This window comes from Vigna unguiculata, chromosome 2 (assembly GCF_004118075.2).
Source record: "Vigna unguiculata cultivar IT97K-499-35 chromosome 2, ASM411807v1, whole genome shotgun sequence".
NCBI classification, from domain to species: domain Eukaryota; kingdom Viridiplantae; phylum Streptophyta; class Magnoliopsida; order Fabales; family Fabaceae; genus Vigna; species Vigna unguiculata.
The window spans coordinates 24,742,702-24,814,790 of record NC_040280.1 but is presented as its reverse complement, the minus strand read 5'-3'; the positions used below and the strand labels follow the sequence as shown (position 1 = coordinate 24,814,790).

Below are 72,089 nucleotides of genomic sequence, written 5' to 3'. Positions count from 1 at the left end.
ACATACATAATCACGATGAGAGGAAGGAACCAATGAAGATGTTTAAGTTACCAATGGAAAGAAATTAATTAATTAGTTAGTTAAGTAGTGAATTAATGAGGTTAATATAGTGGATAATTAATAATGGAAGAGTTAGTAGTATTTAGAAAGCGTGACAGGCATGTCCCAATCAGTTTCCACAACGGCATTAATTAGCATCAATTTTTCGGTTGGGTCTTCGTTATTAAAGCTTCTCAACCACTATTGCAACCCATCTTCAATCCCTCAACTATTTGTGTATATTCATTACTTCTTCTGCAATTATCATCACTTTATTTTTTGTTCCTTCTTCAAGATCAACAACACATACCCTTCATGCAACACTCTCCAATATTCTTCTTTCTAACGTGTCATGTCATGTCCATCTTTCAATTAAATTCCATTTCACCATTTAAGCCCCACAAATTGTACCCACCACCACACTATATAGCATCTCATATTTGTTCATAACTTTCTCTCAAACTCTATTTTACTTCACATTTTCGTTGTTAATTGTATAGTACTTAGTGGTGCCCTACGTGTAAGTGTCACAATTAATTTGATAGGTTGTACGTGATGCATGCGTTTTTAACTCTCTTTTGGTCTTACCCCATTGGAGGAGAAGGTGTCATTGTTTGGAAAGATAGGATGAGAGATTGTTCACTTTGTTGCTTAATTTATTAGTGGTTCATCTTGTGGTCAAGCTTATATATCTCATTATTTCAACGCAATTAGAATATATTTTATGTGAACCAAAAAGATAGTGGTGTCACAAGTACTAGATGGAGTGGTGGAAAAGAAGAGCAAAGTAAACCAATTATTAATGCATTAAAAAATATAGGTAAACGGTTGGGTGGAGGCCATTAAAGTTGCGTTTTTTTAGACTATTCAAGTCTCGGACCCAAATGGAGGTTTTCATAGTTTCTGAATTTTTCCTCTTTCGAATGGCTAATAATGAAACAATAAAATAATAAAAAACAATTATATTTTTACCATTTTTTCTTATAATATGAGACAGTATCTTTTAAGTGAATTTAAAATATAAAAAAAATAAAAAATGGTTAAATATGTTTTTCTTTCACTTTAAGTGAATTTTGAAATTAGTTCATTTCGAAACATTGGACCAATTTAATCTTTCAAAATACGTGGATTTAGTCATTTTAATCAAATTTTATTAAGTTTATTTGACATTTCAAACGCGTTTCATAATAATATTTAACTTAACATTAAAGTAAAAATGTGTAAAACAATATAAACTACTCAAATATAATCTTAAAATATGTACGAAATATCAAATAAACCTAACAAAATTTGATTAAAAGAACTAAATTTATATATTTCGAAAGATGAATAACTAAATTGATCAAAAGTTTCGAGATGAACTAATTTCAAAATTTACTGAAAGTTAAAAGTCCAAAAACGTATTAAACTCAAAAAAAAATAATTTAGAAGATATCATATTAGATTGCAAGATAGTTCAAAAAAATTATTTTTTAAAAATAAAATGGGTTTTTAAGCATATTGATTTTGGTATGGGGCAGGGTATGTGAAAGTACATGTAAAAGATGTTATGAACATCCAAATATTCGGTGACTTTACATTTTTATAGTATGGCGTGACAGTTTCTGTTGTATGCATCTAACATGTTTCGATAAAATAAATATGGAACACTTGTTTCTGTCTACGTGTCGCGTCTTCTCTAAATATGTGAGGCCTTTTTTAATTGAATATATATAGATTTGGAATTAATTTGAATTAGGTTTGGATTAATTAAGGAAAGTTCTTCTTAAAGCGACGATTAATTACGTAAATAGAATTTGATTCCCACCGCCAAATGAAGAATTCTTGTACGTAATTGATTTCCGTTTGAGGGTAGACTTAATTGATGGGTTAAAGCTTCTAAAACAAAGTGTTGATTAACTCTACACTTCACAGTTAAACAAATAATAATTATGAAAATGTTCTGACTTGTTCAAATATGACACCATTTTTAACATTTATATTTTAGTTCAACTCATTAAAACATTTTTTTAAGAGTAAAATTATTGCAATGTCAGCGAATTATTCTACCTATATTATTTTAATAAATTAAAGTTTTAAACACTAATGATTATGCATATTACATATATAATATTTTCCCCTTTTTGCTTTTACGTTGAGTGTTCTCAATTGAATCCAAAGTTCCATTAGAGAAATTTGAAGGGACTTTGATTTGATTGGATAGGAAAAAAGTGCATAGTTAGTGATAGTATAAGAAAAATGTTAATTATTAAGATGTTTTCCAAAAGTCGATAATAAAAGGGAAAATGAAATATTTATGTTTGGTTAGTATTTGTTGGCGAAATAGTATAGCTTTCAAATCGCTCTCCTCATACACCCCACCCACATGGACATGGTGGTTTACATATGATACGTGAACGTAATAAATCAGGGATGCGCAAGATTTAGTTTTTCAAAACACATTCTTCTTATGATTAAATAACGTCAAATAATACTAATAAATTGTATATTATCATTATTAGTCATAATACTAATATCCCAAATAAACTCATCATGGATATTATTGTCATATGATTTTATTAAAAAGAAAAAAAGAAAAGAATAATAAACATAAAAAAAATCACACCAAATTATTTATAAAATTACATTATACATATAGGTAAATTATCTATTATGAAAAAAATTAAGTAAAAACATGAATGGATAACAATAACCTATAATTTCTTTCATGAAAAATATTTCATACTATGAATTTCATATACTATGAAAAACATTCTTCAATGTATTAACATCATTAGACTTAAATACACATTTGATTATCAATTTCGTTGTATTTGTTCACTTTGGTCCTCATGTTCTTTATTTTTGTCAATTTTGGTTAATTTGATTATTTTTGTAGCAATGTTTAAATAATTAATCTTAATGAATAGTGAGACGTATCAGTTTTTGATTTTTTAAATTTTTTTAAATTTTTTTAAATTTCTAAGAAAAACTTCTCACGTGTTGAGTCACAAGTGTGTCACATGTTAATTTGTGATTATGTTATTTTTTTATTCCATTTAACTTTTTATATTTATTATATTTATCCAATTTCAATTCTTATATTCGTAAATATTAGAATTTTCTCTTTTATCAGTTGATTTGAAAACTAATGTCATTCCTAATAGTCATAATATTAATGTCATTATTGTCTAGTTTTATTTTATGGTAGTTACTTGTCTTTTTATATTGTTATTATTATTATTTGGATTTCTATGCATTAACGTAACATAAATTTACATGCTTATACTAAATAATATATAATAATTTTTTTTTTATCTTTTATAATCACGTTGATTATATTTATTGATGTTTTAGTTGAACTAAAGAAATTGTAATGCATGAGAATGAAGATTTTATAAAGACAACATATATTACTTTGTTTATAGCGTAGAAATATAATAAGATTTATTGTTTCTGGATGTATATCAGAAATTAATCACATTCGGTATTTGACCTTACATTTAGGTATTTGACCTTGTCAACACTTCTGTACGTTGTTGATGCAGTGTCATGAGTTGAGTTACTCCATTACGTACACGTAGATTGAACTTCAACAAAAGTAAAAAAGAAAATAATAATAATACTCAGTATTGTTCTCACATCTTCAAATATATCTAGAATTTTTTTTTCAGAACTATCCTTATTTGCATGAACCAGTGCTGGTGCATCTGACATTTATATATGCTAGAAATCACGAAGACGCAAGACCCAGACCTTGGTTTTCAATGGTTCCCTCTTCCTTTTTCCTTATGTAGTTACAGTTTATGGTAAGTCTCAGTCACGGACTCAGCCAAGCCCATTTGAACTTATCTGGAGCCTACGTTCATATATATATATATATAGCAAACTTCAACAACTACCTCTCAATGTAATTTAATGCAGACAGAGAGCAAGAAAGAGAGTGCAGTTGAATACTGCAAAGTCACACACAGCTCATCATCATCATCACTATATGAACAACTCACGCAATGACCCAAGAAACACCTCAATAACAACATAATCAACCACTGAAGATTCAATAAACCTATCCGTATTATATTATTATATTGTAATTATGTTAAGGTTAAGTTGATTCTGAGCCTTGCATGCTATATCAAATCTTCGGTGATAATAAATATTCCATCTTCTTTTCTACCTTGTATATTATGACGCATCCACCACCTCCTACCCCATTCCTAATCTCTCCACGTTAGCTACTTTCTTCAATACAGCACCACAACCAAAATCACTACGTGCCCACTTCCTCTTTTCCCTTCCCATCTTCACTTTCTGCCCTTTGCAAACGCACATTCAAGTTTGCAGTTGCAGGGCACCTTCTGGTGTTAGCTACTACTACTTTTTTGCTTACTTTTTCAGTAAAGGATTGTTGTTCTTCTCTTTTTTTTTTTCTCTCTTTTTTTCTGGCCAGAATGTCAGACCGGGGTACCTTCTCCGGTGACTCGGCCGTGGATGCTAAGAGCAAAAAGGAACACAAAGTTTCTCTGCTGAAACTCTTCTCTTTTGCTGACTTCTATGACTGTGTTTTAATGGCCTTTGGATCTGTTGGGGCATGCATACATGGTGCTTCTGTTCCTGTTTTCTTTATCTTCTTTGGCAAGTTGATCAATGTCATAGGCTTGGCCTATCTTTTCCCCAAGGAAGCCTCTCACAAAGTTGCCAAGGTTTGTAGCAACCTTTTCTCCTGTCCTCTTCCAAATTAACCTTCCGAGGTAGTAACTGTTCGGCTGAAAAGAAAAAAAAAACAGCACTGTGATGCTTTCTGTCAATTGAAGAAATGTTACTATATCTTATAGCTGCATGTTTTAATGTGATACTCTTGTTTTGAATTTTGCAGTACTCTTTGGATTTTGTGTATCTAAGTATAGCAATATTGTTTTCATCTTGGATAGGTATGACAACAGCCAAGTCAAAAATCATGTATTATCTCAGTTGATTTAATTTAATTTTTCATTTCTTAGTAATTAACTAAAGAATATAATTAATATTGATGTTGGATTGATTATATATATATATATATATATATAGAGGTGGCTTGTTGGATGCATACTGGGGAACGTCAAGCTGCAAAGATGAGAATGGCTTATTTGAAGTCAATGTTGAATCAAGATATAAGCCTATTCGACACTGAGGCATCAACAGGAGAGGTTATTTCTGCCATCACCAGTGACATTATCATTGTTCAAGATGCACTATCCGAGAAGGTATGCATTTTAACCAATATTTCTTATTACAGATACACCAAGAACTTCTACAAAAACTCAAATTCCCTGCTCAATTTCAATTTTAACCTCATTCAGTTTTTTTGTTTGTTTTTTATGGCTTCTCCAATCTATCTAGTGAAATGTTTTCATTAATTATTATTAATTGTCACTTCAACTTTGTTCGTCAATTTTTAGTTTATGGAGCCTTCCCCAATTCCTCAGCTTCCCCATACCAGTAAGAGAAATAACTTTTTTTAAGAAGATTTTTCTTCATGTAATGTAAAATAACAAGAAAATGATAATAAAGATAGCAGGTAAGACTACAATTAATTGTTATTAAGAAAGTTTCCTTGAATATAGATTTGAAAATAGAATTTTTTTGAAAAAGAACATTGAATACACCTATTAAGATATAATAAATGCTCTTTGTTTGGGTAACAGCGTGGTGGGTTGGGGAATTTCCCTTGAAGCGGTAAAACAATAACTTCACCATTTGGCGTTTCTTATGGTTATGTTCTTCCCTTCTTCTGCGCCTGTCTTTTATCTCTGACACCATTGATATATGAAAATCGAACAGTGTGGATTTAATGCATCCGATAGCATTTATGCGCCCGGTCGATATGGTTGCGTTGATTTTAAGGTTTTGAACTTTTAAGCTGAGAGCTGCATGTGCCTCCAATAAAATGCACACTTACTTTAGGATGCATGTAATTATGATTCAGCATCTACCAACAGTATCTGTGTGACCGCTCACCAAGACACGTAACCATTTCCATGGTTTCAAGAAATTTGAATTAATGGAGCAAGTTTTGTGGTCTTTTACGTTATAACATTCGAAGAGTTCAACGTTAATTACTTATCAGAAGACCATAAAACCTTGTTAACTTAACCTGTTGTATTATATGATGCCATTATAAAAGCTGTTGCACATTCTAAATTAATTAACTTTTTTCATGGGTACTTCGTTAGAGGTGCTTAGAATTACTTGTAAATAAGTATTTTAAAACTTAACGAATGCATGCTTCTGGTAAAAAGATTGATAATAGTTGAAGATTGGAATTTACAGGTGGGGAACTTCATGCACTACATAAGCCGTTTTTTAGCGGGGTTTATTATTGGGTTTGTAAGAGTGTGGCAGATAAGTCTAGTGACTCTTTCAATTGTACCTTTGATTGCCCTTGCTGGAGGTCTTTATGCATACGTCACAATTGGCCTTATTGCAAAAGTTCGAAAAGCCTATGTGCGAGCTGGGGAAATTGCTGAAGAGGTAATTAATCAACTCAATTTTCACAAAATTTCTTGTGTACGATAAAAGAAATTCTTGCTACCTATGTGGTTTGGATTATTTATGGTGTTGCCAATGTTCATTAAAGAATGCTAAGTGAAATTCATGCAGAACATTAGATTGGCAGGAATTAGGTCACTAAATTAAGAGTGAAAGCTGTGGTATTTGCATGAATTTCAATCTTAGCAACAATAGTGTGTGGCTAGTTCTTCGAGACATGGCTCAATGTTGTGTACTCTTTGTGAGTTTCAGGTGATAGGTAATGTTAGAACGGTTCAAGCATTTGCAGGAGAAGAAAGAGCAGTAAGGTCGTATAAAGCTGCTCTCATGAAAACTTATGTAAACGGTAGAAAAGCGGGTTTGGCAAAGGGCCTGGGCCTGGGCTCAATGCACTGTGTTCTTTTTCTATCGTGGGCTTTGCTTGTTTGGTTCACTAGTATTGTCGTTCACAAGAATATTGCAAATGGAGGCGAGTCTTTCACTACCATGCTCAATGTTGTGATCTCTGGCCTGTAAGTCCTTTCTATCTTTTACATGACATCTTATAAGAGTTCATAATAATTGTGCATCGTGGAATAAGTTGCATCTTATTTTTGGTTTCAATTTTCATGCAGAAATTTGCACATGCACACACATGCAGTGAAGGGTATATAGGGCTGATATAATGAACTTAAATGATAGTACATTTTGCTGTTGTTCACTAGAGTGAATCACATATAGTTGAATAATAGTATAAAAACATGTTACAGTGTGCTTACCTATTTATTCTAATCTTAATCATATTTTCTGACTATAATTGACATTGCACTAATGGATTTGATCTAATTTAAGGTGGTATTTCTTGTGTTAAAGTTTTTTTCTTCATTAAGGTAAGTATGAAGGTCGTGTTTTTTTTTCTCAGATCACTTGGGCAGGCAGCACCAGATATCACTGCATTCATTCGAGCAAAGGCAGCAGCTTATCCAATCTTTGAGATGATAGAGAGGGACACAGTGACCAAAAGTAGCTCAAAAACTGGTCGCAAGTTGGGCAAATTGGAGGGTGACATCCAGTTTAAGAATGTCTGTTTCAGTTACCCATCTCGTCCAGATGTAGCAATATTCAACAACCTGTGTCTAGACATTCCTTCAGGGAAAATTGTAGCCCTTGTGGGAGGAAGTGGTTCGGGAAAGAGCACTGTCATATCATTGATCGAACGCTTTTACGAACCACTTTCTGGTCAGATACTGTTAGACAGGAATGATATCAGGGACCTTGATCTCAAATGGCTTAGGCAGCAAATTGGGCTGGTTAACCAAGAACCTGCCCTTTTTGCTACAAGCATCAAGGAGAATATACTTTATGGAAAAGATGATGCCACTCTCGAAGAACTAAAGCGTGCTGTGAAGCTTTCAGATGCTCAGTCTTTCATTAACAATCTTCCTGATAGACTAGAGACGCAGGTAAGATATTTGATTTTATGTATTGAAGAGGTTTTCCGTAACAAAGTAAATATGGTAGACTTTTTCTTTTCCTTGAGAGGTGGTACATTGTTTTTTTCAGGTTGGTGAGAGAGGGATACAACTCTCAGGAGGGCAAAAACAAAGGATTGCGATTTCTCGTGCAATCGTGAAAAATCCATCCATTCTTTTGTTGGATGAAGCAACGAGTGCTCTGGATGCGGAGTCTGAGAAGAGTGTGCAGGAGGCTCTTGATCGTGTGATGGTTGGGAGAACAACTGTTGTAGTGGCTCACAGACTTTCTACCATCAGGAATGCAGATTTGATTGCTGTTGTACAGGGAGGGAAGATTGTGGAAACTGGTAACCATGAAGAGCTCATGTCTAACCCAATTAGTGTATATGCATCTCTTGTTCAACTCCAAGAGGCAGCTTCTCTGCAACGCCTCCCTTCAGTTGGTCCTAGCATGGGACGCCAACCAAGGTACTTCATTCTCATTTTCATTGGGGACACTTAAATGTAAAGCTTTGATAAAAGTTTTAAAAATACAGAGGTTAATTGAATGTTTCTGTTATAACAATTCCATTAACGTGCTGTTTATGATTATATATTTCTATTGGTTGCAGCATAACCTACTCGAGAGAGTTATCCCGTACAACCACCAGCCTTGGTGGTAGTTTTCGATCAGATAAAGAATCTATTGGCCGTGTTTGTGCTGAAGAAACAGAAAATTCGGGCAAGAAAAAGTATGTTTCAGCAGCAAGACTGTATTCTATGGTTGGTCCTGACTGGTTTTATGGGGTTTTTGGTACCTTGTGCGCATTTATTGCTGGAGCACAGATGCCACTTTTTGCACTTGGAATTTCTCATGCGCTTGTATCATACTATATGGACTGGGAGACAACATGTCGCGAAGTAAAAAAAATTGCTTTCCTCTTCTGTGGAGGAGCAGTTATAACAGTCACTGTCCATGCCATTGAACATCTGTCTTTTGGAATCATGGGAGAGCGACTTACCCTTCGTGTGAGAGAAATGATGTTTTCAGGTAAAATTTATCAATTGGTTATTACTTGCTCCATCACTTATTCACTTTTCTTGCCAGAAAATTTTTCCTTTCAAGCTTCCTACTTCAATCAATTCACACTGAATGGCAATGTATCAGAAAAAATCCATTATTTTGTAGTGTGTATACTGTTACACTTTTTAAGGATTCGGTGTGTTCATGAATCATGAATCATGATCACTAATACAATTAATCAATCCATTTTCTGATTGATTATATTTTAAAGGTGCATTTGTATTGTAAGCATCCAATATGTTATTGCCTTTTTTACTTTGATGCATATAAAAATCTGAAAACTAAATACATAGCTATCGGGGCTCAAACATGATGATCTCTCTCTCTCTCTCAATTAACTTTCCTTGTTCATGTGGGTGCAGCTATCTTGAAGAACGAAATTGGATGGTTTGATGATACAAACAACACAAGTTCTATGCTTTCATCGCAGCTAGAGACTGATGCAACATTGTTAAGAACTATAGTCGTTGATCGTTCAACAATTCTGTTACAGAATATTGGTTTGGTTGTTGCTTCATTTATTATTGCGTTCATCTTGAACTGGAGAATAACACTTATTGTCATAGCTACATATCCTTTTGTTATTAGTGGTCATATCAGTGAGGTGATTTTCCTTATTTAACATCTCAACATTATAGAACTAGCATATCTTTCTGCGTTTTAATACATCCCTGGGATCATTTCAGAAACTCTTTATGAAAGGATATGGTGGCAACTTGAGCAAAGCATACCTAAAAGCCAACATGCTTGCTGGGGAGGCTGTGAGCAATATACGCACTGTGGCTGCATTTTGTTCTGAAGAAAAGGTCCTTGACCTTTATGCTAATGAGCTTGTTGATCCCTCTAAACGCTCATTTAAACGAGGCCAAATTGCTGGCATATTCTATGGCGTTTCCCAGTTCTTTATTTTCTCATCTTATGGCCTTGCCTTGTGGTAGATTTTTAACTTTGTTCTGTCTTAATAGGCTACTTGTAGGATTAATATCACACCAAATGCTGGTTACATTTGTGCTTAGAGTGTAAATCTTTTGCAGGTATGGATCTACATTGATGGAAAAGGAGCTTGCAAGCTTTAAATCAATTATGAAGTCATTTATGGTTTTGATAGTAACAGCTCTGGCAATGGGGGAGACTTTGGCCCTTGCCCCAGACCTTTTGAAAGGGAACCAAATGGTTGCATCAGTTTTTGAAGTGATGGATAGAAAGTCAGGAATATCAGGAGATGTTGGAGAAGAGTTGAAAACAGTGGAGGGAACAATTGAGCTCAAAAGAATCAATTTCAGCTACCCTTCAAGGCCAGATGTGATTATTTTCAAGGATTTCAACCTAAGAGTTCCCGCAGGCAAGAGTGTTGCTCTAGTGGGGCAAAGTGGTTCTGGTAAAAGCTCTGTGATTTCCCTTATCCTCAGATTTTATGATCCAATATCCGGAAGGGTGTTAGTTGATGGTAAGATATTCGAACTCCAAACACTTTGTTCAATGCAAAGATACAAACACATTCACTTAAAAAGGACAAACTCAATTTATTTTACTTTCTTATCTTCTTTGTGGAGAAGTTTATCCAATCTAAGGATTTGTTATTGACCCATTTGCATGCATGAACAATTTGGCTGTAACATTCTTTTAACCAGAATAAATGAAACTCTTACAGGCAAAGACATCACAAAACTTAATCTGAAATCTCTTAGGAGACACATTGGTCTTGTGCAACAAGAGCCAGCTCTTTTTGCCACATCAATTTATGAAAACATTCTCTATGGAAAAGAAGGTGCCTCTGATTCAGAAGTGATTGAAGCAGCTAAGCTTGCGAATGCTCATAACTTCATCAGTGGTCTTCCTGAGGGCTACTCCACCAAAGTAGGTGAACGAGGAGTGCAACTATCCGGTGGCCAAAGACAAAGGGTAGCCATTGCAAGAGCAGTTCTAAAGAACCCTGAAATCTTGCTTCTTGATGAAGCCACTAGTGCACTTGATGTGGAGTCAGAGCGTGTGGTGCAGCAAGCATTGGACAGATTAATGCAGAACAGAACAACAGTTATGGTGGCTCATAGGCTATCCACCATAAGAAATGCAGACCAAATCTCAGTTTTACAGGATGGAAAGATAATTGAGCAAGGGACTCATTCAAGTCTCATAGAGAATAAAAATGGAGCATACTTTAAACTAGTCAACCTTCAACAACAACAGCATCATCAATTATAGCATAATGGAAGAAGAACATAACAAAAAAACATGAATTTTTTATACTGTAATTTTGTATTTTTTTTTTTTAGTTTTTCCCCCACATTTATAGAGAATGATGTGGATTGGGAAGCTGATGTCGGATCCGAATAATTTCATACAATATATAAATATGTATGTAAGTTCTATAAAATGTAAAATGGCTTCATGTATGCAGTTCTTCATCCTGATTTATTATCATCTATGGTTATAGCATGCTTATACCATAAACAAAATAAAAGAACCTAACAAAATCAGTGTCAACATTGCTTATTCACATTCACCGTTCAATACATTACCTCAAACAAAATGGATAGGAACAATGATTCATCCTTGTACCGTAGAACTGCTCTTACTGGATTTTCACGTGAACTATGTAATACATTCTGTCACTGTGTCAGGATGTCAGAAATATCAATTCAAAGATTGATAAATTCTCTAGTCTGTTGTTTTGTCATTTTTCTTGTAAATTTTCTTATAATAATTAATACGTGTTTCAATAAATAATGGATATACTTCATGAATGAATATATTCTTTTTTATTTCCTAAATTAAAAAAAAAAAGGCATCTTGGCATAACACAAATAATTGCAGATCAGTTTTTCTATTGTATGTTAAAGTTATGACAATATCGTAATTCTTTTCATATCAGGAAAAGTCAAATGTCAAGTCAACTACATTGACCAAAACAGTATATATATATATATATATATATATATATATATATATATATATATATATATATACTTTTTATAATACGATGTTTCAAAATGTTAATTACATTAGTAATTTTAGTAAATCTCAATCTGTTATTCTTACACGTCACATAATTAGTTTATTATGAAATTTATACTAAAATTTTCAATTATTTTTCTTTTTTCGATGTATAATTAGTCAAAAAACTTCATCTTTCATCTTGTTGCAATTGACTGTATTTCATAGAAGAAATTATCTAATGACTCATTTTGATTTGCAACAAATAGTTATAAATTTCAAATTTTAGAATAACTAATTTTTCACATATAAATAATTGTATTAATTATATTTTTACACATTAACATAATTTAAAATAAAAGAATCCATTCTTTGTTTTTTATATATAATGTGTGAAAATTGATTTCTAGAGTTTTAATCGTGGTGTCTTTCTTTTGCCAATCAAGTGATCTAGTTATGGAAGAAAAATAAGACTAAAATGAGTGTTTTTATTGAAAGCAAAATAGATTTATTTTAATATGATTTACAAAAAAATGTAAAAGGGAATAAAGCGTAGAATAAGCATTAAACACAGTATTTAATGTGCGAAAAAATTATTTGGCATAAAATCTTCTGTATTAAAATAGCATTTGATAACATATGCATCCAATATTTAAAGTGTAAAATTGGGGAGAAAGTTATATGCCAATATTCATTATTCTGTCCTTATCCTATGTATTTCTCTACTATAATCTCTTGTATCATTTATATATTTTATATTTAATATATTTATAACTTATTCACTTATTTATTTAGAAAACATGTAAAATTGGCTTTACAATTTTTTCCTTATCCTATATTTTTTATTATAATAATTTATATTTTTAATTTTATAATTCACTCAATATTGATTTAAAAAAATATAATTTGTCTATTATTATAATTTTATTTTTCAATCTAGGAGCCCCGAATAGAGGTGATTGGCATGAAATTCTAACTCTCGAAAATGAAGACAATGGAGGTGCAGGGGTGATGGAACTGCAGAGTAAAGGAGGTGTAGCGTAGGAAAATATAATATTAAGATTTTAAATCATTTTTAAATAAAGGGTGACTAAGTAAGTTTACTAAGGCTATGTGGGTGCATGAACAAAATATGAGGGTGCAGGAAGAAGTACTCTAAATTTATTTCTTCTCAGTGATTTCCCAACACGATTTGTGTGATAAGTTGGGTGGTCATAGGTAATTATTATATACTCTATTCATTTCTTCCATAATATCACTTAAAAATTATTTTATATTCACAAGTATTTATAAATGTTTAATGATATTATTCGATTTTTCTAAATTTTAAATAAAAATATTCTTTAAACTATAAACTTAAAATATTTTCTAAATATAAGAAAAATAAAATTCATCACAAAAAAATTAATAAGAATATTTTTTTTTAATTTTAATTCAAATAAGTTTTACGATTAAAAATAAATTAAAATAAAATTAATCTCTTTAAAAACAACGTTAATTTTGTAAGTTTATATATATATATATATATATATATATATATATATATATATATATATATATATATATATATATATATATATATATATAGTGGCGGATCTTGACCAACATTGTTGGGGAGCCAAAATAATACGTTCAAAATTTATATATTTAATTATTGTCACTAATATAATAAAAATGAATACATAATTTAGTATAACAATAACTAAAAAAGAAATAAGATTACAAATAAATATATGGAAGACTTGAATTTGTATACCTATTTAAAAAAAAGACTAAACAATAATTTTTCATAATCTAATAGAAAACTAAGAGACGTAAATACCAAAAGAAAATTCGATGATAATTAAACCACACTTAAGATCCGGTTATAAAAAACACACAGTACAATATTTTTTCTTTTATGTTCATAAAATAAAAAATTAATATATAAGCTCATTAAATAAATTAATATACAATTATTAAACTAATATTTCACGAGAGAGAATTACCTTTTTTTTATTTTTTCGAGAATGGAAGACAACAACTTATATATGAGAGTAAAAATAGTATATCTTTTTCTCTTAAGAAACAAAAGAAAATAGGTAAAAATGGGAGATAAGAACAATTTGTGAGAAACTCAAGTCATATAATGAACCACAATATCCGGTTATAAAAAAACACACACGGTTATAAAAAAACACACAGTAAGATATTTTTACTTCTATGTTCATAAAATAAAAATTAATATAAAAGAGACTTATTAAATAATTTATTAAACTAATATTTCACTATCAAATAAGATGAAAGAATTACCTAATTCTTTTCCTCCTCGTGAATGAAAGAGAACAAAAAAAAAATAAGAGCAAAAAAATAGATATTTTTCTCTTCAAAAACAAAAGAAAAAATTTAAGAATAAGAAATGAAAACGATTTATAAGAAGCTCAAACCATAATAAAAAATAATAATAAAAACATCTTAATAAATCTTTGTATTCTTTATTTTTTATTATGTTTGATTTTATATTTTATTATTTATTAACATTAATTATTATATTTATAAAAGAAATAAAATATTTAATTTAATCATCATTAATTTATAATATATTATCTAATATTTATAATATATTATCTAATATCTATAATAAAAAAGAATTTAAAATACTTAAAATTTAAAAAAAAATCAAATTTTTGGGGGACCATGCCCCTCCCTGCTACCACAAACATCCGCCACTATATATTGATAAAGGTGTTCAATAATCCTTTTTCATTTAGAAAGAAGTAAATAAATAAATTTTAGTGAAAACGGATATCTAGATAACTCTACCTGCTCTACAAGGACATATGTTATAAATTAAAATAGAAAGTATAAATTAAATGAAAAATAAATATTTTATTATTTAAAAATTATAAAAGTTAAATATTATTGAAGAAAGTATTTATTTTTATTTAAATTATTTCATTTCTAAAAACATAAGATATTTTACTTGATTTAAAAAATTGAAGTTGACTTGAGAAGTCGTTTTCATTATTTTTTTCGATAAGAGTACATACATTAGAAGATAAGAGAATTAATTTAATTTTTAATAATTTTTTCATTTTTCTAAAGTGTACACCTTTTTATTTTTTTCATACATGTATAGCCTCTGTACTTGCATGTGAGAGGTGAAGAATACATACGAATATTTGTTAATCTAGATTTTGTAATTATATATCTATTTTATGAATTAAGTTTCTCATAAATAAGTTAGGACTTTTCTAATAAAGAATAAAAAAAGTAATCGTAACTGCATCACATTTTATATTTTTGGCAACACCTTTGATATGCGTAGTCAACTTGCATAATTTGTAAATGTTGCATTTATAAATGTATCTTTTATTTTTCATGTGCAAATTTTGTCTACTTCATTTTTACTTGCATTTTATACAAAGTTTTATTTACTCTTTGTGTAACATGTATTCTCTTAAGCTCTTATAAATTGTGTCTAATCTTCGTATGTAATTGACTCTCTTTGTAATTTGCATTTAAGTTTCACATGTGTCTTTGATGTAAATTGAGTACACTCCTTTTTATAAATTATGTCTACTATTTTCTTATTATTGATATAAGTTTCTAGTGCATGAGTTTAATAATTGGTTAAACTTCCTTTAATTTTTTAATCCTATTGACTTATATAACCTGTTTAATACTAAATAGTATCATTAAATACACTAAAAATATGATAGGAATTAAAGACAACAATAGTAGATATTAATAATTATTTATTGAGAATTAATGTGAAATATAAAAAATCTTACCTAATTCATCATAATGGGAGATATATAAAAATTATGACATCACTCTCAACCCAAAACTCTTTTAAGGGTGAGTCCCTTCAACCACATTGATACACTCGTTCTTCTTAACAAGACACACTTATCTTAAACTCTTACCAGAAAGACTTTCGATACAAGAACAATACTACACTCGTCTGAACCGATTTTAACCATCGGTTCTGATACCACTTGTTAGGTTTTAAGGAAAGAGTTTCATTGGGGAGAACAAACACCAATGAAACCTGAGCACAACCACATAAGACATTGACACCACCCTAAACTCAAAACCTTAAGCCAGTGGATTTATAGATTTTTATCCTTATATAGTGTTTCACTTTCTCATTTATAACCAATGTGAAACTTAGACTCACACTTAAATACTTAAATTCCTATCACTTATTTTCTCATCTCATGTCATTGTGAAACCCCGTCAGAATCTTAACACGTTTTAAATAATATATTCATTAAGAAGTGTATTCGTTACAAATTTAAGATTAAAAGATCGAAGAGTTTTATCTTTTTTTCCAAGATAGGCGAACAAACAAAATCCAAGCATCAGTTTAGTCTGTATGAATGAATTATTAATTAATGTGAGAATACCATGGAAGTAAAATTGCAGTGGCCAAATTTGCAACAGATAAAGATAAACATGATGGGGAAAACAACAACAAACAATATACCAGAGAATGCAGCGGATATAATTTCCCCTAACTTGCAAGAATCTATGAGGAGCAATAATCAAAGAGCAGCAATAATAAATCACCAAAAGCACAAATAAAGACACCAAGATTTTTAACGTGGAAAACCCCTCAAATCAAGGGTAAAAACCACGAGTCGTCCAGACCAAAGAAATAGTTCCACTATGATCAACAAGAGTACAAAAGAGTCTCACTCAATAGCACAAATTAGTGCCAACACCCAACCAAATAACAAAGCAACAAAGCTTTCAAATAGAGAAGAACAAGAGGGGAAAACCTCTACAAATCACTGCTGCAGTGCGAAATTAATATCTCCCAACTCAAACCTCGTATCAAAGATCCGACCGGTCAGAATGAAGAGCAATGAGTTCCGAACCTGCTGTAAAAATTTCAGCCCGATCCAACGGTGAACGAATCCGCAGCGCCGAATTTACTGCGACAGCTCTATGAAAAACGTGAACAGAATTTTCCCTCTACCTCTCCCTCTATGTGTTAGGGCTTTCAGTGTATTCTGACTCTATTGTTCTGCCTCTCTCTTTTTTATAGCCTCCTCTCCACTAGGTTAAGTGAGACATGGGCTTCTCAAATTTTGGGCCTTTTCTCCACATAGGAAGGGAGCCCAATACCCAACAAATCTCCCCCTCATAACTATGTGGAGATAACCGCCAAACCGGCGATCTCACAACAAACTTCAAACTTTCCTCTTAGCAATGCTTTAGTCATCATATCAGCACCATTATCATCTGTATGAACCTTTTTCAACTCCAACAACTTAGCATCCAAAGCATCACGTATCCAATGATACCTCACATCAATATGTTTGTATCTAGAATGAAAAGTTGGATTCTTACCAAGATGGATAACACTTTGGCTATCAACGAACAATGAATAGTTATCTTGCCTAAAACCAAGCTCCTGCAAGAATTTCTTCAACCATAACAACTCCTTGCATGCTTCAGTAATAGCAATGAACTTTGCCTCTTCAAAACACTCAGGTTCTCCACCATCAGTCAAGATTATGTACTCATCACAAGAATACCTTGTAGAAGGTTCTTTCTGTCTATTAGACCTCCTGAGTTGGACTTGAGGTGATTAAGATATATCACCAAGATCATCATCATCATCATGTTCCTCTTGAGCATCATCAATTGGAACCTCTACTCCACTTCCAACCTGTTGATCATCAACATCACCATGTTGCTCATTGTCTTGAGCTTCCGTTTCAACATTCTCCAAATTGTGAGCGGGCAACCTCATCGGATTACCATCAGTGAGATTACTATCTTTCTCGGGTGTGGTCTTCTCCACCTTATCAATGTCTTCAATGGTCTGGTCTTCCATGAATTGTACATCACGGCTTCTAACAAGCTTCTTCTCAACAGGATCATAAAACCTGTAGCCAAATTCATCCTCACCATAGCCAATAAAGATACATTGCCTTGTCTTTTTATCTAACTTGGATCTTTCATCCTTAGGAACATGAACAAATGCCCTGCAACCAAAGACACGCAAATGATCATAGCTAACATTTTTACCAAACCAAATTTTGTCTGGCACCTCAGTATTCAAAGCAACTGCGGGACTGAGATTAATAACATGCACAACTGCAAGCAATGCCTCTCCCCAAAAGTGCTTAGGCAACTTTGCTTCCGAAAGCATACATGTAACCCTTTCAACCAAGGTTCTGTTCATCCTCTCCGCTAGACCATTCAACTGAGGAGTTTTAGGAGGAGTCTTCTCGTGTCTAATACCATGCTGCCTGCAATAAACATCAAAAGGTCCACGGTACTCACCACCATTATCACTATGGATGCATTTCAGCTTCTTGCCTGATTGCCTCTCAACCATAGCATGAAATTCCTTGAACTTTTCAAGTACTTGACCTTTCCGCTGAAGAGCATAGACCCATAGCTTCCTGGAACAATCATCAATAAAAGTAACAAAGTAAAGTGCACCACTAAATGACTTTACCTTTAATGGGCCACAAACGTCAGAATGCACCAATTCAAGCAATTCTGACTTCCTTGAGGGTGGATGCTTCTTAAAAGATACTCTGGTTTGTTTACCAGCCATGCAATGAGAACATTTCTCCAATTCTGCATTTCTCAATCCCATAAGCACATCCTTTTTAGCTAAGCAGTTAAGCCCTTTCTCACTTATATGACCAAGCCTCCGGTGCCACAAAGATGCCTCCATATACATAGCATTCACACTGTCTTTAGCAACCAAAGCTTTAGTCCAGTACAATTTAGATTGTTTCTCCCCTCTGGCCATAACCAAGTTACCTTTAGTGAGCTTCCATTTACTAGAACCAAAGTGATTGTCATAACCACAATCATCAAGCAACTGCACAGAGATTAAATTAAAACGGACATCTGGAGCATGTTTGACTCCTTTAAGCAACAACTGCACTCCCATGTTGGTTTGCAGGCAAACATCACCAACACCAATCACTTTAGACTCACCATCATTACCCATCTTCAACACTCCAAAATCACCAGAAGTGTAAGATGTCAAGAACTCCTTCCTAGGTGTAACATGCAGTGTAGCACCACTATTAATAATCCACATGCTCTCATCAGATACAAGATTAACGGACTCAAAGTCACGAAGAAGAACAAGATCACCATCTGTAGCAGTAGTGACACGATCATCATCATCATGATCATTCTCTCTCTGTTTGCCCTTCTTGTCTTTGTTCTCCTTTTTCCACTTAAAACAGTATTTCTGAATGTGCCCAGTTTTATGACAAAAATGGCACTCTAAATTCTTGTATCTTGACTTGGACTTGCTCCTACTATTCTCTCTACCACCTTTATGTTCCTTTTTCTGACTTCTCCCCTTAGCTTCTGTAACAAGCATCTCAGACTGAGATGAAGAACCATGTGCCTTCCTCCTCATCTCTTGATTAAGAGCACCGCTCTTTGCCATTTGAAAAGAAATAACACCATTCGAGGCAGAGTTCGTAATTGAAACTCGAAATACCTCCCAAGACTCTGGTAGAGTATTAAGCAACCATAATCCCATAACTTCGTCATCAAACTTTATGCCCATTCCTTACAATTGATCTAGGAGCCCTTGAAACTCATTTAAGTGATCAGAAATAGAAGAATTCTCCCTGTACCTCAAATTCATCAAACAATTTAACAAATACAATTTATTATTGCCCGACTTAGAAGCATACAAAGACTCAATCTTCTCCCACAAAGCTCTGGCATGTGTCTCATTAGCAATATGATTATAAACATTATCTTCAACATATTGCCGAATAAAACCACATACCTGTTGGTGCTCAAAGTCCCATTCTTCTTCAGACATAGAATCTGGCTTCTGTGTAGTAAAGACCGGAAGATGCAATTTCTTGACAAATAATAAATCTTTCATCTTGCCCTTCCACAAATGATAATTTGTACCATTCAAAGCAACCATCTTTGCATTTGCCTCCATCATTCAAGCAAGTAAATATAGCCCAACCAAGAGCTTTGATGCCACTCTGATGGGAAAAACAACAACAAACAATATACCAGAGAATGCAGCGGATATAATTTCCCCTAACTTGCAAGAATCTATGAGGAGCAATAATCAAAGAGCAGCAATAATAAATCACCAAAAGCACAAATAAAGACACCAAGATTTTTAACGTGAAAAACCCCTCAAATCAAGGGTAAAAACCACGAGTCGTCCAGACCAAAGAAATAGCTCCACTATGATCAAAAGAGTCTCACTCAATAGCACAAATTAGTGCCAACACCCAACCAAATAACAAAGCAACAAAGCTTTCAAATAGAGAAGAACAAGAGGGGAAAACCTCTACAAATCACTGCTGCAGTGCGAAATTAATATCTCCCAACTCAGACCTCGTATCAAAGATCCGACCGGTCAGAATGAAGAGCAATGAGTTCCGAACCTGCTGTAAAAATTTCAGCCCGATCCAACGGTGAACGAATCCGCAGCGTCGAATTTACTGCGACAGCTCTATGAAAAACGTAAACAGAATTTTCCCTCTACCTCTCCCTCCCCCTCCATGTGTTAGGGTTTTCAGTGTATTCTGACTCTATTGTTCTGCCTCTCTTTTTTATAGCCTCCTCTCCACTAGGTTAAGTGAGACATGGACTTCTTAAATTTTGGGTCTTTTCTCCACATAGGAAGGAAGCTCAATACCCAACAAAACACAATCCAAAAGGGATCAAAAACATATTAGAAATTAAGAATACGTTACTTTTGAGTATTCAATTTTTCAACTTCTTTTGGTATATCAAACCTACCGTCTCCATATATATTTTCACTCATCCATAACCATCCAGTAACGTCTCTGTGGCCAAATAATACTTTTGATCTTAGTTTTTATTTCTCTGAAGAAAATTAATATATACTATTTTTTATTAAGATAGAATTAATTTGTATAGTGTTTTCACATAATTTCTGTAAAGTTTTATTTTTAAATTAAGTATAAGTTAATTTTAGTTCAAAGGAACATTTATTTTATTTTTCCCTATAAAATTGTTAAAATAATTGTTTTAAGCTGTTTTCTTCTGCTACTGCATATATAGGCCAAAAATCTCAGTCAATGGCAAGTTCTAAATTTTCATGTCCTGAAATATTCTATTTTCCATGGTGTGTTTGACTTTCGTTTTTATTCCTGTTTCCGATTACTTTTCTAGTGAGACAAAAGGAAAACGATCAACACTCTCTCACAAAATTGCTAGCCCCACAATATTATAAAATCTAAATGTGATAAAATAACTTCATATACTAATAATCGTTAAGTCAAATTATAATCAATTAAATAAAAAACAATTTATTTGATCTATTAAAAATTATTTAATCTATTAATTAATCCGAAAAGAATACCAGTTTCCATATTGTATAAAAGAAAAAGTATTTCAAAACTAAATAAAAATAGTTAAATTGATTAATTTTAACGAATAATATTATAAATTTAAATTTTATTTCTCTACAACAAAATATTAAATCAACGACAAAATTCTACATATAAAAAAAGTCAATAAATTAAAATTTATAGACCGATTATACAATTTTAGTTATTAATGAATATTTATGCCAATAATAAATTTATAAAATTTTTCAATCAAATATATCGATAAAATTTGTTGGATAAAATAAAGTTTAATTATTGACTAAAATATATGTCAATTATAAATTTATTTGTAAAATTTGTATATAATTTTGAATTATATTAATTAACGTTAAAACTTTTTTTCTTTTAACTTTCATCATTTTATAGTAAAAGTCATCAATAATTTTTTTTTAATTTATCAGTAATAATCTTTTCTAAATCTATTGGTATTCAATATTTTTTTGAGTAAAAACTTAAATACAATTATCATGAGTATCTTTTACAAATAAAATATCGTGTTGAAGCCATAAAGTAAAAAAGTATATCTGAATTGATATTTGGAATTTTACTTACATGGATATGAAAAAGAGAACATTCAAGATAATCTGAGTTTGAAAGTACACTATAAATTTCATGTATAAGTTAATTCGACAATGAATTTATAGGGATATCTAATAGCTAGTCTTATTCGGAAGTTATTTCAACAGTGAATCACACCGTAATCAAAGCAAAAATATCTTCGGAATATAAACCATAAGGTCGAAAAAATAATAATCATTGCATAATTATTTCTCTTTCAATTTCGCCTAAAATTTATGTTCTGATAAGTTTGTGTTGCTTCTAAAAGCCTACCTCTCTCATGTTACTTTCCATGAAAATAAAAAGTCCTAAAGCAATGTTAACACAATGTAAAAGTGAATTTAACTATACACGAGAAAAAGGTTAAAAAAGTGTACGAGAAACTAATGGAAATTATTTACGTTAATGAATTGAAAATTCTCATTATTTTCTTAAAATATATAAGTGAAATGATGTTCTGATGGTAAGTGTATTTTATTCCATAGAATTTTTGTTTGAACGTAATTGACATGGTTTCATTCTTTACTAGTGGGATCAAATTGACACTTTCTCTACTATACTAACAAAAGTAAAAGCATATGTTAAACAACGTATTAGTATTTTTATAAAACACGTTATTTGAGATGAACCTTTATACTTACGCTGTTACTGTGTGCTTGACTTTTAGAGCTTTAAGGTCTCAACCAAAAAAAGAAGTTTAAACATAGAAAAAGATGAAGCAAATAGTTGCTGAAAGTATAAGAAATTGACATTCTCCATATATTAGGTATATACCGTTACATTTATATGATTATATATTGCTTAATTAAGTTAAGACATACCAAACCTCCGTATTGAATAGCGCAACCTTTTTTGAGAAAGCTTGTGTTCATGCGTGAGGAAAGAGGTTACCCACCTAATTTTCCAATTTTCTATGTATGTGTTCTTAAAGCTTTTCCACAAATAATATATATAACTATACGTAAATAGTTAAGATTAGAAGTTTATTGCTGGTCCTATGACCCATTTTAAGTATGCATTTTTCTGATTTCTTATACTTTATAAAGTAATTTTGTGACTATTGATAAACTTTTAATTTTAATCAATGATGTATGGTTGGGCAAAGCATCTAAGTGAAACAACTTTAAAGACTTACAATCTTGTTACTAGAAATTTAAATATGAATTTGAGTTTCATATTAAATAAAAATGAAGAAAACCATTGTAAAGTTTTGAATTTAAAGATGCAAAGTTATAATAAACTGTGAAAATTTGAAAATCTTGGTAGAATGAATTGGTATATTTGAAAATCAATAATACAAAGGAAAACAAATAATAATCTTTACAACATTTTGTATTGCTATTTGAAATTAAGAAACTTAATCCATTACATTTATTTCAAGAAAGATTATAGTTATATTTTACTGAGTTGTTTTGATTGTATTTACTATTTTTTAGATAACAATTAATTTATAATTTTCACATGAATATATAAATTTACAAAAAAAATTTTTCCAAAAACAGGCCTTTTAAACTATTAATTAATATAAAGTATTCTTATCTAGAGTTACCTTTCCAAAATGTAAAGGTGATATTTTTTTTTTTAGTTTTGTAAATCTTATCGGAATAAGTTCCAACTTTTTGTGAATTTTTTATGATAAACTTTGACTTGTTGTAGATTGAAGTAATGAAAATATTGTTATTAATATATATATATATATATATATATTTATATGTATGTATGTATGTATTTGGATTTTTTATATAATAAATTTATTATTTTTTAAAAAATATTCATAAAGTTAACTATATGTTAATTTCCGTATCTAGTATGTGATGTCAGGTACTTCAACAATTTATTGTATTCATCCTTATTTAATTAAGAAAAAAATATAAGTATTTTTTGTTTGGGCTATTAGTTAATTATGTAATTTAATACCAATTTCAATTATGTTTTAAGACACAGACAATCTAAATGTTTCTGGTGAAAAAATAAAAGAAGTCATTGAGTAAAGAAAATAAATCCACAAAAATATCTTTGCAGGGACAACTCAAGGATAATAAATCTATTTATTTATTAATAAAATAATTTTATGTTAAATTGTATCATAATCTTAACAAAAATTTATTTTTTGAGTTTTGTAAAATGTAAAAGCATTTTTTAAATTCTTGTAATTAATTTTATCTAATATTTCTTTTTCAATAGATGTCAATTTGTTTATTTTTGTTGAGACATTATTAATATTAAATAATTTGTATTAACTTTAATTTTGAAAAACTATTTTAGTTGAAACAATTAATACTGAAATTTTTAATATTATTTTATAAATTATATGTGTATTTGAAACAAAATTAAATCTATTTTTTTATATAATTAAGGATGAGTTAAAATAATAAAATATGATTCTTGTTGTTAAGAAAATAAACACAATCATAGACTCTTAATAACTTAGAACTTTGAACGCGGTTTCTCTTTCTTAGTAAGAGTTTAAATTTAATTTCTAAATTTCAACTTTTTCGTAAACTCTACACAATTTATTTTGAAATTATTCATTAATAAAATAATTAAAAAATATTATTTTGATATATATATATATATATATATATATATATATTTATATATTATAATTTTACAATTAATTTAATAAAGATATAAGTACTTAAAAATAATTAGAGATTTTTTTTATAAAGTCTAAAGGAAGAGTTTTACCTATGTGGACCTTAAGTTAGTCCATGTGTCAGTGCAGAGAAACTAGCTTCTTTTGGATGAGGGGTGTTATTTCATAGCTCGTGAGAATCCTTTATTATTTAGCTAGGTACTCAATGATGTATTCTTGTGTTTTATCTATCTTTTTGGTGGATATAACATTTTTTTTTTGTTGATTCTTTGAAGTTCTAAAAGAATTTATGGTTTATCTATTAATTATTATTAGTGAAAAAATTTTAGTAGGCTAGATCCGATGAATTTTTCTTTCCCCACAGTAAAATGTTTGGGAGTCGACTGATTTCTCTCTTTCTCTATTTTGAGCATCTCTCTATTTGGCCTATTATATGCATAGTATAAAAAGTAGGGTCTTATCAGCTAGTTCTAAAAGTACCGGTTAAGGATAATTAATATATATTAAATTCTACAAAAATACATAAATAAGTGAGATATTAAATAAATTCCGACCTAATAATTATTAATACAATTTTATTTTATTTAAAGGATAAAAATGTCCATAAATATTACATATGTGTGCTTAATATTTTATTTAATGTTCACAAATAAAATTTAAAAAACAATTAAATAATTATATTTTAATGTTGCTAAATATTAAATATAATTAAACATAAAAAAGTTTAAATTAACAGAAAATCCAACAACAAAAATAGTGTTAAACATCTACAAATTTTACAAAAAGAAAAACATAAGAAAGTTTAAATTAACAGGAAAAAAAAACTAGTACTAAAAATTTTGATCATTTTACAAAATAAAAAATAATTAAAGTGTCAATTTGAGACTTTATTGAATTTTCTTTTTTATTTTTTTAGTAAAGACCTTAAAAATTTCAAAATTCTTGTTTTGTATCAGAAAGTTATTGTCTAAATATTTTAAAAGATATTTTTGCCTTTATAAAATTTGTTATATGCATTTATACTATTTTAATTACTGTATTTAATTATTTGAGTTTTCAATGTAAAAATAATGATATCAATACACATTAGTTATTCTTTAACCAGGCCTTTAGAACACTATTTAGTATTTTCTAAAAAGTATTATTTCTTTAAATAAATTATTAATTAATTAGATGTTCATTTAGTGTAATTGTTATTGAAGGAAACAAAGTTTGATAAGTAAAACCGTTATAAATGTCCTTAATTAGATTGAGTTCAGCAATACTCAACAGCTTCCTTGCCCCTCAAATTTCAAAATTGTTAGCTTTTGACTTATACAGTAGTATACAGTTGGCCATCCAAATATGTGAAAAAACAATTTGAAAGCAAAAATGAGGTAAGAAGTTGAAGAATATCTCCAAGTTCACATTTCCTGTGATGTCACTCTCTCTTTGACCACCACAATCAAATGTCAAACATTTTATTTTTCAGTAAAACAATAAACATCTACGTCTCATCTTCTATCTCTAAGTCAATCACATTTTATCTATTTTACTCTTTTCTTTCCACCTTCCCCCAATCTGAAACTAACTTTTTCACAAATTATTTTAAACTTTTATTTTATGTATAAATTAATTTTAATTTATAAAAAAAAGTTTTTTTTTTCTTATCGTTGTTGTTTAAAGGTGTTTGGAAACACTTTTAAATATGTTCTTTCATATGTCTAAATGGAATTTTTAAGATTGACAATTTGCTTTTAGTTTAAAATAACCACATCTTCTGTAAATAAAAATATGGTGTGGAAAATGTCATCATAGGAAAACTAATAAATTTCTCACCTTTTTATTCCATAAAACAAAAATATAAAGTAGTAGAAAAACTGGAGTCTAAACTTTTCATTTGGACATGTATACTCTCACATTTCTTGTTTTTACGTGCATCCACTTTTTCTTCCTTTAAATCAATGTGTTAGGTTGAGAAGGATTAGTTAAAGACAAAATCTAAACTAATTTTATTTAATCTAATTAAGTTCAACCAAATTTATCAAAACCTTTTAAAATCAACTCAATTTCATTAATCAATGAACTCGGATTTTATCATATCTAATATATGGTTTTAAATTAACCCAACCTAATAATTTGATTGAAATTCGGTTCTATGATCATTATATGTAATATAAAAAAAATAAAAGAAAAAGAGATATTATGTTTCTATACAACAATTGTCACTAATAAATAAAAATCTACGTTAATATCTTTTATTTTAAAGTGTATTCAATTAATGTTGATTAATTTAACCTTAAATAAAATATATTTTTAATATATATTAATGAAATTTGTATCAGTTTGATCAATGTTAATAATAGTAATTTCAAAACAAAAACAAAAATTCGTACTAACATTTCCATCTTCAAATAAAATAAAATACCAAAAAAAATTAGAAAATAAAATAATAGAAATGAAAGAGATGGGTGTGAATAAAAGATTAGGAGTGCGAATGAAGCGAAGGAGAATAATACCATGAAGGAAATAGATGAACGTGGATGGACGAAGGAGGTGAATAGGTGAAGATGAATGTAAGGATAGTTACAAATATAATGGAAGAGATGTTATGAGCAAATTTATATAAAAAATGAGATTGGATAATTTTAAATTAGGAGATTGTCATATTTAAATCTAAACCCTTATTAAAAGTAATTTATGATTAATATTTATTATCATGAAACGGCACAAATTCATCAGTTTAAATAAATAAAAATAGTATCAGCTTAAAAGATACTTATATATATATATTTTTTTACATTTATCTAGTATGATACTACCATAAATATTTTTATTCATTAAAAAAATTAAATAGTTAGTATCGTCATAGAATTGACAAAATTGACTCAACATTAAAAGGACCTAGTTAACATTAACACAAATATTTTTAAAAAGTTAACCTTTTGGGCCATATAGAGTCGGCCAAGCTAACTATTAGCACCCAACATTTAGCGACTTTATTAGTGTAAACTTAATTAACCTTAATCTGACACAAACACAAATACTTATTTATTAAAAATAATTAAAATTAATTTTATACTTTTTAACTTTTATTTAAAAATGAAAACTTTTTGTGTCACATAGCATTGCAATTTGGAAGCTTATTTAATAATTTTTTATATTGATTATAAATTTGTATTTTATTTGAATTGTTGATATCTATTGAATTGTTTTTTCTTAAATCTTAAACACGAGGATTGTCTTTATCTTTTGAATTTCCAGGTGCCAAGATTTGAGACTCCAATATGAGACTTCCAAACATTTTTAATTTTAATTTACTTATTATTTCGTCATTATAATAATTTTATCAATACTGGTGGACCTCAATTCGACCCCTATTGAATAATTAAACCGTAAAATAGCATTTGACCGGTTTAATATGTATACGGTTTTTAAACATATAATTGAACATGGTTCGGACAATATTTATTGAAAATCTCTCAACTATTCTTAATTTTGTCTTAATTTGTCGTGTAAGTATTGTTCAATATCTCATCAACAAAAACCAAGAATAATGATGGAAACCACCAATAAAAAGAGGACCACCTATACAATATCCTCTTAATTAATAATGGTCATCGAAGGATTTCTTTAACAGGCCCTCTTTCTTTTCGTTTAGAAGTAAATATTTTATATTATGTGATAATTGTAGTGGAAACACTGTTCCGTCGTCTGAGAAATTTGAATGAGAAAGTGTATACTTCCTTGAAACGAGTGCAATGAATGAGGAGCAGGTGGAGAATTGTTCCTGCTTCAGAATTATTATTATCTCAAGCAGACGTTGCTCGTGACAACACAATCGAGGCATACAAATCTAAGAAGAAAATGACAAAGTTGATGACCACACCCATGAAAAAAAAAATGAACAACTCAAGATATCGTGCATGAAGGAACATAGGAAGCATCATGTTAGTTAGGGCAATAAGATCTTGCACACTACGTGCCCTATTGGGTGGACCCTGATGTGACCTTACCAGGGGCTTTTTCACTCAAGTCTCTAAAGTTTTCGATTTTATTGTAAGCACTGTGAACTTTTTCGTTTCTCCAACATTTTTTTTCAGTTTTGAAACTCTTATTCTGATAAAGTTTAACGCGTAATCAAATATGAAGCTTGGACGGAAAAATCTACCACTAAAAGAAATTAGTCTCAGCAGAGGTATAGCATGACTGAACATAATCCTATATGACATCTTACAACGTTATACGAAACAAATTAACTGCAGAATATTATTATCTATATTGTGTTAGACTATAATTGATGGTGCAATCAATATTTCAGATTTATGATACACTAACTTCAGAATCTTGCGGCAAAAGGTATGGATGGCACCAGTAATCAGTAATTTGATGACAAACTAATTAAACAACAAAAGTTCATGTGATTGCAGAGTACAAATTAAAAAGGCACTCTTCCATTAATACAAGAGAAAATTGAGCCCTTTCTATAAACATATTTTTTTCTACATTTAACTAGCAATGAATCAGATGAATTTTTCGTACGATAGATTAACTAGCAATAAAACCAGTACTTTGTACATTGAAACTTTTTATTTGTAGTTTTCCAAATTCAGAAGTCTATCATAATCCCCATGTACGTTCATGGGAATGTTGCTGCTTCAAAAACACAGAACAAGAAAAAAAGGCTTTTAGTTTGTTATTCTCATCTCGATTGTATCGAAAATCTTCAAACGTTGGACCAACAGGTCAACCCACAATAACTTAAGAAAAAAGAATCCATTCGAACCATATGTGTAGGCACTTTAGGAAATTCAATGAACTTTACCTTGTGCTTAAACGACACATGCCCTACCTAATCCTGGTTTTCGTTATACATATCTGCCAATAATTAAAGTTCTCCGTGGCTGAAATATACCAAAGTGTAATCTCTAGGTAACTTCTTTTCACACAGTCATTTTTCCGTGTTACATGTTTCCCATTTGTTTTCTAATTAAACGTAATTGAAAAAACCATTAAATGATGACATCATTTCTTGAATTCGCGTCCCATTTTCACCTATAAAACCAAATATCACGATACCAATTAAACTATGCAGTACGGTTATAAGCCCTAACATAGTTTTTCTCTGAAACCAGACCACCTTAACTGTTCACTATTCTTTGTCCAGGAACATATAACCGCTGTGTTTCTGCATTATGGGAAGATCACCGCGTCGTGAGGAGATTAGTGGTGTGAAGAAAGGACCATGGACACCAGAAGAAGATGAGAAGCTGGTTGATTATATCACCAAACACAGCCATGGCAGTTGGAGAACACTTCCAAAGCGTGCAGGGCTGAATAGATGTGGTAAGAGCTGCAGATTAAGGTGGACAAACTATCTGAGGCCTGATATCAAGAGAGGCCAATTCACTGAAGAAGATGAGAGAATTATCATCAACCTTCATTCAGTTCTCGGAAACAAGTATGTACATGTTACGTTCCTTAGTAAATTTACCTTAGTTTTTGAGGATTCGTATGAGAAAGAATCAAACAAATTTGTTTTTTTTTTTTCTTGTAGGTGGTCGAAGATTGCGGCTCATCTACCAGGACGAACTGATAATGAGATAAAGAATTATTGGAACACTCACATAAGGAAGAAGCTTCTAAAGATGGGCATTGATCCAGAAACTCACAAGCCAAGAACAGACTTTAATCACCTCATGAGTCTTTCTCAGTTGCTTGGCATGTCAAACTTGAGCAGTGTTATGAGTAGTACTTGGGGCAATAACAATCTTGGTTTGCAACCAGACATCACTCAGCTAGCAAAAATTCAACTGCTGCAAAATCTCTTGCAACTTATGAACAGCAATTCATTTGTTAACATGGGTAACCCTTACCTCTTTGGCAATCCCAACCTGAACCCTTTATTTCTGAACGGCACAAACCCCCTCCAAGCTAAGGAGCCTGTGGTGTTGAGTGGTAGTGAAAGATTTGGTAACCCTAGTGTGTACTCTCAAGCACAAAGTGAGTGCTCAAAATCATTGGCAGATGTGGAGGGTGGATCCATTCCACAAGATCTTGATTACAGCAAAATTAGCAGCATCAACACCAATCATTCGCGGGAAAATCAAGAAGAAAACCCTCTCCCTGCATTAGTTGCTGCCTCTCCGAGGATGGGAACCTTAAACCAAATGGACAGTGGTTGTGGTAACTTAGCACAAACGAACGCAGAGTCACCTTCGAACACATTCTTTGATGATTGGGAGAAGTTGCTTGATGATGAAAGAAGCGGTTCCTATTGGAAAGAGATTCTAGAGTAAGACCTTATTCTCTATTGCTTTCCTTTTCTTGGTAGCTCTAGGTTTTACCTGCTTCCACCTTCTGAGAAAAATGTTATAAATGTTGGTACATTTTAAGCTTTCAATTAGTTATAAAAGTGATAACGTTTTCCATATATTTATTTACCTTGCCTCAGTTAAGCTGATATTTTCTTTTTTATTCTGCAGATTTACACCCACTTCTGCATCACCGATTATGTGGTAGAAGAATCATTGGTTCTCTTTCAGGACGATCCCATCAATTCATGGATATATATTCCGTACCCAAGAGATACGAAGTTTTATTCATTCATGGTTTTTTTTTTCTTTGTAGATTCATTTCTCTTTTAATACAGTACATGGGTATACTAAACATACATATATAAAAGATTCAAGTACATGCATATTTATATAATATGGAGGGTTGCATACATACACACATATATTTAGCTTTATATATTATGTTCTTAGAAACAACCCTGTACTTTACTAGATTGGTTCCATTTTCTAAAGTAAAACACCTTTTATAAGGAATTCTTTTAATGTCTCTTCTAAAATGTGGTGACTTTATATATGACTTAGGGTTTTTTCTTCTTTGCTCCTATAGAAATATGACAAACTGAAAATCCTCTAGGCCTTTTCTACAGTGATGATGGTCCAGTTAATCTATCAAGTTATGCATCTGACTTTTAGTGTGTGATGTATATATAAGTCAACCCTGTCACCACAATTTCTCGCCGACTAAAGAAAATATTGCTCTCTTAAGTATCACATCAAATGATGAAGATGTAGAAGATTGGAAGCTAATCCAAATGACAAATTGTCGTTGGAATTATTAGATTTGTCCAGATTCCTGACCAATGTTTGGTCAGATTAATTGGTTTAAGTCTAAAATAAGACAAAAAATAACGATAAAGAAAAAAAGAATGCTGCAAATGTAACCACCCCTTTGTTTTCAAATTTACTAAAGAAAATTATAATTATCCGATAATGTTTTAGGTAAGGGATTAATGAAGGAGACGACACAAGTTATCCTTCAAAAGCTTTGTTTCTAGAATAATAGGGACTTTATTTACCACTTATTTGATTCTGAGAAGAAAGCTCATATCTTTATAGTCATATTCGTTTGAAAGCAAGAGATAATGCCACCAACTATTAGATGATGCGATTTTTAAAACAGATAACTAAGATAATACATACATATCATATGTACTCCACAATTTAAATTTATAATACTTCTATGTGGTAAAAATACTATAGCACTATATTATATGAATGCGATTTAAGATTCTGATAGTGGTAGCAGTGTTCTGGCAAATTCAACAGTGGCCTTCCTCCATTTTGTGTTCATGTCAGGTTGACGTTGACTTATAAGAGGTTAATGAAAGATGATGGTCTAAGAGTTGATTTTACGTCACTGACCATTGTTGTCGAATATTTCTTAACCATGATTATGAGTGGCTATGTTTTAAATCATAACGGTTGGTGGAAAATAGCATCTTGTAGTTTGTTTCCTTTCATCTTTGCATGTTTTTTTACCATTCAGATCTGGTGTAATTTCATTATAAAATTACAATAACGGTGCAAGTTAAAAAAAAATTGAACTTGAACAAGCTGTGTCAATTTGGCATGAAATTCAAAACGAGAAACTTATATCATGCCGAAGCGACTTCAATGGGATGAACTTAAGCAAAGTTGAAGTCGCTTGAGATTTGATTAAACTTAATAATGAAATAAACTGAAATTGTTATAGCATGACATAACTTCAATTCATTTTATTACAACAGTGAAATCGTCATACTATGACACTATTTCTATTCATTTCATTATTAAGCTTAATTAAAGTTGTCACAAACGGTAATAACTTTAATTTTTTTACATAAATCAAATTAATACGACTTCAATTCATCCACGTTGAAATCACCTCAGCATTACATAACTTTAATTTAAAGTCACACAAGATTAGCATGACATGTCTAAGATCGAATTTTGTTTTTATTAGTTACATCAATCTTGTAATTTCATTTTGAAATTACACCAAAATGATTGAAAATCCTCTTTTACATGTAAATTGTTGGTTTTCAAAAACGGCTACCGAGGTCTTACTTCACAACATCGTGGCGTGTAAGCTTGGACTATGAGGAAAACAATTTGTACGTATTTGAGATAGGCTAGAAGGTTTTTGGGATCTAGTTTGAGTTTTTTTAAAGATTTATACAAATAAGGATATATTATTTATGTCTTGCTTTTTTCTTTTTCTCTTTTTTGTATTTTTTGTACACCAGTCGGGACAACTCAATTATCTTATATTAATTTATTTAATTTTCTTAAAAACAAATATGAATGTGATATGCAAAATGATCTTTGTACCTTTAATAATATGAAAATGTGATTATTTTAAGAAATTAATTCGTATTTTTGCTACCTTTTTAAAGATAAAATATATATATACATCTATTATTGTCCAAATTTAATTGAATTCGCGTTGGTGATTTATTTTATATTTGATCAAAAGAATTATGAAGTCTAATTAGTTTATTTTAATTATTTTCCTTAAACCTCATTAAATCAATTAATCCTATTAGAGTTTAAGAAAGATTTGTTGCGACTTTAGAAAATCTATAGAATAATTAACAATAAACACATTTCTTAAAAATATTATAGAAAATTCGAAAAATATAAAAATTATACTAGTGCATCAACACAGAAATAAAAGAAATTAATATTTTTTTAATATTTGGAGATATTAAAAATTACCAATAGTTTTTTTGTCCACCGGTGTAAAATTCTTCTTTTAATTGTGTTGCAGTGTATAAAATTTTAAACCAATAGTTTTCCTCCATCTGAAAGTCATGTATGTTTCTTGGGATTATATATTTCATCACATAGATTATATAGTGATTGAAAAATTATGATTTTATATTTATGACATTAATTATATATATATATATATATATATATATAAAAGATATAATATTATTTTTAATATTATTTTTACTCTAAAGACCTTAAAATAATAATATTATGAATTTTTATTTTTATATAATATTTAATTTGGTCTATTCTATTTAATTATGTTTAACTTATATCAGGTGTTTAACACTACTCGTAGTGTAATGTCAACAAGTATTTTAGTATTTTGTGTTAGATGATTTTTTTTTTATATAACAGTGGTATTTAGAAAAAAAAAAACTTACTTAATGACTTAACGTTTTTTCAAATATTGTATTTTGATTTCTGATTTTTTATATTTAATGTATTATTTTTATCTTTAGATAAAATACTATTTTATTTTATTTACATATTTTATTTTTCACAAGTATAATATTATTATTTGCTATTCCTTTGTTTTTATTCTTTTCTATATCCGTTTGCTAAAGGATCTAGTTTAGTAGAATACACAAATTGTTATAAACTCCCTAACACAGTTGAATTCTTATAATAATAAAAACTATAAATGTATTTCCGTTGTGATACATTAGGTGACACAATATTTGAATACATAAAATAAAACACAATTTAAAAAAAACTAAAATGTAATTACGATAATACAATTTTAAACAAGAACATAAAGAACTTGAAATAAAAGAGAGACATGTTTTATTTATACTTTAGTTGAAAAAAAAATAGACTTGTTTAGATTTTTTTGTTGTGGAAAAATTTTCAATAAACTCAAGAATTTATTTACGCCTTTCATCCTTTTGGGGGAAATCATCCTTCAGAACTCTCCATGCCCAATTTCCTCAACAAAATAGTACATATACAAAATGTTTACAAAAACTAATTTGCTAGAATAAATTCTTAAAAAATAATAAAATGACATGAATATTATCTTTATATAAAACTGTTGCGAAATTCATTCATTGTCTTGACCAAATTGAATGAATCAAAATAACTACAGTCAATCAACCATAATTTCAAGTACTACATTTTTAACTAAAAAATTACACTTTAACTTAGTTTTTAATTTAATAATAAACGTTGAATCTAATCTGATTTTTTATCTGCTTTGCTTAGTATTTGAACCGTAGACTTACACCGGTTCTTCTTGATCCGTATAAGAAAATTTTAATAACTTTAGTAAATCAATTTCTAAAATTCATAATTTTATAATATATAATTTTTTAAGTATAAAACTAATTAAAATATAAATAGTTTTGAAGTGGATTGAAACAAAATAAAAAATGTAAGTGAGAAAACTACTTTTAGTTGAATCTGACGCGAATGCGCAAATTACTTTTAGATGGACTAAAGAAAAAAACATGAATAAACATGGTTAGCAAAAAACACACATCACATGTTATGCTAGAACTGTTGGAATTAAGGAATTTAAGTAATGCAGGTCAACCCATCGTTGGTCCACTCAAACTGTGGGTTATGCCAAACAAACCTAAATGGATCAAGTGACCAAAATGTTCAACTCGTCCCACTTTCTCATCCCTATATCAAATATAATTCTAATAAGATCCATAAAGACTAAAACATAAAAATTTATTTTAGTATGTATTCTTGACGAATATCAAAAAATACCATTAGCACATTGAGATAAGTTAGAGGTGACAAAACGAACCAGCCTCGAAACATTTTGGCTCGCCTTGTAATTGATTCGCCAATAGTAGGTCAAGTTGGACTAGTCCATCACAACATGACGGACCAAAATTTGTAACCCATCCTGTCAAAGGGCATATTGTTTTTTAATTTTAAAATTCGTTTATATATATATATATATATATATATATATATATAATATTAAAAGTATATTTCATTGTATAAATACTTTTTCTAACATTTAACTAATTAATTAATATTTTAATGAGATAAATTAAGATAATTATTACATTATATTTTAATGATTAAACTTAATTTGTATATGTTAAAAATTTAAATTACAAAATTATTACATACTTACGTCTTAAGAGAATATATAAAAAGTTTAAAACCTTAAAAGAATTATTTTATATTTAATTAAAAAAAAGGGGGACAGCGGACAAACTCACGTGCTTCTTCTTTGGTCCACCATTAGTGGGTTAGGCAACCCAGACCAAAAGGGTTAAAAAAATGCCAATCTGGCCCGTCTGTTTTGGGTAGATCAGCGAGTCGGCCCGCAGATCGTGAAACCAACTTTCTTCTGAACGAGGAAACAAGAAAAATTCAGACAAGTCCAACTTTTTCTTCTGAACGAGGAAACAACAAAAATTCTGACAAGTCCAACTTTTTCTGATAACTATATTTTAATCACAATTTCGAGGGAGCTTTTTTGAAAGGAGGTCATATCTTACATCCAAAATGAAAAAAAGAAAAAAAAACTAGATAATTTAATTGTATTACTATATAATGAGTTGTTAAAGTAGATAACTTTACATTGTATAAGGTGTTAAAGTATTATTTCCGCCTTTGAATAAAAGTTTCCAACGAAAGTTCTTTAAAAGTAAAATTATATATTCCAATATATAAATTGTTTACTCAAAAGTAAGAGTAATATATAAAATAATTAATAATTTGCTCAAATTTATGACTAATTTCCTTCAAACTTAAGTAATTTACGTATGTAAAATTTATGTTAAAATAATATTTCTATTTATAATAAGTAACTGTACTTAAAAGTTTAGTTTAGTTATATAATATGAAGAATTCTCGCATCGATTAGAAATAAAGACCAACATACATATATCTAACATTATTTTATAAGTCAATTTTATAAAGTTAAGTTAAAATTAAAGTTCTATTATTAACACGATATCATAATTTTATATCAAAATCAATTCTAACGAAATTTTTTGTTTGTTGAATTTATTATTTCACCCACTATTAAACTACCATCAAATTACCTAATAATATTTAGTTTCATGCTTGAAATATATATATATATATATATATATATATATATATATATATATATATATATATATATATATAAAATATAGTATAAAAAGTTATATATAAATTTAAATCACACCTTACAAATTAATTTTGTAATTTTGTAAGATTAAACTAAATTTAAAATTCACTTCTTAAATATAAAAAAATTATGTACAAAACGAGCTAAAAAGAATAATATTGTCATTCCTTCTAGGTTTTAAATGCTCGTTCGGAACTAAGATTTTTATATATCATATTGAATGTGTTGAAAATTTGACATTATTTGTTCATCTATTTTAAGAACTACCGTATTAAAATTAAAATTTAAAATTGTGACTGTATATAGACAATTCTTTTAGTAGAAATGCACAAAAAAAAGTCAGGAATGGGAAAATTGGTGCATTCTATATTTATATGGTAGAGTGAAGTGAATTAGTTAGAACCCTAATGGCCGCAAAGAGCAGCCAACCTGAAAAAAGCTATGGCAGGACACACAAGAGAGAGACAGGGGACATGCACAGAGAGAGAGAGAGAGACAGAAACAAAAGTCGTGAGCTGTTAAACATGAATTGAAAGTGTAAATCTTCGTTGGCTTAACATTACCTAGTTTTTCACGCCTTTCCTTATATTGTGTGCCAACTTTCAACCCTTTTCTCTGTTCTTATTCAGACTTTAGACACCTGAAGAGGTAACAAGTATGGGACATTGTGTTTTCCTAATTCAAAGCAATAACAACTAAGAACTTAGGTCATCAGATACACAACATTCTTGGTGGATTATATCCCTCAATAACAAAATTATCATTATAACGTAATAAGCAGTTGTTTAATGATTATAGTGTCTCTACAGTTTTCTTTCCTAAACCTCCACGTATGTTTGCACGAGAAATTTAAGAAAGGGAGACAAACCTTTTTCTAAAATTTAAATAATTTAATTACTTGAACTTGACATTTTACTATCCTTTTGTTTCTCTATCCTCTTGTCAACTTTGTTCCTTATGACTTATTTCTGTATTCTTTATTTTCTTTTCTTTCTTCTCTTAGATTTTTTCTATTTTCCTTTCTTCAAAATTTTTCACCTCTCTTCATATTAATTAAGAGTGTAAGAGCCGTGTTATATTATTTTTCATGAATTTCAAATCCGATCAATTTTACTTAATTTTATTATAATAAAAGTAACAATTTAAATGGATTCATTTAAATAAAATATTTTTAAAATAAAGCATCAATATTTAAATTTAAATTTCATCCATTTTAAAAATCTATTATAATATTTTTCGTTGTGTTCAACGTCAAAGTATCTTGAATGAAGCACTTACACATAACATAAGCAGTGGTAAGACGACTTTTTTGTAATTGGGGTCTATTGTAACTCGAATTTGTAAAAAAAATGTCTCTTTTTTTTTGCTAAGCAGGGTCAAGTCATCGTCATGAGGAAGGACGACATTAAAGGTGAAGTCGTCCTCTTTAACCGGTTTCTTTTTTCTTTTAAATGATATCGTTAGGGACGAGTCTGGTTTCTAGTCATGTCCATAGTGAAGTCGTCTTCATGGTTGACGACTTCACTTTTAGGTTTTTTTTTTTAAACCATAAGTGGTAAAAATAATAATAAATTGGAATAAAAATAAAAATAAAGATTTATTTTAACATTAATTAAAATAAATGCATCAATGATTTGGGAAGGCGAAGTCGCCATCAATGCAGACGACACATAGGCCAACTGACGGTTTCAATTAATTGAAACCAATTGATGTCGTTAGGCCACCTTACGGTTTCATTTAATTGAAGTCACTTGCATTAAATACGACTTCATTGAAAATTTTATGACAAAGTCGTTGACATTAATAAAAAATAAAACTGCTACGTTAAACAAAAAACAAACTAAAAGTGAAACCGGCCTCCACCCTAACGACTCCAATCTCAGATGTGCAGAAACCAACCTCCACCATGACAATATCGTTTTTCAAAAAAAAAAATGAAAGTGGCTGGGGTAGAACGACTTTACCTTTAATGTCGTCCTCTCCCATGACAACTTGAACCTGTTTCGCAAAAATAAGCTAAACGGATCCTATTTTACAAATTGATGATAAAAAATATCCAAAAATACAAAAGGGCTCCAGAAATACAAAAGAGCCATGGTATGAGGAATATCCGAATATAAAGAGTAGGAGGTTACACTTGTCACACTCGAATTTCTAAATTATTTCTAATTTCAGCACTATCTTGAGACGGATCAGAATGGAAGAAAGTAAAATGTTCATGCTGAATTTAGCAGAGTAAAATAATAACGTAAACGGAAGAGAGGTTAATATTTTCACATAATTAAACTTTGAAAATTTTACCGTCTATAAAAAATAAATATTTCATTTGATCTGGTTTAGTATTCCTATAATTTAATCACTCATTTCAACCTCAAACTAAATTCTTAGTGATCAAAAAGAAAAACAAACACTTCTTATTAATTTGGTCATAAAATAATACTACAATTTTTGTGGACTGTAAACTTGCTAATTTTGTTGTTCCAAAATATTTTTGTTATATCTGAGAAACTTGCATGTCATATTGATAAATTGTTAAAAACAGTACAAACTTAATCGTTTCAGATTTAATATTGAACGTGATCATCCACCACTTTGTGAGTTGATAAAAGAATGTGTCGATGATAACACATTGAACACGAGATTTTCATACTTATCCAGAACCCTCTTTATCTTCCCCATCCTCACTACAAGTATTGCTCACGATCCTCGTTGCATCTTTGTCACACTCCTCAGTCTCACCCCCTTGCTGTTTCTTGCACAACAAATCACACAAAAACTCAGTAAAAACAGTCTCATAACCAGGCATCTTCGCATAGCCTGGGAAGTAATTGATATCAACAATAAGATAACGATTTTTGCGTCGAGAATCCCTAATAACATCGAAATTAAACAGGTTCAGCTTCATCACACGCCTCAACTCTAGAGCTATCTGAGTAACGAAGCTCAGAGGAGGCATCACAGCATCATCCAAATGCATCATCTTGTAATATTTATCGTCGGTTCTTTCATCGCTTGCCAAGTTTGAAAACTGTGAAAACGCCCACAAATCCTCCGAAACCTTCATCATCTCCTCCTCTCCCACGTCCGGCAGCGACTTCCGCTTCACGCACCTCACGCGCTCCCCGACCACGTACACCTTGAAGATCACGCCACCGTGGTTCACGAACTCCTGCACCACCACAGGAGGCTTCAGAGAATTCAAACCTTCGTGGTTGTAAACCAGCGCCATTTTGTGCGACTTCGCGCTGCCGTCGGCCACCAGAGGTTTTGCGATCACCGGAGACTTCAAAGCCTTCCAGATCCGCCGGTCGAACAGCTTCGCCTTGTCGTTTATCACAATCTGCTTCGGAATCCCGACAGTCTCGGTCCGGTCGTCGATTTTCAACTCCGACACGACCTGCAGCATCGAAATCCGGTTGTGGAGCCTCTCGATCGATTCCGGAGAATCAAGAACGACGGCATTAGGATAATTCGCGGTAAACTCGTTCAGTTGATTCCTCCAATCGTCATCGTAGAGTTTGTGGAGGACGCAATCAAACGGACCTTGATCCGTTAGGTTCCGGTTTGGGTCGATCCGGACCAGGTCTATTCCGCGGGATCTTGCAAGATTCACGAGCGAGTCTCGGATGAAGCTGCTTTGCTTCTTCAGCAACAAAGCGTACCCTACTCGGAATAGTTTTTCCTCTGCCATTGTTTTTTGTTTTATTTTCTTCTAAATGCCAAAGTTGTTGTCGCGAACCAAGAGCATTTGCCAGTGGGAGGGAGAAGAGCGAGGTTTTGGTGAAATAATTGGATTAGGGTTTTGTTGCGGCGCTTTTTTGCTCGAACCGTCGTTTAATAGAACTGAAATTGCAAAAACGTAGAAAAGCAGAGAAAAGGAAGGAAAAGTGGAAGGGAAATGTACAGAGTGAGTGGTGTATATATATAGCTTAGACTAGGGCCAGTGCTGTTAGGGAGAGATGATAAACTCACCGGGTGAAGTTTGAAATAAGATTGTTGAATACGGATACACGTGACAATTCTGTTGAGGGACGTTATGTGGATTCGAGCATGGAAGCGCGTGTTCACTGGAGAGGCATTATATTATTGTATTTATTGCCCTTGATAGTCAAAGTCAAAGCTTGATAAGATTTTGATGGTGTTTGGTAACAGGAAATAGATAAGAATGGAGCAATGATAATACCGGACATGTTTTATGTATGTTATATAATTCTTTTACTTATTCTGAAAAATATATTTTTATAAATAAATAGTAAACTACAGTAATGTTGATACTCATTTGTTGCAAGTAACATGCAGATAAATATGTAAAAAAAATGGAAAGGGAAAAAAAAGTACATAAATAGTAAGAAATTTTTTGTTTATATATTATAATAATGACAAGTAATTAAAAATATTAAATAAAAACTAATACAATTAATAATATCAAATAAAGTTATTTAAAAAAATCATATAAGTATTTTCAAATTATACTAATTTATAGAAAAACTACTTTTACCATATTCATCAAATTTTCTATTATTTTCATTCACTTCTCACTCTAATTGTCATACAGACTTTTATTTTTAATGGAGTTAGGTCAGCATTCTAGATTTTAATGGAGTTAGGTCAGCATTCTAGATTTTAACATATATAAACATAATTATTATAAGAATTTGAATTTAAATTCAGATTTTTGCTAGAAATAAAATTATAATAGTATAGGATGACTTTAAAGACAAGATTCCTTGGCATATGCGAATATAGTTAGGAATATAGTTAGAGGTTCATTCCATTAATTGCTCGTACAAGCTGCCATTCCAATCCTACTGGTCCTATGATGTAAAAGGTATAATGTATACTAAGGTTTTGTTCATTTGTACATATGAATACAAGGAAGAAGGTGAAGATGAATTTATGTGGATGTATATGGTTACTTTGAGTGAATTTAGAAGGTAAAGTGAATGGATTTAGAGATAAATTTTACGAAAGTTAATGCGAGATTTGATTCATGTGATAGATAAATTTGTGAAAATAGATAGAATTTGAAAGTTGTCAAAATACTCTTGATGAAAAAGAGAATGATTTTGTAATTTGATGTTATAAAAATAATTAAAAATAAACAATACAAATTTGAAAAAAAAATTATATCAAATGTTAAAATAAATAATATAATTTTGTATGAATGGGAAGAAAGTTATAAAAAATTTGTATCCATGGAGGACCTTATCAACTTCGGTGAGAAGAGAAAAGTTAAAAAAATCACCACCCACATACAACATTGGCTACGTAACCAGTGTCACTCTTCTCATTGCACCAACACCACCCACACACATACATCACCACACCGGTTATGTATCTGGTGCACAACCCCTCACAAGCACTCACACCTCACCCCATCTTCCTTCACTCACACACCCACACCAACACCAGTTCACTTCACTCACACCAACGCATGTCACTATTAAATAACACCACCACTCACCTTCAAACAATGAGAGACAAGCATGAGAATGTCCAACTCCAAACCTTCTAAGAACATTCACATTCACACACGCACACAACAACCCATTTAATAGCAAAGTTCAAACCCAATCATCCAAGCAAATTGAAACAACAATCCTATAAAGAATATTCAGAATCTTGGCAGTAGCACCAAAAGAAAGTTGGGAGTGCAGGAATCTTGGCAGCGGAAAAAGGAATCCTGGGAAAAAACCTAGCAGTTGGTCCTGCTTGGTGAAAATAACTCAGTTACAGGGTTAATTTGGTAAAATTAACGATAATACTCTCAAATTGTCACATATCAACAAAGATGGAATATAGAAGGAATTCCGCATATCTACTCTTACAAATCAATGCACATCTGCTCAAAAGAACAACTGCAAGTCCACAAATCCATCCGTGCAAATCAAGACAAACAGTGTCATCCACAAAAAAAACATAAGAGCTAAGAGTGGTGGAATGACATTGATTATTTTAATAAATCCAATTATCTTAAATTATTAATGAATTTTAATAATAAAATAATAATATGTAATTTCATATATATATATATATATATATATATAAATTTATGTTAAGCCATCCAAAATTTAGACATAAAAATATAAAATTGAGGTAAAGACATGATATGATGTATGCAAAAGATTGAGAATGATGATCAAAAGAAAGGATAACAAAAATATTAAAGTGAACAAAGAATTGACCGATAGATCATGGAACAGTGTAAAAGGAAAAATACCATTAAAAATAAATTTATTGGACAAAATCAAGAAAGGAACAATACTGGGTCCAAAACCAAAAGAAAGTTAGTCTCTGATATCTGTTACAAGATTTGAGAGGAATGACACAATTGTCACAATGCATTTTAAAGCAGTTATTATCATTTATGTAATTTGTCCTTTTATTTTATGTTGGTTTGACTTTCATATAAAGGGAGAAAGTATAACCAGATAACTCAAATGTAAAATGAAGGAGACAAACTCTAATTACAATTCAAATTCCCTAAGTTATACAATCCCCATTTTATATTCTATTGAAAAATATTAAAAACCTAAAACTCAAATTTCACATCTTATTTTCTTCCTTGTGTTGTGAAATGATTTACACCTTCATTTTGTGTTATTTTCTTCTTTTCTTTAAAGTCGTGCATGATTAATGGCGAGATCCTCACTCACATGTTGATCGAAGGTGAAACATTGAGAGAAAGAAAAAATTGAAGAAGAATAACCATGGAGTAGAATTTTTTTGAATTATTTAAGAAAGAAAAAATAAACAAACTTGTAGAACACCACAGGTGTTCTGAAAGGTATTTTCGAATGCCAAAATACCTTTCGATACATCCATTCAATAATGTATTTTTTCTTTATATTTTGAAATTATTATTTTGAAAGATATTTTTGAATCCGGAATACAAGAGATTTTAGAATGTTTTGAAGATTTTCTTTATATTGAATTTTGGATGAATTTTGGAAGGTATTTTTGAAAAATGCCTTCAAGAATACTTATTTCAGAAATTTTATATTCTGGATTAACGGTTTCAGAAGATATTTTTATTTGGAAACGCTTTATGAAACATATTTTATAATACAAAAAACTTTTCCAAAATACCTTTGGAACACTTTTTACATAATTTTTTCTATTTAAATAAACCAAACAACTTCCAAACAACTTCTTTCTAATGTTATTCTTCTCTAATTTTTTTTCTTTTCCTTCATTCTTTCACCTCCCATCTGGTCGGGTGGTGATTTCGCCTTCAATCTTGCACAACTTTGTTCAATTTTGCACAATTGTGTAAATGAAGGAAAAGAAACAAAAGGGAGGGAGGTGCAGGACATTCAGGAAGTGAAGAGAATGTGAAATTAGAATTTCAAGTTTTTTAATATTTTTGAATAAAGGATAGAATGAATGAGAATATTATAACTTATGGAGATAGACGAAGAAAAAAGGGAGGTGCAGGCATCCTTAAAACTATTGTCAGCCCAAAACTCCTAATGGGCCCGGTAACATTTTTTAAACCCATAACACAGAGTTGGTGGACCAAAAAAAAAGTTGATGTCATTTTAAAATTCAATATGTAAGAAATAAAGATAAATATTATATAATTTTTTATATAACTAATACTTTTACTCTCTATTTATTTCTTAACCAGTAAAAATGATTGATTAAATGGAATAAATATAGATGATGTTTTTAACTTTATATTAAAAAAACCGAGCAAATAAACTAAAGAGTATACTGAATGTACTTTTTTTTTTTGTTAAATTCAATTCTGATAGATTTATTTTAAAATAATTCTTATCATCTTTTAAAATAATATATCATACATAGGCTAAGCCTCAAAATTTCTCTACATGCCTGTTTTAATACAACACCTTTAAATGCATATCACAATATTGATACATGATAATAAAATCAAGATAAAATATTTTTCATATATCTCTTATAAATTCATATTCAATTTAACTCTAAAAATTTATAACCTATTTTCATTCCTCTAACTTATGGAATGTTACTCTGTCAATTTTGTCTTTACACTGAATTGATACCTTATTCTTGTGACTAATATTAATTATGTAAAAAATTGGAAATGATGTTATTATAATTAACCCATACAATATGAATATTGATTGATATACTTGAGTAAATAATTGGAGGAGGAAGAGATCGTCCTAGTTACTTCACGTCATCTAAATATTCAACAATTCAAACTAAATTAATATACTTATTTAAATAAATATTTTCTCTGTATCTGTAGTACGCTTATTTATAGACAAAAATATATTTTACATATATTTTGTTATTTAAGTATATTTTCTAGTTCACCATGTCATGAGATATTAATAACTATTTTAAGGATCAAGAGTATAATGTTTTTAACGTACAGCAAATATTTGAGACCAAGGTCAACTTTTAAAATATAAAATAAAGGTCCCAAAAATATATTTTACACTAAAAAAATTTCAGATTAGTTTAAAAACATAGAAATCAATAGTAGTTGTCATGGAAGACAAAGTGATATAATTTTCTTTCTTTTTGAGATATAATGCACTTTATGTTGCATCGTTGTTTTCTTTAACCACTGAATCAGACAAGCTTTGACATCATAAGAGCATCTTACTATACATGTTTTCATTCTTATCATTACCCTTGACCCAATGATTGTAAATGAATCAAACTTTACTTATTCTATGTGAAAGTACATGATAATCCTGGATCATAATTTAAAAAATATCAAACATATACTAGGTTTAATTTTGATATAGCATGCGATAAACAAAACTTGTGGTATATAACTTACTATTTGTTGCATCATTTAAATAATTCGATAATCCATTAATTATTAATAAAAATACCTGAATAGAAAATGTTCATACAATATTAGGTATAAAGTTCTTTCCAAATTTTGTCAATACCATATTTGTCATATTATGGTATAAATTTTGAATTTTCTAAGTCTTATTTGTGTACATTATATAATTTTCAAAATTTAAATGTTCTAAATCAGGCTATATAAAATATGAAAATAAATAAAATAATAAAATAATTCAGTTAACTAATTTATACAGTAAAATCATAACATTTTAGTAATAGAATTTAGAGAAAATAAAAAGAAGTTTATAAATAAAAAATTGACATTTATTTTGAAATTTTTAGTTTAAAAATATTCATTTATATGTATTCCTGCTTTCCAAAAATACAATTATGACCCAAAAAAATTCTGTCAAACTGAAATTTTAGAAGCTAAATAAGTATTTGAATTAATTAAATTTGGTTTTAGTGTATTTAATCAATCTTAGATATAAATTTTCAATTTTTTTTCTCTTTCGGGTGTAAGAGAAGGTGTTGTTGATGTAGAAACTTAAGTGTGTGGTTTGGATTATATGATTCTTAAATGATTATTGAATTAAATGCAATTTAATTTATGTAAGGGGAGTAAATAACTAAAATATATTGCATAAGTGTTTTTGTATGTATAGAGTATAGAGTATAGAGAAATGAAAGGATAATGGTTAGCTCTGTTATGATGTGTGATTGTTGAAAGTGTGCAACCATTGTATTAATTATCTTACATCAAATCAGCGAGGTGTTGGTCACTCAAGCAACATGTTACATAGTTTAAGACACAAATTATAGTTTGAATGAAAACAATACAAATATGATTTTTTCTTCTCAAAAGTATCACTCTAGCGCTGGACAAGATGCTCGAGTGATTTTGGTGTTGACTAAGAACACTTAAGCTTGATGATAAAAAAGTAAAAGTGCCTTGATATGAAGCGGTATGAGACATGTGGCCTACAAAACTTAAGTGTTGAGTGAACTTTTAAACTTTATAAGGTTGTGTGGGAATTCTTTAAAATATGTTGGCGAGTGTTCCAATAAGTGATTGAACGTTGATTGTTACTCAAGCAACAAAGCTTGCAGCGAAGCCTAAGAGATTATTGTTCACTAATTACTCAAGTAACTATTGGAAAAAACACATAATCAATTAAGAATATCACCGTCTTTATCCCAAATATTCACCTCATTAATAGAGGAATAAGATTAACACATAGAATATATCGTAGAAACTCCAAATACGGAGAAAAGCCACAACCATAAGAAATAATCACTATGTGTAAATTTGTACAACATACAAAAAATACTCTCAATCCTTTGACTCGAGGCAAGGAACACTATGGACTTAGAGCCCATTATATAGTCACTAACACTCACCTCCTTAGTTATCCTAGGCAATGTGAGACTTTTCAAGACATGTTATTTTCATCATCCCAACACAAACAAGTATATTGCTCAAGTGAAATAGATTGTGTATGTTGAAAAGGTGGTGTGTGTTTATGTTTTTGTATATGTTGTGATATACGATGTATAAAATGTGAGATTAATTACATATACTTTGAAAGACAGGAGATTAATGAGGAGATATATGATATTGTGTAAGCATAACAAATTTTCTTTTTCGATGGTCATTTGTGGGTTATGGATAATGAATAAATAACTTATATAATGTATATGTGATTTTGTATAAGTGACATGATCCTTGATGATGGTAAAGATATATCCAAGATAGTTTGAGACCTTCGGTGGTTGAATGAAACTTATATATACATTTTACTTATTAACAAATAATTTTTATTATCTTAATACTAAGAATTTCACCCCACTTTTAATATGTACATGTTAGTTTTGAAAAAATTTATTTATCACTAATTTTTCAAATAACATTTCATGTTTATCTATGATATAACTTGAAATAGAGCGTAGCTCTTTAATATTTGCATGCATGATTTGGAAATATACATGACAAATTAATAATATTTTTTATGTGATAAATAATGGTAATGTATAAATTTATTTATCAAAATTTAATATACAAATTTAATATTTAATTATAAAAAATATCTTACTAGACACAAATTCATTAATATTTACATGTATGATGAATTAATCATGGTTTTTTATACTGATAGGTTATATATATTTTTCATATACGGTTATGGGCATGGTTATGGCATATGGTTAGTTATGGTCATTGAGAGATTGTGGTTCTATATGGTTATATGACATTAGTCTTACACATATAAGACCTTAGACACCACTTTTACACCAAAACCTTAAGGCAATGTTGTTATGGGTCTTTATTCTTATATAGTGTTTAACTTTATCTTTTCTATCCAATGTGGGACTTTTTGACTCACACTTGGACTATTCCCAACATCTCCCCTCAAGGGTGAGTCCCTTGTTTTTTTTTCCTTTTTTTTCATATGGTATATTTCCCTTCAGGTGTGTATGAGTGACCCCTTTGGTTATGGTTATGCGGTCAGTCACTTCGGTGACCCCTTTTTGGTTATGGTTATGCGGTCAGTCACTCCGAACCATCGGCTCTGATACCACTGATAGGTTATATATATTTTTCATATACGGTTATGGGCATGGTTATGGCATATGGTTAGTTATGGTCATTGAGAGATTGTGGTTCTATATGGTTATATGACATTAGTCTTACACATATAAGACCTTAGACACCACTTTTACACCAAAACCTTAAGGCAATGTTGTTATGGGTCTTTATTCTTATATAGTGTTTAACTTTATCTTTTCTATCCAATGTGGGACTTTTTGACTCACACTTGGACTATTCCCAACAGTTTGATGAATAATGATAATGTTTCAATATATTTTCTATATTTAAATGAGGAACTTTATTCAAATTGCACACAACAACCATCCAAAAGTGAATAATATAGTAAGTAAGCTGATTCTTTATTCATAATTTATTCTCATAAAATATAATTGAACCGAAAAGATGAGCTTGTAGCCAAAAAGGACGATGAACATCTTCGATAAAATAAAATTCACTTAAATTTGATATTGAAAGTTTGATACGAATTTAATTAGAATGTTACCTTATAAAATTTTTAAATTTTAAAAGTTAAATTACAATATAAAGATACTAAGAATAAGAATCATATAATTATATTATAGTATAAAATATTATAAATGTTAAAAATTTTAAAAATACAAAAATATGAAAAATATAAAATAGATATAAAAAATATGTCAAAAAAATAAGAAATATATATATATATATATATATAATATAATAAAGTGTATCATAATATAAAATCAAATAATTTTACATTTTTTTTAAATAAAATCTTAAAATTATTAATCCAATTTTTTTTCTCCCTAAATACAGATTTAAGTGGATACTGACTTGAATGGATGGAACTTAAATAAATATTTACCGTAATATTTATTCATTTATCCTATTTTAATTTGACAATTTTTGTTGTACTATTTATTATTCATGGGTATTTTTGAACTTCTTGCGTGCTTTTATGTATATTCCGTTTCAGATAAGGGCGTAAATGTCTTACTTTTTCTGTGACGTGTGCTTAATTTATTATGCATTAACGCAAATTTATTATTGATTAAATCGTTTGTCATGCTTTTTAATGCTCGTAAATACTGGACCAAAAATTCGCTGAGTCCAATCAATCTATTAGTTGAATATCCCTAAGATAAGCAAAACCAAATCATTTCTTACTTTCTTAAAGTACCTTTTGTTTTACCAATTCTTAAAGTTTCTTAAAACAATTTACCATACTGTTACCTAATTATAAATTATTATACAACAGAATTGTCGTTTGTAATTATTTTAGGATATTATAGTCAATTATTTTAAACTATATTATGTAACAATGTAAATAGTTACCAGTGTATTTAAACTAAACTTAATAATTATATTCTAAAGATAATATTAAATGTATAAGTTCCTTCTTAATTTATTTTTAAGGAACACCTGATAAATATGTTTTGATTTGATTTGGTTTATCTGGTATGCTGAATATAGGATCATTTTTAAGTTTAATTTAACTTTATGTAGACCAATAAGTCATTTAATTATATTTTAAAAAATTCAAATAAAATATAATATATTTTTAAATTTAAATGATATCTATAAAATTATATATATATATATATATATATATATATATAATGCATATTTTAGTAAAATACTTTTTAAAATTTTACTTTAGTACTTTTATTTTTCTATAATAGAATTATTGCTTCTTGAGATAATTCAAGTCAATCACCCCAAGATCAAAGAAAAATGATCCAATTAAAATTGTGTACTCTTCTAACAAGCATATTCTTTACATACAATTTTATATTCCAACACGTAATGAATATAAACACATCTTTAAAGAAAATCAAATATTTCTATTTGTCACCATGGGATAAGATTTTTTTTTAAAAGAAGAAAAATAAGTAAATATATTTTCTCATATATTAAAATTAATTTGTACTCAAACTAATACATTTTCTTATATTTTTTTTTAAAAAATAATTTTAATAAAGAAATAAAAACAAACTTTTCCATATACTAATACATAATAGCGTAAAAAGTTAATTTTAGTTTATAAATTTCATTCTAACTTTTCTTTGTTTCTCTTTATGTAATTGTTTATTGAAAGCTTGTGATATCTTTTTTTTTATGAGAAAATGTAATGGATGAAGATAATATAAAATTATAAATTAAATATGCTTTGGAAGAAATAAGTTTGACCACAATAAATGAAACAAAAGAAAAAGTGCTACAACAAATATTAGGAAAAGGAAAGAAAGAAAAAAAAGGGGGGTTTGAGCAAAGAAACAGTGCACTCAGAAACGACAAAACAGAAAACAACATAACGGGGTGGCCATATTCTTGATACCGCATTGGACGTTATTCAATAATTAACGGCTTTGCAATACGACGTCGCCTTCTCCTCCTTCATGTTCACACTCCCACGTGCTTATTGCGTGACACTTCACCCCACAATTTTAATGAAGAAACAAGTACCATGTTCCACTCCAACAACAAAAAATGAAACAATAAATAAAACAGTACCATGTGGGATAAACTATATTTGGGCTGTTTTATGGGACCCACATGCACCTGCACAATTTGTTTTTTATTTTTTTAATCTAACTTACAAGTTACCATTGTTATTCGATTAATGAATTAAATATTGCTTTTTCTTGGAGAGATACGTACTAACCAATAATTCTGTTGGTTATTTTGAAATAGGAAACCTTTTTCAAAACTTCACCCTTATCTAAAACCTCTCATAAACAATCTTTTAAGCATTTTGTCAAAATGATTAATAACATTTTTAATTTGGTCACATTTTTATGTTATTATAGTAATATTGTTACTATTAATTTAATAGAATGAGATAAATAAAAAAAACACCTTAGAAAAAAAAGTGATTAAGCCTAAAAAATCCAAATAAATATAAACTTAACTTAAATGAACATGACTGGTTTTATATATTTGTCAAGTGTTTGAATTTGTATTTTCACGAAGCTAATTTGATCAAAAAGGATAAATTTGGATTTGATAATATTTCAAATGGAAATTCAATTTTGATCAAAGTGGTTAACTATCTGTTCGTAAGTTAAAATAAAACCAGATAATAATTATTTTTTGTTACATATAAAAATATGAATAAAAAAAATACGAGTTAGTTGATTGGTTCCTTTGATATACATATACTCCTCCAACCACCAATATTCTTTGTCTCTGTGAAACTCTTGTCTTTCTCTCTCTCTCTCTCCTCAAGATAAGGCAGAGAAGAGAAGGAAAGAGAGCAGGAGATGGAGGGTGCAAAGACGACGGTTGTGGAGCAATCCGTGCCAACGCCGTCCAAGTTTCCGTTGAGCTTTTGGGAAACCACGGTGGTTTCAACGGTGGCTTTGATTTTCGCGGTGGGTCTAGCCGGCGTGTACCTAACCATGCCCGATTCCGATTATAGCTTTCTGAAGCTCCCCCGCACCCTCCAAGACCTTAAACTCCTTCGGTAATGTTCCAACCGACATTCCCTTTTCTGTTATTTTACACGTGAATGTTCAAAACCAAAGAAAAAGACCAACCTTTACTTCGTTTTCGTTGTTGGGATTCCCCTTTCTTCTCTGTTTTCTTATTGGGTGTTTTCTCTGCGGTACAAGATGCGGTTTTTATCAATTTAATGATGATTAGTTTGTCGCAAAATTCATTGATGTTTAAATGAATGTTCTAATTGTCAAATCTGGTTTATTTCGTTTAAAAGATCTGACCCGGAACCGTGATTTCGGTCCAATCATGATGATTAATTAAAATCGTGATTTGGGAATGCTGTTTATAAGGATTCTGTGTAAATAGGATTAGGTTATTTTAATTTATTTATTTTCTTTCTCTTCCTTTTCTCTGTTCTATCCCTTTGAAAAGCAGATCTGAAAAGGGTGTTTGAGTCTTGAGGGATCCCGCAGCTTGGATGGAGTACATGAGAATATTAGGTTTCTTATTGTTAATAAATTAATCGAGGTTTTTGCTTTGAGTCAACAAACTGGCATCTTGCAAGTTGCGAGTGTATATTAATTGAAGGTTCACGTGCTATCCTAGGGTTCAGTTGACAACACTTTGGCTCAGTTTGCAGTTAGTCCTAGGTTCTAACTTGTAATAATCTTTTTTTCTATTTTCTGATAAACTTGTTTCCATCTTTAAATAAAAAAATAGTTGCAACTTGCAATTTGCAACACCGACCAACTCTTCAGCTGTGGGACTTTGACTGAGATCAAGCAATATGTTTTCTTATTGTTCCACTGTATTTGACTGAGGATGAACCTTGGTGCAACGTTATGGTTATTGTTGTTGTTGACGGAATGTTCTATGCTTTGAGATAGTCTATTAACTATGCATTTCATTCCAATGAGTGGATAGTATGTAATTTCTCCTATGTTTTAAAAATGTTTGTGCTTGTGTAGAAAAGGGAATTTGGTGGATCCTGAATGTAGAACAGGAAGTTGAGTATAATACAAAGTTTTATTTATTTTTGTAGAGATAACCTTGAGAGCTATACAAGTGACTACACTGCACAAGTCTTGGTGGGGTACTGCGTGGTATATATTTTCATGCAGACTTTCATGATTCCAGGGACTGTTTTCATGTCATTGCTTGCTGGAGCACTCTTTGGAGTCTTTAAAGGAATGGCACTGGTCGTGTTCACTGCTACAGCAGGAGCCTCTTCATGCTACTTCCTGTCTAAAATGATTGGACGTCCAATTCTCTCATCCCTCTGGCCTGACAAGTTGAAATTCTTCCAAACCCAGGTTTGTTTTATGTTTCATCTTTCCCACCACATTGGTTTTGATCCAATATTTACATGGAACTGAAAAAGTTACTTGTTTGTATCATAGGTGGCTAGAAGAAGAAAGAGTTTGTTGAACTACATGCTTTTTCTGAGATTGACTCCAACCTTGCCCAATACATTTATTAATTTTGCTTCACCAATTGTGGATGTGCCTTATCATATCTTCCTCTTTGCAACTGTTATTGGACTCATACCTGCGGCTTATGTCACTGTCAAGGTACGTGGCCTACCAAAAACATTTCATATTTGGAAATGTTATTTGCACAATAAATATTACAACAAGTATACAAAAAGAGGACAGAGAAGAGTGAAATGTATTAATGGTGTGATTCTAATAGAGAGAGAGAGAGAGAGAGAGAGAGAGAGAAAATGTATCTTAATGAATATCTGAGTTGTCTCTGATTGCATTTGAGTTTCTGGTTTTGTTATGCAGGCTGGGTTAGCTCTTGGGGAGTTAAAATCCATGGGGGATCTTTATGATTTCAACTCAGTTGCAACGTTGTTCCTCATTGGTGTTGTGTCGGTTACACCCACATTAATGAGCAAGAACGAATCATAGCATTTTATAGGCCAAGAATCATTGCTGTATGATGGCCTTGTTCTCCTGACAGCTAATATCAGTTCAGTATTTGTACAGATCTCCAAAAGAAAAAAACAAAAACCAAAAAAAAAAGGCAATTTCATTGTGATTCTCTGCAAATAGATTATTCCAAATGCTGCAGTAGTTCAAGACAAGCATATATGACTGGTCGGATCTATGCTAGTGGCAAGAAACGACGATTGGCTGAATTAGTTATGTACATTGTTCACGAATTGATATGTGTAAAACATTCACTTATTGAATGGTAGTTATTTTGTCGATGTTTACATGCACAAAAAGAAGTTCTCTTCATCTTTCCCATCATTTTGGTTACACATCAATCATCACTCTTTCACTTTCCCAGTCTTTCGTTTTGCAATCAATTAAAGTACATGAAATCAATGCATCATGTGCATTTTGGGGGCAGGTAGGATATGGAACCTACTGCGCCAACCGTGAAGAAAAGTGTGTAAGCATGGGTTACTACTATGCTAAATATTTTAAAAGTTCACACTCTCTCAAGTAAAATTAATCTTTATACTTGAACCAACTCATTTTCTTCTCAATCAAGAATTGAGTTTTGGAATGTATACTATGTATTAAACAAAATATCAAATGATGAATTGAAGAATGTGTTAAAAGTGTTATCTATATGTATTTTTTATACCTAAAATTTAAACCTGAATGTGACTTGTTCATAAAGTTGAATACTGCCTCCGGCAAGTTGGGAACTGAGAATAATATAATTGTGAGATGACAATGGCAATCTTCTGTGATTGAAAAATACAATTGAATAATGAGAGTTGTTCATTATGTTAGAAAATTGCATATTCTAATGCTTCTTTACTTCCACTCATCTCAATACATTCTTCATTGCAAATTTGCGGACAAGCATAACCTACAAGGTAGGGAAAAACAAACCCAAGTCCCATGTAGACAAAACTTATAAATGTAGTCATTCTAGAACACACCCTTATCAATATGAAATGGTGACATTTTATTGTCGTTGCACCTAAGCTTTTTAGGGTTTTAATGCTTTCTAGGTTTTCAATAGCTTCAGAAGAAAATAACTTTAATGCGGGTCAATTGATTAGGGCAATTTGAAAAAGTCTAAAATAAATTTAAAAATAGTATTTTTATTTACTAATAAAATTATTGAAGTTAAAATATGTTTTAATTTTGAGAATTTAAAACATACATAAATATAAGTATGAGATATTTTTCTGTTAATAAAATAATTTATTGTACAAATTAAAAATCACTCATAATAAAATATAATTTAATTTAATAGAAATATATTAATTAATTTAATAAGAATATATTAATAAAAAAAGTAAAAATTTTATGTGTTTGGACCTTAAACCGTCATAGGTTTATTACAATGCAATAGAATATTGTTTCATATTTATTCACAGATCAAGGGAACGGGTCAATGTCCTAATTGTTCTTTGGATTGGTAAAGTAAAAAATAAAAAATAAATGTAACTTAACTGAATTACAAATTAGTATTTGTTTGGATAAAAGTTGATAAATTTAAGTTTGATTAATGTTAAAAAATTAATTAAGATAAAAATTATTTAAAGTTAAAATAAATAGATGTTTTAGTTGCAAAATTTAACTAAATGATATATTTATTGTTTGATATAAATAAATAATTATATACTATTTTTATCTTTCAACAATTTAGTTTTCATATTTTATTTTTATTACAAATAATATATGAATTAAATTAGATATTATAACAATTTATATAATAAGATAAAATTTTCAATGCATCATAAATTGGAATTTTATTTGTAAACATAAAGTTAATAATAATATATTAAAATGATATGCACGATTATTTTCTTTCCATATTATAAATTTAAAACTAAAAAAGTAATAGAGTTAAATTGTATAAATTCGTTTAATTTTATTTATTTATTTTTAAATCTGACATTTTTCGATATTTTATGTAGTTTTATTATTAGCTATAATATTAATTTGGAACCAAAATTATATTTATCATTTTATATTGGTTTATATTGGTTTTAAATGAAGATAGAGAGTTATTTTCTTTCTCATAAAAATTCTTAATTGTAACAAACTAAAAAATAAATAATTCTACAATCATTCAAAAGTATACTGTGAAATAATCTAATTTTAAGTGTATAAGTAAATTATAATTACTTTCAATAAAAATATAATGTTAAACTATAAACAATTTATCGCATAAAAATTAAATATATTATTATTTTATTTGTATTAAATTAAAAAAAAATTACTTAGTTAATGATTTTTAGATAATAATTGAAAATCATTTCAGAATAATATGATTTAAGTTCATTATATTAAAACAATTCAATATTAAAATTGACCATCTACTATTTTATCCAACATTAAAACCATATATAGTTACAAAATTTTAATGAGAAACCAAAGAAAAATAAATAAATTCTCCCATAGATGACCATAGATGACAGATACATTTCATCGTCCACCATGTTACCAACCCAGTTAATAAAATGACAAAAAAAAAAAAAAAAACTCTGCCCAATAATAATGTATAAAACAATATAATTAAAAAAAGTTGTCGTGAAAGAATCGAAAAATGCTCCTTCCAAAGGTAGGGGGCACGCAGAAAAGCCTATAACCAGGCATAAAGTTGAAAATTACAACCTACCAATGAAAGCACACTATAAACTAAAGTTACATATCAAATTTAAAATAATAAATGACGAGACAAAGTTAAATCCCTGTCCATTGATTTCTTGATTCATCTTCATGAGTCACCATCAAATGTGCCAAGTCCATCCACTGAGAACTATAAGAGAAATCTCCCATTGCCTTGAATCCATGCTACAAAATCTTCTTCTCCATGGCTAAGCTCTAACTATGGAGAAACAAGCTATAGCTAAGGTCTAACCAGAGAACTAAATAATCCCCGCATAAGAAACAAGCTACCTGTTCTTTTTTACTTTCTTATTACGCATGGTGCTGTCTGGAGTACGAGTATCAAGCTTGCGTTTTAACCCTGCTTGTTTTTGTGCACCACTCTCCTGCAATTTTGCTTTAGCCTTTCTGGCAGCCACTGAAGGTCTCTTTGTCAGGCGTTGTTTTGGCTTTTCTCCACCCTGGCTTTTCTTCTGCACATCTGATTTGGTTGCACGTAGACCCTGATAAGATGCATTGCCTTTTCTGTTTGATCTGTTAACACTGCTAGAAGGAGACCGTGAAGCCACTGAAAATTTCTTTGCAGGAGTACCAGGAGCTTGTGTTGATGATCTGTTTGGCCTTTTAGAAGGGGTATGACCTTGTGTTGACGATGGGTTTGGCCTTTTAGATGGGGTAGCATCTTCTTTGGCATGAGAGAGTCTCAACTCTCTGTCTCGAAGCTTCAAGTTCCTTCTCTTAATAACAAATTTAGCAGCTTCCTGCATTTACAAAACAAAACTTTAATAATTTATTGACATATGGGTCTATAGACATGAAAGAAGTTTGAACATTCTTTATGGCACGTTTATTTTGAATGCAATAACACTACCTCTAATAACAACCTAACATGTCTAAATTCACAACCAATCAAACACCATTTTGAATACCAACACGACACTGTGACTTTATACCAGTAAATTTGAAGAATTAGCAGTATAAATCTAATGAAGTAACAGTTCATTTACAAAGTCGTAATCAACACAAGAAACCCTAAAATGTTCATTCTGTCTTCATACAATAAACCGCACTTAGAAGGCCAGAAGTCCTCGCCACAGATATTGGACTACAGATATGGATTTCAATTCATTGAATTTACGTGCAGAATAAGGTGTCACTCATAGGTCTGTTAATGACAATATCATAGGGTTTTTAACTTATGCAAGTGGGCGAGAGAGTTAGTTGTTGATCTTTGTTGGATTGTAGGGCTGAGAAGAGAAGATTAGTACAAATTGCCTAAAAAATTGAAGGGAGGTTGACAGATCATGTTGTCATTTATAAGGGGCAAAGGGCACTGAGAGCTTTCTGCAGTGTTGTAATCTGGGGGATTTCCAAACACTATGTAACAATATACCGAGTTTATATCATTCATCAATCTAAACTTGTATGATCTCGTCATATCTGCATGGTCACAACTTAGTGAGCTTTACAAGAATGTGGAGTTGTGGACTAATGTAATCGGACACACGTAAACAGAGCTTAAATCATGCGGAATTAAAATGCAGTACACAACAGCCAGCTAACGGGATAACCCAATGCAAGATAACTTCTACTTTGAGATAACAGACATACCAATTAAGTTGTATTTCTATGTAAGATGACTGTTGCAAAAATAAGAAAATAACTAGACAAATTTATAATTTATTAATACTAAAAAATCAATGCCTCTTCATGGAATGCAGTTATTTGGTAACAACAGAAGCCAAGGAACATAAAAAGGAAAAAAATAAAAAATAAAGACCTCTTTTAAAGGTAGGGCAACACCTTAAGAAAACAGAGCAGGTGAGACTATCCTGCCACTCAGCAAGAAAAAAAAAGAAGGAAACAGGTATGCTGAGATGGGGAAGAGGACAGAGACCTCTCTACATAGCTGAGCACATGAACAGATAAAGAAAATAGTGCAGTGACACATAAAGGAGTGACCAAAAACACTGCCAGAAGTTGCTCGGTGCAAGGTGTTTGGTTTCACAAATCAGAAACATACGAGTTGTTCTGATTTAAAACATCACGAAAACGCAAAAATACCACGAAATGGCTTATTAATGATGCATTAAAACAAGATTTTAAATATGGGATTTTGCCCGGTGAATGAATGACAGTAACAGTAGCAGCAGGAAGGAACCATTGACAGCTATTTCTCCTACTAACTCAAAACACAGCAGCAGTATATCAACAATGGCCTGAGGCATAATGCATCACTCCACCAAAATATCAGAGTCTCTAAGTCTAACTAATACTAAACTCGTTGAAACAAGGTATTTTATGAAAATGACATGTATGTACCTAGTTAAACAAAAGACATGCTATAAAATATAAAGCACCAACCCGTAACACACACAGGTAGGTAAACAAACAATCGAAACAAGGCAATCTATAGCACAAAAGTATCTCCTTTTCAGAAATAGATAACAAGCAATTCCAAAAGAAATCATACAAACAAAAAAAATGGTCTCTATGGCCTTGTCAACCACAAAGACCCCAATAATTTCACCAAAAGCAAGGCACACAAGAACATCAACTATAAAATACTTGAACTAAATATGAAAAGAGCCTATACTAAGAAAGTATATGAAAAATGCACTATTCAGGCCCCTGAACACACCTTTGTTTTAAATAGCACATAAGCAATACCCTTTCCAACATTAAGATGAGGATCTCGAACAACTCTGACAGCTTCTACACTTGATTCCAGGTTGGATATGCCACAAAATAACTGATAAAGCTCTTCATCCTGTACAAAGGATCATATTATAGATCTATTAGACAACAATAACACAATTCTATGGCCTCGAATATAAAATTATCTCTTCGAAACACACCTTCACATCAAATGGGAGGTTGCCCACAAAAACAGTTCTCTTGTTGTCATAAAGAGGAACACTTTCCCCTTTATGTTTCTTGCGGGGTGGGCATGCCCTATCAACACGAATGTGATTTCCTTCGACCTACAACCAGATGATTACACAATAATATTTAAAAAAGTCAACTACTAACATTCCAACAAAAAGAAATACAAGGTAAACAGCATATTTGATCCAATCCACCTCAACTTTGAGAGCCAAGGGCATACCAGTGACATGTTGTGAGACAAAGAAGCCTGTGCCGATTGCTCGGTTTTGTAAACAATGTATGCATGTACACTGCCAAAAAAAATACAACATTTGTGTGTTAGAAACGGATAAAAAGCATCCTCTAAACAGAAAAGGCTTCTATTGTTATTAGACTCAGTACAAGTCACCTAAAACCACCGGAAGAAACCTATACCTATTTGCAAAATAAAATGTATGAAAGGAGCTTTTGTAGTTCTCCTTAGAATGAAATAAATAAAAACAAACATAATGAATGATTTCTCGAAGCCAAAAACAAACCGGTTTTACCTTTCTAAAGAATCCATGGAATCATTTCAAAATAAATGTCATAAAAAATAACCGCATTCACAAACAAACCATCAACAATTCAGAAAATTACCTATCTCCGGCATCATTTATTTTCTTCGCAAGGATAGCTCCCTTTCTAGGTTTCTTGGTCTGGTTCACCACGAAAGAAGAACAAAAAGCATGAAGTTATCATTCCAATAAAAAAAATTAAAACCTCGTACCAAACAAACTCACACAAAAGAAGAGGAAAACCTACATCTTGTAAAGGAATAGAACGAATCCTCACAGACTCGACCTCACCAAACTTTTTAAACTCCTTCAACAGAATCTTCTTTTTCACCTTGAGAGGCAAATTCCCAACAAAGACAGTCCTCAAAAGCTTATCTTCGTCATCAAAACCCTCCTTTGCAACCATCGTATCAGCTGGATCATCCAATGTCTTCCTCTTGTTCCCAACAGTTTTACTCTCAATCCCTTCCTTTTGAACTTCATCCACCGGCCCATATCTCTTCTCCTCCCACTCTCTTTCAACCTCGTCCCTTTTTCTCTTTCTTTTCCCAATTGCTTCTGCACCCAACTCAAGGCCTCCTTCTCTTCCTTCATCAGAACCTCGTTTCCTCTTCTTCTCCGAGCTATCCAAAACATCGGTTACAGAAACTGGATCAAGGGCCGGAATTTTCTCTTTGTTCCTCTTGCGTTTTTTCTCGTCGCCGGCATCGCGGTTCTCGGCGTCGCCGTTGTTAGGGATGTGAGCTTGGTTGGTTGTGTCAGAAAGTGGAGCAGGTTTTCTCCGAAAAGGGTTGTCGTCGGAAAATAGAGAGGCAGCGGTTGCGGTGCCCTGTTCCGGCGCGTTGCCAAAGAGCTTGTTGAAAATGCTGGAAGGGGGTGGATCGGTGTCGGTTTGAAGAGTTTGTTGCGGGTCCTTGGGTTTCTTCTTGCCCATTGGTGAATTGAATTGGAAGGAATAGGATATCGGTGAATAATTGTTCAAGAAAGAAGAGAGTTTGGGAAGAAACCCTAAATAAGTTTAAGGCGGAAGAAGGTGAAAGTAAAGCATTTAGTATGTAGGAAAGTTCGAATATATTTTTGCACACACAAAAAGACTTGAAAACAAATATTATAATTCCTATTTTCTAACAACTAAGGATGTCTCAATGATTAATAATATTAATTAATTAACAAGTATTTTATTTTTTTGGGTAAAAATGAATTTTTATTTTATATGATTATACTTCTGATAAATATATATATATAGGGTAATTTATAATAAAGTTTTTTTAAACATATAAATTATGTTTTATATTTATGAATAATTTTTATTGTAATTTAGTGTTTTTCTTTTGTGAGAATCTGAAAAATATCTTAAGAGTAATGATGATTTTTAAAAGGAAAAGGACAATAGAAAATATTTTAATCGTAAAAGTTTAAGATTATAAATGGATTTTATTTTAGCCAAACTCTTTTTTTAAGAAAAAAAAATTACCATCTTTGTACTTTTTTTTATATTACTTCTAGATATTTAATCTCAATTTTAATTATTTTGAATATTAAAGATCAATGACCATAAGATTGTTTCTGACGAAGAGTTATAGATATTCATCCGATTATAGAGAATAACTGAGTAAATTCATTTTATATTTTTTTTAATGTAGTTTTAGTTCTTTGAGTTTACACGTGTGATATACAATGCATATGATTCAAATATGTTTAAAGTGGATATTTGTTGTTTTGTGATCATGATAATACGCTTAGATTTACAAGTTTTTTTTTATCTAGTTAGGTTATCATGTGAGAAATAAAATTCTAAGAATCAATCGTGAGAGAAATGACAATTTAACTAAAGTAAGTAAAACTAATATTATTTTTGAACCATTTGTTTTAACATAGAGCTCTAAGGAGCAACTTTTAAAAAAATGACATTTTAATCTAAGGTAACAAAAGTTATTATTTTTGAACCATTTGTTTTATCTCGTCTAAATTGAGTGTAAGGTGAATTTGTCATTGGATTGTTAAATTGGTATGTCTTCAATTATTGTTTTGATTGGTGTGGAGTTTGGTTGAGTTTGTAATTTGTGCTTGAATGATTAATTTGGTTTATGAGTTTTTTACAATTAGTATTGTGAAGTAGTACTCTTAGTTCCAATGAGTCACTATTAAGGAAATTGGTCATGTTTTGACTTGTGTAAAGAAGAAAAGTATTCTATTTCGGATGGGGTATTGCATTTTTTGTGAAACTTCACATTTGGTTTATTCAAACTCGCTAGACGACCAATCACTTGTTGAGCGTTGTGTCAAAATTGAGTTTGGTAAGAAGGCAAGGGAGGCTTTCTTGTTAGGAAAGCCTAGTTTCATAAGTGGGTGTCAAATCGAAGTTTTTCAAACAAGTAGGGGAGATTTACTTGCTAGGTGAGTTAACCTCTAGCTTGGCGAGTTCGTGTTCCTATTTCAGAAAAATTAAAATTTTCACTTCGTTAACCATTGGATGAAGTTGAAATTTTGACGTCAGATCCTAAATATGTGATTCTTTATTTTGACCATTGGGATTGTCAATTAGATGTATACAATTAGAGAAATACATTTCGTTATTTGTATATACTTAATAAAAATACTATCATTGAATATTATATGAATTGTATGAATGAAAAGTGAAGGATGAGTTCTTAGTGTTCATGATTTTATGGAAAAGTGATGTTGTTAAGAGTATGAAAGTTAAGGGATGTAATGAAAAGATGAAATTATTGAAAATTGTATTTTTGCACGAGGTTTGTGCTTCTAAAGGGAAAGTGCAAATACTTGTTATTTAGTATTATGTATTAAATATGGATACGTGTTTATTAGTGAGAAGTCATTGTAAATTTTACTAGACTTACGAACCTCCTTAAAGTATTATAATAGATGATGTGAGTTAAAGGAGGTTCTTACAATGAGATTTAAAGTGAAACATTTTTTATGGAAAAGTCATATGTTAAACTTATCTTATCATGAGAAATTTAATTTTTGGACCAAGTGGAATCAAGATTTTTGTTATAATCATGTATGAAGTTCCATGACAAATACATAACTTCTAATATATCCGATGATTTAAGTCTATAAGTATACTGTGAAACCTATAATACAATAGGTGTTATTATTTGGTTGTGATAACATATTATATGTATAGTTTAATTGTACATTAATTATATTTACATACTTTGAATTTTCAGTTCTTAAGTTCTTTTTTATTTACTAGTAACAAATTGTTTTATTATACATTTTTTAATTTTATATTTTCACAGTTTATGTAAAACCCTCCTTTTTATTCTGACATAATTTTAAAGGGTTGTCCTTAATCTAATGGGCTTAAGGGTTGGCCCATAGGGTATCCAAGGCCCTTAAGGCAGCCAAATCCCCTCTCACTGTTGCATTCTTGCAAACACAGTTCCCTCACACTCTCTCTTTCTCAACAAAACGCTCTGCTAGGGTTTGGGGATTTATCCAAGTTCAACTGAGTTCAACCTCTTCCTTCCGCTCACCTCTTAAACCTGCTCCTAAAGTTGTAGTGCTCATTCGCTTAAGTGTCGAAACTTTCCGCTAGCTTATTTTCAGGTAAGGGAAGATAGGGTTTCGAGTTTTCAATCATTTTTGGCCTGTTTTAAGTCTGCTTGGTGTTTGTATAGATTATACGTTGTTGTGAATATGTGGGATGCCTTGCGTGATTGTTTGGGTGTGGAAATGTGATTGCTGCAGGTGAGAATAGGGACGAGAACTGGTAATCTCGCCCAGGCTCGCCTAAGCGAGACTGGCAGAGGCTCGCCTAGGCCTTTTGTGCGAGCTGTCGCTCAGGTGGGTCATCCTTGTTTTGAGCGAGTTGATGTCTCGCTTAGGCGAGGAGAGCTCGCCTAAGTGAGCTAGGGCGAATGCTCCCTGTTCCTCTTTTCGAGCTCTCGCCTAGGCGAAGGGAGCTCGCCTGAGCGAGAGTCCCTTTCGCCTGAGCAAGACCCTTCAGCCTGAGCGAAGAGTTAGGCGAGAGTGTGTCCTGGTTTGATGTTTTCTCTGTTCTTAGATTTTTGGCATGTATTTGATTGAGTTATTATATAATGGCATGAGGTGAATGAATATGCATGTGTGAGAGGGTGTATGAGATGTGAATGATGATTTTGGATAATTCTTGGTATGAAATGAACATGAAATGGTTGGTTATGAAAATGGCATGGTATTGATATGAGATAAAATTCTATATGCATGGATTGAGTATGATGAGTTGGGTATGGATTTGATATGAGATATGGAATGATTCATGGGTAAGAAGTGGTGAATTTTGACATGGTATTAGCATGAGGTACAATTCTATATTGGTGGATTTGGGAAGGATGAGTTGTTATTGATTCAACATGGAATATGAATGAGGAATGGTTATAAAGGTTGGTATGAGACTTATATGTGTGATAAATATTACTTTATTGATTGAGTATGTTTGGTCTGTGTCAGTGCGTAATTCCATGAGCCTCTAGGTGAGACCTCATGGTAGTGTTTTAGTGGTCGAGACGTAATTCCATGACCCCTGTTAGTGGGAGTTCATGGTGGTGCCCCGTTTATATAATTTGGTAAGGACTCAAGGTAAGGTTGCATCCTGACACTCTAAGGAGTCAGTTAGTCTCACTTAGAGCGGACTGACTCTTGTGGTGAGAGTAGCAAAGGCCTGAAACTCACTAAGGGCTAACCTTGTGTGTGGGGGATTGAGACATTGTAACACTTGTAACATTTAGCTCGGGGGTGAGCAGCTCCGAGGTGAGTAGAGATATCCACCACAAGTGCAAGCATCCGCTGAATCCGACTAGATTATATGTATCCGGAGGAGTCGTGTCGAGTCTAGCGTATTGCTTGAGGAGTCATAACATGTTTGGATGACATATACTACTTGGATTGTGAAATAGCATGTGATTGCATGATAATTGTTTTATACTCTAGCTTACCCTTTTTGTTTGTTTGTTGTGTGTTCTGTATGTGTGGTTTTTCTCTTTTTGCGATGATCATCAACTTGTTGATGTGAGCAAATGCGAGAACTACCTGTGGTCATCAGGGTGATGGAGGCTCCGCTGCGTAGCTTTGGGTTGGATTCCGCTATCCAAGATTCTTTTAGGGTTGTAGCCCATGTACTTGTCTGCCCCCCTTGGGCAATTATTTTGAATATTGTAGACTCTTACTCCACTTTGGTCACTGACATCTTGGTGTGCCTAAATTTCTATTCAGACTTCTCTTGGTTAAATGTTAGGAGTAGTATCTATATTTCAGGACTTTGTTTCTAATACTATTTCGCATGACATTCCTTTAATTAACGTTATTAATTAAATGGGGCGTTACAGTTTATTTGATATTTGATATAACTTATATATATATATATATAATTTTATTTTTATTATGGTTTTTATTATTTTTAAAGTTTCAAAATAAATATATAATTTGTTGGATTTGAAATTTTATACTACTTTTTACAATTTTTTAAAATTCAGTTAGTTGTACTAAATTTTTGTAAAGAAATTGTACTATACGTCCAATAGGTCAATCGACCAATCATACATAAAACACCATCGGTCAATCGGCCAACCGAACTCGATTCTATAAACTCCGTAGAGCAACGATAAGAGCTGTCGGTCGAACGGCCTGGTCAATAATTCCGCAGACCATCGGTCAAACGGTTACACAAACAAGTCACTACCATAAGCAATTGGTTGATCGGTCTCACAAGTCACCCATGTTTAGGCCCATCGGTCCATCGGTAAAACATCAGTGAGGGACATTCTAACCCCCAAAGGCCCATCGGTCCATCGGTAAAACATCAGCGAGGGACATTCTAACCCGCAACGGCCCATCGGTCCATCGGTAAAACGTCATCGACAGACATTCTAACCCCCTCCCAATGGCACAACGGTCAATCGGACCCGCGTGTGGATCAACTATCGGGTTGATCGGTCGATCAATTTCTTTAGATTCGCGCAGTCCCTTACACGCATCTGTCGGTTGATCAACAATACACACGGATCTTTCGCCTGTTAAAAACAGAATATCATTAACCCAGCCAAGCGGCCATCGGTCGCACGGTTAAATAACCTAAGTCAAACTCATTAACGTTAAACGAGTCAGTAATCTTGATTAAAAGGTCATTGGGCCGTGATTAAGAAACCCTAATTACAGGCCCATCCCGAAAGCTATAAATAGGGCCCAAAGGTAGGTTGGTAAGGATCTTCAATTCGCATTTATTACGGCAGTTACACTGGTATACCGATCGGTCCATTACTGACTTAAGCATCGGAGCCTTTTAGACAGGTACCCCGATCATTGTCCCAGCCGATCGAGTTAAAGAGTGGATTTTGCTGAAGTTACAGTTGTAGAGAAGAGTAGAGCAAGTTTGGAAAGGTTCTTTTAGTAAGCTCTTGGTCCCTACCCGAAACAGAAATCTTGTCATTTAATTTTTCATTCTATTAATCTTGTAATTGGACTTATAAATTTGATTTAAGCTATTACCAGATTCATAATTGCTTTATTCAAAACCTATATAAGATTTAATTGTGCTAAAGAACAGAAAGAATAAATGATTTGCAAAGTTTTCAGAGTTTTAAAAGTCTTTTTTTTTTTCATCTTTCAATGTATTGCCAACTTTTTTCGTTAAATTAAGTTGTTAACAAATTTGTTTAGTACTTTGTTTTGTAGTTGGTATGAGAAGCTTAACACTAGTAATTAAATTATTTTAAATGCACACTAATTAAGTATTGCCGAATTAATAGTCCTACATAACAATTTAGAGTTTTCTAAAAAATTTAAAAACAAGTGTGGAAAATTATTGATTTATTGTTTAAGAAACTCTAACAAAAAAGGAAAAAGTTATAAAACAAATTTATGTTGAAAACATGGTTAGTATGAAATGCAAGCATCAGTATCGTATTTATCAAAATCATAGTACGAGATAACTATCTGAGTACATCTTCTATCTAAAAGTGAAGAAAGCGATAGATTTTTGGGTCTTATTTTTATTTTTATTTAAGTGAACGAAGAACTCGACGGTTGCCAATTACAACTAATGTCCAAGTCCAAACAAACCAAGAAAAAACATTAGTGGATATACGAAACATGTCAACTTTTATTTTATAAGGGGAAAAAAAGGAATGGTAATCTATTATAGTGATAAATGAATCTTCATTCTCATAATATATTATTTTTATGTCGTATTCATGTAATTTTCAAACTCAAAATCCAAATATTGGCGACAAGAAAAATTAATATAGAAGAAAAGTTAAAGTCTTATATATATTTTACAAGGTTAAATAATGGAAACAAAAAAAAAAAAAAACTAACAAAGAATCTAAGGTCAACTTTTATCTTAACTTGTCATATTAACTTATATTATATAGAGCTGTCAAAATGAGTTATTTGGACCGGTCCGACCCGACTTATCACGAATTGATCATTTAGTGGGTCAATCCAACCTGTCTCACTTTTAAGCGAGTCAACAAATTTTGAACCCAACCCGGCCTACCACGGGTTAGTGGGTTAAATGGGTTGGCTCATTAGTCCACTTAATTAAAATAAAATATTTTTTTTCTTAAGTCATAAATTATAATTCGAATTAAAATTTAAATAAACTTTAATACAATCTAAATACAATCCAAAATAATGTTAAACTCCAATACAAACCAAAATTTAAAAAAAAAAAACAAATAAATTACTATCTAAGATCAAAGCATTATTGTCACTTATCCAACTATAATATTAGAGTTTTGAATGGACAAATCCAACATTTTCATCTCTTAGAAGCATATTATTTATCCTATCTATTTGGAGTTGAAACTAGGTTTCCATTTGTCAAACTACTAATGTGTTTGGTTAAAAAAAACAGCTCAACATTGCAAAATCCAACATAATGTGTGTGACCATATGGGTTGGTGGGCCAATCTGACTCACCACGGATTCAACCCGGGTGAGCTGGGTTCTTGGTGGACCGGGTAAAAAATTTCAATCCAACCGGCCCAAACCCATGGTAGGCCGGGTTGGCCCACAGGTTCTGACCCACTTTGATAGCTCTAATATTATATGTATTTTTTTTTTTATATCATGTTTAATGAGTTTATGAAAAAGATAATGATATTATGATTTCCATTCTTTGAATCTTATCCTTTATTTCTAATGTGGTTTAAGGTGGGTCATTGATTAATGTAGTACTATATTTTTGGTTTAATTACTCTGATGGTACCAACTTTGGTACATGTGTGTCAATCTGGTACCCGCTTTTAAAAAAGTGTCAATTGCATCCCAACTTCTGAAAAAGTGTTTCAATTAGGTCCCTCTAAGACGAAGTTGACTAATGTCGTTAACGACATGTCACGTATTAGTTTGTGTTTTTTTTTTAATTTTTGAAAAAAAATAAAAATGTCACGTGTCAGGTTCCTATGAGTGCCACGTGGCATTGTTAGTGTTTGTGGCATTACAATGCCTCGTGTCAGTGTCACTATCAAATGTCATTGTGTTGATTTCAATTTAGTCTCTATATATGACTTTTTGTTTCAATTTAGTACCTACTTATGTGTATGTGATTCAATTTTGTCCCAATTTTTTTAATAATTAAAATATTTTTGTAATCCATTTTTTATAAGATTAAAACTAATTAAATATAAATATTATTACAAAATGAAGTAATAATATTTATATTTTTTCTCTCAATTTCAAACCAAATTTATTATTTGCATAAATGTTTTACTAATATTTTTATTAAAAATTACTTTTTAACATATTATTTTATTAATTACTTTTTTATTAAGTACTCATGTTTTGTTAATTATTTTTTTTTCAAAATAGAACAATATTATCTCTTACTAATTTTAAACCAAAATTTCTATTTGTATGAATGCTATACTATTTTTTTTATTAAAAATGACTTAATAAAATAACTTTTACCACTAAATTTTAATACAAATATCAAATACTTGATTTTTGTAAAAAAGTTATACTTAATTACTTTTAATTTTATAAAAAATAGATTTTAATTATTAAAAAAATTAAGTCAAAATTGAATCAGATACACGTATGAGACTAAATCAAAATCAACACAATGACATCTGAGTGTGACACTAACACGTGACACTAACAATACCACGTGTCACACAGAGGGACCTGACACGTGACATTTTTTATTTTTTTTTTCAAAAAATTTTAAAATAAATATTTTTTTAAATTAAAAAAAAATTCAAAAAAACCAAATACTGACACATGACACGTCGTTAACGGTGTTAGTCAGCTCCGTCTGAAATGGACCTAATTGAAACACTTTTTCAAAAGTTTGAATGTAATTGACACTTTTTTAAAAACAAATACTAGATTGACATATCTGTACCAAAGTAGATACCATCTGAGTAATTAAATCTATATTTTTTTTAAAGAATCAATTACCAGAGTAAAGCACGTAAGAAAAAGCACGTAAGAAAGAGTAAAGAATGAAAGTCAAATAATTGAATTCAAAAGTATAATTTTCGTTATTAAAAATCAACAATAGTCGATTCTTCCTTTGTATTTCAAAATTGTAATAGAATTTGTACTCACTCTCTGTAGGCGGACTTCATGGGTATAAATTTTCCTACTATAATTCAGCAGACCTGCGGGCTTACGCCCATAAAGAAAAGGCATGGAGCCATTAACAAAACAGAGGAGGTTGGGATAATGCTATCACAACTTGTCAGAAAATCCGTGTTCAATCTTTGTTGTATGAAAAATTCGTAACAGAACAAAAATTTTAGCTATACGTAGAAACCCATTATCTTTTAACACCAAAATCCATGCTTTCCCTCGACTGTATCTCAGATCTCAGAGCATGTTATCAGAGAAATACGTTTCCAATTTGTTCATAAAATATTCACACAGGTTTCTTCTCAGCTCCAACAATCTCAAGCATTCCGGTATATAGATGATTTTAAGAACTGAATATACACACACAAAGTGGCTGGAGAAAGACATCGACGAAAGTGATTAGCCAAAATTTCTAACTAAAAATACACTAATTTCAAGCACATCACAGAAAGAGAATCACTAGATTCAATGACAGTTCGGATGACAAATTTTAACATAAAGCTACATATTAATTAGGCTTATGAAACCCAGAGCAAAATGATATCAACAATCGATGCAATTAATTAATCAGCCACCAAGATTTGATAACGAAAATTTGCAGTTTATATATAAACAAAATTTTAAAACTGCATACACTTAATACGATAAATGTTAAGAAAATACCGCAAAATAGTTACATGTACAAACAAGTTACAAGTTACATGTTACAGCGAGTAGAACGAAAAAGACTGAGCGAGGTACCACTTTCAGTTCAGTCTTTCATCTTCTGGTGTAGTTCCATAGATCAAACAAACCACACCATTTATTGCTTTCGTGTAACGTAACCTTCACATTAAACTCTAGTTAGGAATATATATATATACTAATTAACAAACAGGTGGCACTCTTAATTATATAGCAGCGATCATCTCCGTCCCCGTTTTCTCCGTCATACCTCCGTTAATTTCCTCTTCCTCCTCTGCTTCCCACATGAAGTGCGCGTACGATCCCAGGACAGTGCTGAGCATAAAATAAAACAATTGTTATTATTATTACTATTTTTATTTTCGTTATTCTCTGTTTGGCTATGGGGGAAAATGTGAGATTAAGATTATACCAATCATTAGGAGCAGCGTGAATGGCTTGGTCAAAGTAAGATTTGGCTCTCGCTTCGTCTCGCTGCGTTTCCCATATTAGCGCTCCGTACAGCGAAAGCAATTCGCCATCGCTAGGGTTCGCCAGAATCGCTCTTCCGTAATATTCCTCTGCTCTCGTCGTGTCTTTCTCCACCTGCATCATCGGTTAAAATTAAAATCGCTGACTCTTTGTTTTCTTTGAATGAATCAATGATCGTGCTATGTTTGCGGAACGTTTCACGCACCTCGTGGAGGAATTTGCCGTAGTTTCTCAGCAGAAGCGCGTCCGTCGGGTTCAACTTCAACATCTCCTCGTAGTACGCATCGATTTTCATCCTCTCGCCGCCGTTTCCGCCGGTGGCAGTCGCATCGCCGTGATCGCTACCGTCGCCGCCTCCGGATTCCATATCCTCCCGTAGGATCCCGAGGTAGCTCGGTTTGTGTAAATTGGCGTCGGAGAAGAATTGTTCTTGGTGAGGTATGATCGGCCGGGGAGAGCACGATCCGGTGCGGTTCAGATTCCGGCGAACGCCGGTATTCTCAAGGGCACCATCCGATGAAGCTCTGTTGATCCCGTTCTGTGGCGCGTCCCTGCGGGCGTTGAAGTGGGAATATTGCATTGAAATCGGGGAAAATTTCGCGTGGTTCTTCTCGCCGGGGAAAGAGGTTTGGCGCGTGAGAGAACATCGAGGTGAACCAAGGAAAACCGGGTTCTGGACCGGCAGCGACCCGGTTCGGATGAGAGAAGCTCTCATAGTTTTGATAAATTGAAAAGGTTGAGTGTTGAAAGAGCGATCAATCCCTGACATCTAAAAGTGCAGACGAACCCCCTTATATATCTCCTGTTGAATGGTGCTGCTAAACGAACGTACTTTATTTGATCGAATATTGGCCGTTGGATGTGAGGAAAGGCCGACCCAAGTGAGCATTGTATTACGACACGTGTCAGGTTGCACGTTCAGTCCTGGTGCCGAATTGTATATTTAACCATTTATACTCATAAATGTAAAACTAAAAAAGAAAAACACTATTCATTACTGATACTAATTTTGTGATTTTTCAAGTATAAGAATTCAATGTGTTTCTTTTTTCCTAAACTCACGAAAAGGCATCTTTAAATTTCGCTTTCACACTCTTTAAGGAATGCAATAAAATTTAATTCGTTTTAGTTGCTTAAACTTTACTTTCGATATTGTAATTAAATGAAACAAGGAATAAATACATAGAGTCGATTATTAAAATAATAGGTTGATATTTTGATTTAAAAAATACAGATTACAGAGATTTCAAAAGGGTCTTAATTAGATGCACGGGAAGTAGCTGAAGACTGGGCAAAATGTAGTGTAATTTACAAGTCTTCATCCACTTTTTTCAATCATGTGAATGCGGAAAGCAAGGTCGAATTGTCAACAAATGACAAGAGTTTGATTGTTTATGTATTCTGTGTTTCTTAATTGTTTTTTCCGGTAATGTTTAATCACATATATTAAGGGGCAATTTCTTTTTATCCTCTGTAATTTACGAAGATATAGAACGCAACTACTAGTTTAAGGATCAATTTTCCACCCTATAATAAAACTGTGTTGTTTTTAGTTAAAAGTGATTTCTTCGAAAAAGGAATGCATCTACATATGGATTTTAACAGATAAATTTCAGTTCAAATTATAAGAATAGATACAAATATTCATTAATATGTGGTTGTTGTAGATATACAATCAACAAAGCAATGATTAAAGAAATAAAGTTGTGATGTTAAAGATAGAAAAATGCAGAAAGATGTAATGCGAGATTGGTGGTGTGGTTATTGTATTTGTTGTAAGAAATTTTGTTTTGTAGGTTACATAAATCCGAGAGACAGGAAAGCAGTAATGGCATGGTGGGTGTG

General features: G+C 31.0%; 6 protein-coding genes across 6 annotated transcripts; 3 read left to right on the top strand and 3 right to left on the bottom strand.

Moving 5' to 3' along the window:
• The first annotated feature begins 3,952 nt into the window (after positions 1-3,952).
• LOC114173973 (ABC transporter B family member 2-like) lies at positions 3,953-11,456 on the top strand. The gene is made up of 12 exons (XM_028058684.1): positions 3,953-4,721; positions 4,895-4,949; positions 5,086-5,261; positions 6,328-6,528; positions 6,799-7,058; positions 7,448-7,988; positions 8,089-8,468; positions 8,612-9,030; positions 9,426-9,667; positions 9,750-9,997; positions 10,098-10,510; positions 10,715-11,456. Exons 1-12 carry the CDS (start codon positions 4,470-4,472, stop codon positions 11,263-11,265), a joined length of 3,738 nt encoding a protein of 1,245 aa, XP_027914485.1. The 5' UTR covers positions 3,953-4,469; the 3' UTR covers positions 11,266-11,456.
• An 18,145-nt stretch (positions 11,457-29,601) lies between these two features.
• On the top strand, positions 29,602-31,337 carry LOC114173021 (transcription factor MYB41-like). Its single transcript, XM_028057212.1, has 3 exons — positions 29,602-29,959; positions 30,056-30,793; positions 30,984-31,337. Exons 1-3 carry the CDS (start codon positions 29,694-29,696, stop codon positions 31,018-31,020), a joined length of 1,041 nt encoding a protein of 346 aa, XP_027913013.1. The 5' UTR covers positions 29,602-29,693; the 3' UTR covers positions 31,021-31,337.
• Positions 31,338-39,178: 7,841 nt separating this feature from the next.
• LOC114174259 (inositol-tetrakisphosphate 1-kinase 1-like) lies at positions 39,179-40,575 on the bottom strand. The gene has a single exon (XM_028059068.1). The coding sequence runs from the start codon at positions 40,382-40,384 to the stop codon at positions 39,344-39,346; it is 1,041 nt and encodes a 346-aa protein (XP_027914869.1). The 5' UTR covers positions 40,385-40,575; the 3' UTR covers positions 39,179-39,343.
• A 10,646-nt stretch (positions 40,576-51,221) lies between these two features.
• LOC114174283 (uncharacterized membrane protein At4g09580) lies at positions 51,222-53,754 on the top strand. Its single transcript, XM_028059098.1, has 4 exons — positions 51,222-51,521; positions 52,539-52,809; positions 52,897-53,067; positions 53,284-53,754. Exons 1-4 carry the CDS (start codon positions 51,319-51,321, stop codon positions 53,407-53,409), a joined length of 771 nt encoding a protein of 256 aa, XP_027914899.1. The 5' UTR covers positions 51,222-51,318; the 3' UTR covers positions 53,410-53,754.
• Positions 53,755-55,959: 2,205 nt separating this feature from the next.
• Positions 55,960-60,558, bottom strand: LOC114173780 (nucleolar protein 12). The gene is made up of 6 exons (XM_028058373.1): positions 59,755-60,558; positions 59,590-59,648; positions 59,192-59,261; positions 58,941-59,066; positions 58,724-58,852; positions 55,960-56,843 (listed from the first exon to the last, which is right to left on the bottom strand). The coding sequence occupies exons 1-6, from the start codon at positions 60,439-60,441 to the stop codon at positions 56,370-56,372; spliced, it is 1,545 nt and encodes a 514-aa protein (XP_027914174.1). The 5' UTR covers positions 60,442-60,558; the 3' UTR covers positions 55,960-56,369.
• A 9,116-nt stretch (positions 60,559-69,674) lies between these two features.
• LOC114169290 lies at positions 69,675-71,025 on the bottom strand. The gene is made up of 3 exons (XM_028054375.1): positions 70,450-71,025; positions 70,186-70,358; positions 69,675-70,088 (listed from the first exon to the last, which is right to left on the bottom strand). The coding sequence occupies exons 1-3, from the start codon at positions 71,011-71,013 to the stop codon at positions 69,980-69,982; spliced, it is 846 nt and encodes a 281-aa protein (XP_027910176.1). The 5' UTR covers positions 71,014-71,025; the 3' UTR covers positions 69,675-69,979.
• Between the last annotated feature and the right edge of the window lie 1,064 nt (positions 71,026-72,089).

Excerpts from the sequence above, each read along its gene's own strand:
- LOC114173973 (XM_028058684.1), top strand. The coding sequence starts at position 4,470 with ATGTCAGACCGGGGTACCTTCTCCGGTGACTCGGCCGTGGATGCTAAG. Across the intron at positions 5,262-6,327 it reads AAGATGCACTATCCGAGAAG|GTGGGGAACTTCATGCACTA; the intron begins GTATGCATTTTA and ends TGGAATTTACAG. Across the intron at positions 6,529-6,798 it reads CTGGGGAAATTGCTGAAGAG|GTGATAGGTAATGTTAGAAC; the intron begins GTAATTAATCAA and ends TGTGAGTTTCAG.
- LOC114173021 (XM_028057212.1), top strand. The coding sequence starts at position 29,694 with ATGGGAAGATCACCGCGTCGTGAGGAGATTAGTGGTGTGAAGAAAGGA. Across the intron at positions 29,960-30,055 it reads CATTCAGTTCTCGGAAACAA|GTGGTCGAAGATTGCGGCTC; the intron begins GTATGTACATGT and ends TTTTTCTTGTAG. Across the intron at positions 30,794-30,983 it reads TATTGGAAAGAGATTCTAGA|ATTTACACCCACTTCTGCAT; the intron begins GTAAGACCTTAT and ends TTTATTCTGCAG.
- LOC114174259 (XM_028059068.1), bottom strand. The coding sequence starts at position 40,384 with ATGGCAGAGGAAAAACTATTCCGAGTAGGGTACGCTTTGTTGCTGAAG.
- LOC114174283 (XM_028059098.1), top strand. The coding sequence starts at position 51,319 with ATGGAGGGTGCAAAGACGACGGTTGTGGAGCAATCCGTGCCAACGCCG. Across the intron at positions 51,522-52,538 it reads CAAGACCTTAAACTCCTTCG|AGATAACCTTGAGAGCTATA; the intron begins GTAATGTTCCAA and ends TTATTTTTGTAG. Across the intron at positions 53,068-53,283 it reads CGGCTTATGTCACTGTCAAG|GCTGGGTTAGCTCTTGGGGA; the intron begins GTACGTGGCCTA and ends TTTGTTATGCAG.
- LOC114173780 (XM_028058373.1), bottom strand. The coding sequence starts at position 60,441 with ATGGGCAAGAAGAAACCCAAGGACCCGCAACAAACTCTTCAAACCGAC. Across the intron at positions 59,649-59,754 it reads GTTCTATTCCTTTACAAGAT|ACCAAGAAACCTAGAAAGGG; the intron begins GTAGGTTTTCCT and ends GTGGTGAACCAG. Across the intron at positions 59,262-59,589 it reads ATAAATGATGCCGGAGATAG|TGTACATGCATACATTGTTT; the intron begins GTAATTTTCTGA and ends TTTTTTTGGCAG.
- LOC114169290 (XM_028054375.1), bottom strand. The coding sequence starts at position 71,013 with ATGTCAGGGATTGATCGCTCTTTCAACACTCAACCTTTTCAATTTATC. Across the intron at positions 70,359-70,449 it reads ACGGCAAATTCCTCCACGAG|GTGGAGAAAGACACGACGAG; the intron begins GTGCGTGAAACG and ends CCGATGATGCAG. Across the intron at positions 70,089-70,185 it reads CACGCTGCTCCTAATGATTG|CACTGTCCTGGGATCGTACG; the intron begins GTATAATCTTAA and ends TTTTATGCTCAG.